General features: G+C 47.1%; 1 protein-coding gene across 1 annotated transcript; it reads left to right on the top strand.

The window, feature by feature from the left end:
• The first annotated feature begins 17,907 nt into the window (after positions 1 to 17,907).
• Positions 17,908 to 66,288, top strand: LOC149435770 (urotensin-2 receptor-like). The gene is made up of 2 exons (XM_089662446.1): positions 17,908 to 19,131; positions 65,471 to 66,288. The coding sequence occupies exon 1, from the start codon at positions 17,969 to 17,971 to the stop codon at positions 19,061 to 19,063; it is 1,095 nt and encodes a 364-aa protein (XP_089518572.1). The 5' UTR covers positions 17,908 to 17,968; the 3' UTR covers positions 19,064 to 19,131; positions 65,471 to 66,288.
• The last annotated feature ends 5,801 nt before the right edge of the window (positions 66,289 to 72,089 follow it).

Here is a 72,089-nt window from a genome sequence, read left to right as displayed (position 1 = left end):
ACCTCTACTAACTATTCTGTAGAATGAAGATGCCTATATTTACCTATTCTCAGGGAGCTCCAGTCCGGTCATGTGATCGTCTCCCAAGGGTGGCTTCAGGGAAGAGGAGAGAGAAGTCTGACAATGGATAAAATGCCTGGGCTTCACACATAGGCTAACTATGGGGGATCCGTTGTGGGATTTGCCTCTTTCCCCCTGAAGTCTGCCACTGGGAGCCAATCAAGTAACCGGACCAAAGCTCCCTGAAAATAGGTAAGTATCTTCCTTCTACAGATTAGCTAGTATAGGTGTTAGGAGGGGGTGGGAGCAGTTTTAAGTTTAGTTAGCTCTTGCCCAGAATTCCATTTTAACCTCCCACATAACCTAAATACGCATATAACGCTTTTACGCCCACACGACACATATATGTCTCTACGGACGACTGGGTATTCTGTGCTCAGATTGCTCTAACTGGGTGCTTCCAGCACAGTGACCAAGCTGCCATAGACAGCAGCCGGACTGTAGTCATGATCAGGAGCCAGCAGAACGTGTGACAGCCAATCAAAAATCAAAGGAAAGTCTCGCTTACAGTGATGCCAGGGCTGGGCAGGAAGGGGTTAAACGCACAGCACACCTTCATTTATTTCCTCCCCCCTCAATATGAGAATTTTTCTTCCAAAAAATTGGAGCAAAAAAATTAGATCATCTTGGGGGGGGGGGGGGTCTGCTTTACAAAAAGGGGGAATTTTAGAGGTGTTTGAACTGTCCTGGCATTTTTTTATTTGATGTTTTATACTAGAAAGTAAGAGAACTATTTATTGTCAATAACGTTCAGTCTTTTTTCCTTTACATAGTTATAGTTAGTCTGGCTGAAAAAAGACAAAAGTCCATCCAGTTCAACCATAAAAAGAAAAAAGTTATAATCCTACACCCACAGTTGATCCAAAGGAAGGAAAAAACCCAGCAAAGCATGATCCAAATTGCTCCTGCAGGGAAAAATTTCCTTCCTGATCCCCAGAGAGGCAATCAGATATTTCCTGGATCAACTTTCCCTATGTTAGTATCCAGTTATATTCTATGTATCCAAGAAAGAATCCAGGACTTTCTTACAGCAATCCACTGAGCTGGCCACAACCAACTCTTGAGGGAGTCTATTCCACATTCTCACAGCTCTCACTGTGAAGAAACCTTTCCGTGTTTGGAGATTACATTTCTTTTCCTCGAGACGTAAAGAGCGCCCCCTTGTCCTCTGTGATGACTTCAGGGGGAATAACTACACCGAGTTCACTATATGAACCACTGATGTATTATACATGGAGATCATATCCCCCCTTATGTATTATACATGGAGATCATATCCCCCTTATGTATTATACATGGAGATCATATCCCCCCCTTATGTATTATACATGGAGATCATATCCCCCCTTATGTATTATACATGGTGATCATATCCCCCCTTATGTATTATACATGGAGATCATATCCCCCCTTATGTATTATACATGGAGATCATATCCCCCCTTATGTATTATACATGGTGATCATATCCCCCCTTATGTATTATACATAGAGATCATATCCCCCCTTATGTATTATACATGGTGATCATATCCCCCCTTATGTATTATACATGGTGATCATATCCCCCCTTATGTATTATACATGGAGATCATATCCCCCCTTATATATTATACATGGAGATCATATCCCCCCTTATGTATTATACATGGAGATCATATCCCCCCTTATGTATTATACATGGAGATCATATCCCCCCTTATGTATTATACATGGAGATCATATCCCCCTTATGTATTATACATGGTGATCATATCCCCCCTTATGTATTATACATGGAGATCATATCCCCCCTTATGTAATATACATGGAGATCATATCCCCCCTTATGTATTATACATGGTGATCATATCCCCCCTTATGTATTATACATGGAGATCATATCCCCCTTATGTATTATACATGGAGATCATATCCCCCCTTATGTATTATACATGGTGATCATATTTCCCCTTATGTATTATACATGGAGATCATATCCCCCCTTATGTATTATACATGGAGATCATATCACCCCTTATGTATTATATATGGAGATCACATCCCCCTTATGTATTAAACATGGAGATCATATCCCTCCTTATGTATTATACATGGAGATCATATCCCCCCTTATGTATTATACATGGAGATCATATCCCCTCCCCCTTATGTATTATTCATGGAGATCATATCCCCCCTTATGTATTATACATGGAGATCATATCCCCCCTTATGTATTATACATGGAGATCATATCCCCCCTTATGTATTATACATGGAGATAATAACCCCCCCCTTATGTATTATACATGGAGATCATATCCCCCCTTATATATTATACATGGTGATCATATCCCCCTTATGTATTATACATGGTGATCATATCCCCCCTTATGTATTGTACATGGAGATCATATCCCCCCCTTATGTATTATACATGGAGATCATATCCCCCCTTATGTATTATACATGGAGATCATATCCCCCCTTATGTATTATACATGGAGATCATATCCCCCCTTATGTATTATACATGGTGATCATACCCCCCCCCCCCCTTATGTATTATACCTGGAGATCATATCCCTCCTTATATATTATACATGGAGATCATATCCCCCCTTATGTATTATACATAGTGATCATATCCCCCCATTATGTATTATACATGGAGATCATACCCCCCCCCCTTATGTATTATACATGGTGATCATACCCCCCCTTATGTATTATACATGGAGATCATATCCCACTTATGTAATATACATGGAGATCATATCCCCCCTTATGTATTATACATGGAGATCATACCCCCCCTTATGTATTATACATGGAGATCATATCCCCCTTATGTATTATACATGGAGATCATATCCCCCCTTATGTATTATACATGGAGATCATATCCCCCCTTATGTATTATACATGGAGATCATATCCCCCCTTATGTATTATACATGGTGATCATATCCCCCTTTATGTATTATACATAGAGATCATATCCCCCCTTATGTATTATACATGGTGATCATATCCCCCCTTATGTATTATACATGGAGATCATATCCCCCCTTATATATTATACATGGAGATCATATCCCCCCTTATGTATTATACATGGAGATCATATCCCCCCTTATGTATTATACATGGAGATCATATCCCCCCTTATGTATTATACATGGAGATCATATCCCCCCTTATGTATTATACATGGAGATCATATCCCCCTTATGTATTATACATGGTGATCATATCCCCCCTTATGTATTATACATGGAGATCATATCCCCCCTTATGTATTATACATGGAGATCATATCCCCCCTTATGTATTATACATGGTGATCATATCCCCCTTTATGTATTATACATGGAGATCATATCCCCCTTATGTATTATACATGGAGATCATATCCCCCTTATGTATTATACATGGAGATCATATCCCCCCTTATGTATTATACATGGTGATCATATTTCCCCTTATGTATTATACATGGTGATCATATCCCCCTTTATGTATTATACATGGAGATCATATCCCCCTTATGTATTATTTTTGGTGATCATATCCCCCCTTATGTATTATACATGGAGATCATATCCCCCCTTATGTATTATTCATGGAGATCATATCCCCCTTATGTATTATACATGGTGATCATATCCCCCCTTATGTATTATACATGGTGATCATATCCCCCCTTATGTATTATACATGGTGATCATATCACCCCTTATGTATTATATATGGAGATCATATCCCCCTTATGTATTATACATGGAGATCATATCCCCCCTTATGTATTATACATGGTGATCATATCCCCCCTTATGTATTATACATGGAGATCGTATCCCCCCCCTTATGTATTATACATGGAGATCATATCCCCCCCCCCTTATGTATTATACATGGTGATAATATCCTCTTTATGTATTATACATGGAGATCATATCCCCCCTTATGTATTATACATGGTGATCATATCCCCCCTTATGTATTATACATGGTGATCATATCCCCCCTTATGTATTATACATGGTGATCATATCACCCCTTATGTATTATATATGGAGATCATATCCCCCTTATGTATTATACATGGAGATCATATCCCCCTTATGTATTATACATGGTGATCATATCCCCCCTTATGTATTATACATGGAGATCGTATCCCCCCCCTTATGTATTATACATGGAGATCATATCCCCCCCCCTTATGTATTATACATGGTGATAATATCCTCTTTATGTATTATACATGGAGATCATATCCCCCCTTATGTATTATACATGGTGATAATATCCCCTTTATGTATTATACATGGAGATCATATCCCCCCTTATGTATTATACATGGAGATCATATCCCCCCTTATGTATTATACATGGAGATCATATCCCCCCTTATGTATTATACATGGAGATCATATCCTCCCCTTATGTATTATACATGGAGGTCATATCCCCCTTATGTATTATACATGGAGATCATATCCCCCCCTTATGTATTATACATGGTGATCATATCCCCCCCTTATGTATTATACATGGAGATCATATCCCCCCCCCCTTATGTATTATACATGGAGATCATATCCCCCCCCCCCTTATGTATTATACATGGCGATCATATCCCCCCTTATGTATTATACATGGTGATAATATCCTCTTTATGTATTATACATGGAGATCATATCCCCCCTTATGTATTATACATGGAGATCATATCCCCCCCTTATGTATTATACATGGAGGTCATATCCCCCTTATGTATTATACATGGAGGTCATATCCCCCCTTATGTATTATACATGGAGATCATATCCCCCCTTATGTATTATACATGGAGATCATATCCCCCCTTATGTATTATACATAGTGATCATATCCCCCCTTATGTATTATACATGGAGATCATACCCCCCCTTATGTATTATACATGGTGATCATATCCCCCCTTATGTATTATACATGGAGATCATATCCCCCCTTATGTATTATACATGGAGATCATATCCCCCTTATATATTATACATGGAGATCATATCCCTCCTTATGTATTATACATGGAGATCATATCCCCCCTTATGTATTATACATAGTGATCATATCCCCCCTTATGTATTATACATGGAGATCATATCCCCCCTTATGTATTATACATAGTGATCATATCCCCCCTTATGTATTATACATGGATATCATATCCCCCCTTATGTATTATACATGGAGATCATATCCCCCTTATGTATTATACATGGAGATCATATCCTCCCTTATGTATTATACATGGAGATCATATCCCCCCTTATGTATTATACATGGAGATCATATCCCCCCTTATGTATTATACATGGAGACCATATCCCCCCTTATGTATTATACATGGAGAATATACCCCCCCCTTATGTATTATACATGGAGATCATATCCCCCTTATGTATTATATATGGATATCATATCCCCCCTTATGTATTATACATGGAGATCATATCCCCCTTATGTATTATACATGGTGATCATATCCCCCTTATGTATTATACATGGTGATCATATCCCCCCCCTTATGTATTATACATGTTGATCATATCCCCCCTTATGTATTATACATGGAGATCATATCCCCCCTTATGTATTATACATGGAGGTCATATCCCCCTTATGTATTATACATGGAGGTCATATCCCCCCTTATGTATTATACATGGTGATCATATCCCCCCTTATGTATTATACATGGTGATCATATCCCCCCTTATGTATTATACATGGTGATCATATCCCCCTTATGTATTATACACGGAGATCATATCCCCCTTATGTATTATACATGGTGATAATATCCTCTTTATGTATTATACATGGAGATCATATCCCCCCTTATGTATTATACATGGAGATCATATCCCCCCCTTATGTATTATACATGGAGGTCATATCCCCCTTATGTTTTATACATGGAGGTCATATCCCCCCTTATGTATTATACATGGTGATCATATTCCCCCTTATGTATTATACATGGTGATCATATCCCCCTTATGTATTATACATGGAGATCATATCCCCCCTTATGTATTATACATGGAGATCATATCCCCCCCTTATGTATTATACATGGAGATCATATCCCCCTTATGTATTATACATGGAGATCATATCCCCCTTATGTGTTATACATGGTGATCATATCCCCCCTTATGTATTATACATGGAGATCATATCCCCCCCTTATGTATTATACATGGAGATCATATCCCCCTTATGTATTATACATGGTGATCATATCCCCCCTTAATCTCCTCTTCTCTAAAGAGAATAAATTCAGTTCCTCTAATCTTTCCTCATAGCTGAGCTCCTCCATGCCTCTTATCAGTTGGTTGCCCTTCTCTGTACTTTCTCCAGTTTCCCAATGTTCTTTTTGTAAATTGGAGCCCAAAATTGAACTGCATATTCCAGATGAGGTCTTACTAATGATTTGTACCAGGGTAAAATGTATATTTTATATTATACAAAGTAAAAACCAATGTGGTTATGAACTAACATGAAAAGAAAGCTCTGTCTGAAAAAATATATATCAAATCATTTTGGGTTCAGTGTTGCATGACAAAGTAATGGTCAGTCAACGCTGAAAACAGAGCAATGGCCTGGTAATGAATGGGGTTGAAACATGTCGGTACTGAGGTGGTTAAACTCATGCAAATCGTCCTTTTCGAGAGATGAAATAGAACCTGACGCTTGGAACAGTACTCTAAATACTCTCATGCAACCAAGTGAAACATTGTAGCCAAGGTGACAGTTATTTTCTGCTTCTCGGAAAATTGTTACAACCACAGGTTTGATCTTGGAAGCCTTTCCCTTCTTTCCGCACAGAAATGTTGGAAACAAAAATGCCGGTCAGGAATAGCCACACGGTTTTTGAAGGACGTTCATTTTAGGTGACTTCTAGTTTTAGGTGACAGAGGATCTACAGTATTATTAAAATAAATCTAATCCTAATCCCTCCTATAAGATTTAATATATTAATTCCATTAAAAATTGTTTTAATCTTTATAAATCTGCAGCTTTAATTAAAATAATCCCTGGGGATCCTGCCATGAAGGCCCTTATTCAGGCACTTCCTGTTATAGGGTGGCAATGGTCTGTCCCTGTCTCCTCGTTGACCTTCCCTGGCAGAGGCTACAAGCGGCCCTGCCAACACAAACTGTCTGGTGCCCCCTGGCAGGGGAGGCGGGTTCACCCCAAGCACGAAGTCTAAGTGACAGTTATCTTCACTAGAGCTCCTGATGGTGGAGATGGGCTGGGAACCATAATGGTCGCATTTTCTTTGCTGCAAATCTGCACCAGGTGGCAGGCCTTAAGAGTGCCCCACCAAAAGGGTGGCTGGAATGGAAAGGCTATGGTGTGGAGTCTGTTCACAAGACTGCAAACGAGAGAGTGGTCAGGTCAAGAAAAGGTTTTGACAGGCAGCAGAAAAGAAACTAATAAGGTTCAGGAAGAGGCTGGGGGAGTAATTAGTAATTAGATCCAGGTAGGGGTCAAGGCAGGCAGCAGGTGAGAGAGTAGTCAGGTCCAGGCAGGGATCAAGGCAGACAGGAAATGAGAGAATAGTTAGGTCCAGGCAGGTGCCAAGGCAGACAGCAAATGAGATAGTAGTCAGGTTCAGCAAGGTGCCAAGACAGGCAGTAGGTGACAGAGTAGTCAGGACCAGGCAGGGATCAAGGCAGGCAGCAGGTGAGAGAGTAGTCGGGTCCAGGCAGGGGTCAAAACAGGCAGCAGGTGAGAGAGTAGTCAGGACCAGGCAGGTGTCAAAACAGGCAGCAGGTGAGAGAGTAGTGAGGTCTAGCAGGTGTCAAGGCAGACAGCAAATGAGATAATAGTCAGGTCCAGCTAGGTGCCAAGGCAGGCAGCAGGTGAGAAAGTAGTCGGGTCCAGGCACTGGTCAAGGCAGGCAGCAGGTGAGAGATTATTCATGTCCAGGCAGGGGTCAAAGCAGACAGCAAATAAGAGAGTAGTCAGGTCCAGGCAGGGGCCAAGGCAGGTAGCAAGTGAGAATGTAGTCAGTTCCAAGCAGGGGTCAAGGCAGGAAGCAGGTGAGAGAGTAGTCAGGTCCAGGCAGGGGTCAAGGCAGGCAACAAGTGAGGGAGTAGTCAGGTCCAGGCAGAGGTCAAGACAAGCAGCAGGTGAGAGAGTAGTTAGGTCCAGACAGGGGTTAAGGCATGCAGCAGGTGAGAGACTAGTCAGATCCAGGCAGGGGCCAAGGTAGGCAGCAGGTGAAAGTGTAGTCAGATCTAGACAGGGGTCAAGGCAGGCAGCAGATGAGAGACTAGTAAGGTCCAGGCAGGGGTTAAGGCATGTGGCAGGTGAGAGACTAATCAGGTCCAGGCAGGAGCCAAGGTAGGCAGCAAGTGAGAGTATAGTCAGATGCAGACAGGGGTCAAGGCGAGCAGCAGATGAGAGAGTAGTATGGTCCAGGCAGGGGTTAAGGCATGCGGCAGGTTAGAGACTAATCAGGTCCAGGCAGGGGCCAAGGTAGGCAGCAGGCGAGAGACTACTCAGATCCATATAGGGGACAAGACAGGCAGCAGATGAGAGAGTAGTCAGGTCCAGGCAGGGGTCAAGGCAGGCGGCTGATGGGAGAGTAGTAAGGTCCAGGCAGGGGTTAAGGCATGTGGCGGGTGAGAGACTAGTCAGGTTCAGGCAGGGGCCAAGGTAGGCAGCAGGTGAAAGAATAGTCAGGTCAATATGGGTCAGCAACAGACAGGCAACTAACAGGTAAGTATTATAGCGCTTTAATTCTGGGGTAGCTTATGATTAAACACACCATCAGTCATGAGAAAGTGACATTTTTAAATACCCTCCAAGCCAGTGAGCATACTCAGTATCAGGGATGCACGCTAATGGATGCTAACGTGCTTACACATGTCGCCATATGCTAACTTATGTGCATACATGCCATTGCCAAGAGGCTATAAACTGGCATGCACATGACATACGACAGACGGACAGGACAGGTCAGGCCCCTGGCAGTACAGACACAGATCCTAGAGGTATCAAGACCCAACACATTACACAGTCATGGTCCACCAGTAAGGCGGTCCATGTGCAACCAACACTGGAGAGAGTGTTTGTAGATTGGAAGTGGCTGAAAAGGGATGGTGGAGATCAGCAGCATCAATGCAAATAGGATGAGAAAAAAGAGTTGAAAACATGACAATTATTTATAAGACACAATGCTATAGCAAATGAAATGTCATCAAGTTACATCTACTTTGACGGCAACCTTGGAACTCTTTGGGGTTGTTCAACTGCATGGTCATGTGAGCTCTTAAACATGGAGTACGAGTCTGAATGAAGTGCGCTCTTAGAGGCCCCATGACTGCATGACAATGAGGCCTGCCTATTTTCTGATGGGAAAGGAAGGTTCTGGATGGTAATGAAGGTGGCGATGAAAATGACTGCGTTCTATAATGAGAGGAGATGGTGAAGAGGACAGGAGCAGAGGAGAGCGTCGCGGCTTTCAGGCACTGCCCAAATCTGCAGGTTTACTTTCAGTCGCTGGTCTTATCTCGCCTTGTCTCCTTTATCCCGCAATTATTAAACCTCTTTCTCCATTATTGGCTCTAACTCCTCTTTCCTCCAACCCTAAACGGCTCTTTATTGCTTTTACAACCCCTTTTATCCTAAAAATCCGACGTATTCCATGCTCATAAAGAGACGCATGACTCCAGTCCGGTCAGATCTGCTGCACCGAGTGTTGTAACCAGCAGTGTATCTAGGTTTTGTGCTGCCCTAGGCAAAACAAAAATCGGAGAGAGCCTGACATTGAACAACAACACCCCTGACTCCCACCCAAGAGAGCCTTCCACTACCACTGCCCCCCATACACCAGCCACCATCCCCCATAGAGAGAGAGAGAAAGACACCTTCACAGCTCCAGACATTCCCGGAAATGAGAGTCGGGCTGTACATACACAGTCATGAAACCTGCAGCCTCTCTCGGAACCCACCAGGTCCCCATGCCATGTGTGTCCCTTAAGTGCTGCCCCCCCCCCCCCCGAAAAATGCCACCTTAGGCAAATGCCTTGTTTGCCTTGTGGTAAATACACCCCTGGTTGTAACGCAGAGTGAAACGGTTCTGCCATTGTCCAGTAATTAGCGGTCTTGAGAAGTAGAGATGAACGGCCTAATTTTATGAAAATTTTGTCAAAATTTGCCACAATTCTCATCATATGATCTGCTTGAGAAGTCTTGAGAGGTAGAGATGAACGGCCTGATTTTATGGAAATTTTGCCAAAATTTGCCACAATTTGCCACATATGATCTGCTTAGGGAAACTTTTTTGGTAAAATTCCCATGGTTTGGTAAAGCCATTTGATAACTATTTCAATGCTGACTGTGTGGCTTTATGTTTAAAAAAAAAAAGCGGCATTCACATCTGAGCAACATGGAAACGCAGACAGAAAGGTGTGCTTCTGACACCGTTTCTGGAAATGCACAAAAAACATTGTTAAAACGTGGGTAGCAGCTTTTCACTGAAAAATGCCCAAAAACCCGCTTCATCCTACGCGCTTTGCTCAATGCCACAAAATGGCACTTGAGCTTCTTTGGCATGTTTGTTGCCTGACAAGCAGCCCGTTTAGGTCAAAACGTGCTAAAACGTGTGATGCCAAATGTGATGCAACACGTAGGTCAGGTGGGAATGCACCCTTAGTGTTAGGGTTAACCCCGCTCCCTTGGAGAACTCTGAAGCTCTTAAAACTTTTTTCTGGGTGTCTCCAGACCAGTCCGGTGATATCGCAGGTCCTCTTGACTCCTTTTCTTCCTCCAGCAGTTGGCGAATCCTTAATATAGAGACCCTGTTCTCTGAAGCATCCTACTGTGAGTTTAGAGCGGAGGGTAGGGCAATGGCGGCCTGGGCTTGCAACACATGGCGAGCCACGTTCTCCTCTCCATAGGCACACTCCAGATTGGTGGCTGGCAACCAGTGGGTCATGGCTTCAAGCCTGCAATGATAGCTACTGCTGTTACACCATGCTCTATCATGCGCACTCTCTGCACAATAAACACACCGAGCATACGCAAATACCTCCCAGCTGTTAAAAAGCAAGTGGCAAAGCATGGGGAAGACCATCCATGGCCAGACAGAGCAAGGGGACAGAGAACAGGAACCGGGCTGTACACCCATTCTACACTATGTGTTACCAGCAAGGTAGGGGGCGCAATTCTGCCTTCTCACCCTGGATGCTGCATGAACCGTTCGCAGTATTGCACCAGATACCCAAGTGGGTGAGGGGGACAGCCCCAGAGATGGGGTGAGTACTGCACCTGGAGCCCCACTTTTAGTTTTTAATATACTGGTGAGCATATTTTTTTTGGGGGGGGGGGGGTTTGAAGGTTATGGTTGCTCTAGGACTGATCCAGGATAATTGGAAGGAGCTTCTCAGTAGCCATTTGAAGCCCATTGCTTCCTTAGAAAGCCTTCTTCACTGCCTCCAATGCAAAATTTCACAGAAATCTCGATTTCCCCTGTACCTATTAACAATCATGCAGCAAGTGATGTCAAAACAGATCCATACACTTGCTCCACATAAGTGACTCGGCAATGAAGCCAGGGAACAAGCATTTTCAGTACGAGTTCAGCGATGGCAGCCCAGGTATCCGTCTCATGAGAGGTCTCCTTTAAATATTTATGTCCGGTCACAATGCCCTGGTCATCCCCCGTCTTCATTTTATTTACAAAGTGCTGCATGGGGACTGCAGATTGCTTAATTATGTGCAAAATGTACACCAGCTCCGAGCACAACTCTAAATTATTCATGTCGGAGGAAGAGCAGAAACGCAGATGTGAGTTTTATTTTCTGCACATGCTGATTAAATGATAACGTACAAGACTAGTAAAACATAAAATGTCCCACGGTGGAGCGGATCGGCCAATCAGAACTCAGAGCTAAGACCACGTGACATGGTGCCTAGGCATTTGGTGAGGTGGCCAGATCCTATTGCAGATGTTCCTGTAGCAGGGTTCCTGTTACCTCTTACAACTTCGATCAAGCATGTACAGAGAGAGCACATACAGTAGGTTGCCATTCCTGAATTCACCTTCATAAAATGCCAGTTGCCTCGCTGTCATGGTGATCCGAAGGTTTCGTTTAAGGGCAAGAGTGCAGATCGGGAGTTATGACTTCTCTCTCAATTTGCTTGCTGCGGGCTGGTTCCAGGCCAAGTGTACAATCCAAACGCACACGTTCCTGCGTTAAAAATGGCTGCGATGGTCGGCTGGAACCGAACAGAATCGGCAATGTCACCGGCACACCGAGGATCACCATTATGGGTCCAAAAGGTTTAATCAACAATCACATAGTTACAGCAAGGCAACGTTTCGGAGTCTCGCAGGACCCCTTCATCAGGCATGAGACAATGCCTGATGAAGGGGTCCTGTGAGAATGCTGGTTACATTCTCCCTTGCTGGTTTCAGGCCAGTGACTAAGAAAGTATTGAAGCCAGAGACAGCCAGGCAGATAGCATTTTCACATGAGAATTTGCAATATAGTGTTCATAGCTTGTTATTTAAAGCATTTGTCATTTTCTTGCCACATATTATCTTCACGGTCATTACAATCATAGTAGTCCTTCTTGTCTGCAGTTTCTGCCTCACAACAGAATCTCCCATCAAGCAACTTTGAATTGCAAGCTCTTGTGGTCAGGACAGGGGCGGACTAACCATTGGGAAACTCGGGCGCTGCCCAAGGGCCCGGGGTCAGTAGGGGGCCCCATGAGATGCCCCTGGTACCTTTTTCATAGGCTTTTTTGAGTTTAGGCAAGGACACAGGGGCCCCATGATCCCCTATTGCCCGGGGGCCCCATGAGTTGTCAGTCCGCCCCTGGGTCAGGATACCCTTTATTATCCCCGCCAACTGTAAAATTGTGGAATAAATGGACTCCACATAAAAAGTAATAAAAACCGCAAAAGGTCAAATCGAAGTGAGAAGACAATCATTAATGAGTGCAGTGTGTGCCATGCACATGGGAACCAAGGGGGATGGGGCCCATTGTGTATTCACCAACTGTATGGATGGTGGCTTCGGGACAGCAGGAACTGTTTGTGGTCTCCATGTTTCCTCCAAAGCAGCGCAGTCTGCAGTCTCTCCCCCCTGTTGGTTGTTAGAATGCTGGCAGCCACCCTGGGGTGGCTGCTAGCATCCTAGCAACAACACATGGATGGCATGGCCCAGTCCAGCATAAAGGTGGCATGCCCCAGTCTGGCACATGGGCAGCCTGGCTCAATAAGCTCATGGACATCATGGCCCAATCCGAAATATGGGTGGCATGGCTCAGTCCAGAGAAAAGACAGCATGGCTCAGCCCAGAGCATTGGCAGCACAGCCCAGTCCAGCACATGGGTGGCACAGCCCAGTCCAGCACATGGGTGGCACAGCCCAGTCCAGCACATGGGTGGCATGGCCTGGTCCAGTACATAGGCGGTATGACTCAGTCCAACATACACTATATTGCCAAAAGTATTGGGCCGCCTGCCTTTACACATACATAAACTTTAATGGCCCCACAGTCTTAGTCCGTAGGGTTCAATATTGGGTTGGCCCCGCCCTTTGCAGCTATAACAGCTTCACCTCTTCTGGGAAGGCCGTCCACAAGGTTTAGGAGGGTGTCTATGGGAAGGTTGGACCGTTCTTCCAGAAGCGCATTTGTCAGGTCAGGCACTGATTTCGGGGGAGAAGGCCTGACTCACAGTCTCCGCTCTAATTCATCCCAAAGGTGTTCTATGGGGTTGAGGTCAGGACTCTGTGCAGGACAGTCAAGTTCCTCCACCCCAAACTGGCTCCTCCATGTCTTTATGGACCTTGCTTTGTGCACTGGTGCGCAGTCATGTTGGAACAGGAAGGGGCCATCCCCAAACTCTTCCCACGAAGTTGAGAACATGAAATTTTCCAAAATGTCTTGGTATGCTGATGCCTTAAGAGTTCCCTTCGCTGGAACTAGGGGGCCAAGTCCAACCCCTGAAAAACAACCCCACACCATAATCCCCCGTCCACCAAACTTTACACTTGGCACAATACAGTCAGGCAAGTACCGTTCTCCTGGCAACTGCAAAACCCAGACACATCCATCAGATTTCCAGACAGAAGCATGATTGGTCACTCCAGAGAACGCGTCTCCGCTGCTCTAGAGTCCAGTGGCGGCGTGCTTTACACCACGGCATCTGATGCTTTGCATTGCACTTGGCGATGTAAGGCTTGGATGCAGCTGCTCGGCCATGGAAACCCATTCCATGAAGCTCTCTACGCCCTGTTGTTGGGCTCATCTGAAGGCCACACCAAGTTTGGAGGTCTTTAGCTATTGACTCTGCAGACAGTTGGTGACTTCTGCGCACTGTGCGCTTCAGCATGCGCTGACCCCGCCCTGTCATGTGACGTGGCCTACCATTTGGTGGCTGAGTTGCTGTTGTTCCCAGTTGCTTCCACTTACAGGCGAAACTCAAAAAATTAGAATATCGTGCAAAAGTTCATTTATTTCAGTGCAGCAACTTAGAAGGTGAAACTAATATATGAGATAGACTCATTACATGCAAAGCAAGATAGTTCAAGCCGTGATTTGTCATCATTGTGATGATTATGGCTTACAGCTCATGAAAACCCCAAATCCACAATCTCAGAAAATGAGAATATTGTGAAAAAGTGGAATATTCTCGGCTCAAAGTGTCCCACTCTAATCAGATAATTAAGCCATAACACCTGCAGAGGGTTCCTGAGCCTTTAAATGGTCTCTCCGTCTGGTTCAGTAGGAATCACAATCATGGGAAAGACTGCTGACCTGACACCATCATTGACACCCTCCATAAGGAGGGAAAGCCTCAGAAGGTAATTGCAAAATAAGTTGGATGTTCCCAAAGTGCTGTATCAAAGCATATTAATAGAAAGTTATGTGGAAGGGAAAAGTGTGGAAGGAAAAGGTGCACAAGCAGCAGGGATGACTGCAGCCTGGAGAGGATTGTCAGGAAAAGGCCATTCAGAAGTGTTGGGGACTTTCACAAAGAGTGGACTGAGGCTGGAGTCAGTGCATCAAGAGCCACCACACACAGACGGATCCTGGACATGGGCTTCAAATGTCATATTCCTCTTGTCAAGCCGCTCCTGAACAACAAACAACGTCAGAAGCGTCTTACCTGGGCTAAAGAAAAACAGACCTGGTCTGTTGCTCAGTGGTCCAAAGTCCTCTTTTCTGATGAAAGCAACTTTTGCATCTCATTTGGAAACCAAGGACCCCGAGTATGGAGGAAGAATGGAGAGGCCCAAGGACCCCGAGTATGGAGGAAGAATGGGGAGGCCCAAGGACCCGGAGTATGGAGGAAGAATGGAGAGGCACAAGGACCCCGAGTATGGAGGAAGAATGGAGAGGCACAAGAACCCCGAAGAATGGAGAGGCACACACTGCAAGATGCTTGAAGTCCAGTGTGACGTTTCCACAGTCTGTGTTGATTTGGGGAGCCATGTCATCTGCTGATGTTGGTCCACTGGGCTTCATTAAGTCCAGGGTCAACTCAGCCGTCTACCAGGACATTTTGGAGCACTTCATGCTTCCTTCCGCAGACGAGCTTTATGGGGATGCTGACTTCATTTTCCAGCAGGACTTGGCACCGCCCACACTGCCAAAAGCACCAAAACCTGGTTCAAAGACCTTGGGGTGACTGTGCTTGATTGGCCAGCAAACTCGCCTGACCTGAACCCCATAGAGAATCTATGGGGCATTGCCAAGAGAAAGAAGAGAGACATGAGACCGAACAATGCAGAAGAGCTGAAGGCCGCTATTGAAGCATCCTGGTCTTCCATAACACCTCAGCAGTGCCACAGGCTGATAGCTTCCATGCCACGCCGCATTGAGGCAGTAATTGCTGCAAAAGGGGCCCAAACCAAGTACTGAGTACATATGCAGCTTCTACTGTTCAGAGGTCCGATATTGTTCTATGTACAATCCTTGTTTTATTGATTGCATGGAATATTCTCATTTTCTGAGATTGTGGATTTGGGGTTTTCATGAGCTGTAAGCCATAATCATCACAATGATGACAAATCACGGCTTGAACTATCTTGCTTTGCATGTAATGAGTCTATCTCATAAATTAGTTTCACCTTTCAAGCTGCATTACTGAAATAAATGAACTTTTGCACCACATTCTAATTTTTCGAGTTTCACCTGTAGGTATAATCCCACTAACGGTTGACCGTGGAGTATTTATTAGCAAATGAGGAAGGGGGCCAGACTTGCCCACCGGCCCACTACATTTAGAAAACACCCCTGGGGAAAGTGCTTAGTTCAGGTGTCTGTAGGTTGCTGAAGCTGAAGAAATTTAATGTTGATAGGTGGTTGGCTGTTGCCTGTTTTAACTCTGAAAAGCCCACACCACCGCACCACAACCACAGTTGCATTGCGACCCCAACCACTTGAATGGGGCCAATTTCAGCGGGCAGTACTGTATCATTTTAGATAGCAATTTATATATTTTTATATAATTTTATAAATTCGTAATTCTTGCCATGTGTACAGCCCCGCTGTTGAAGCTCGCAGTGGATTTAAAGGCAGAAATACGGTCCGACACCCATGAGGTTTTTTGCACGCACTGGCATCTTCTCTCCAGCTTCCTCGCGTTGCTGGTTTTCAGCTGTCTTGATTGGTGAGTGCGGGATGACGTTACTCCCATGCATGTGCAGGAGTCATTTATCCCAGCACACTGGCAGTATGCTGGAAATGTAAATGGCGCTGTGCATGCACAGCTCAGTGTACATTCCTCAAAGGATTGCAGACAGGCAGGTAGGTGTATTTTATTGCAGAAGAGACACAGCATATTTCTTCTGCAATAAAAGAGCGTGCCTGCTCGCAGTTTTGCATTTTCTACATCTAGGTCCGCTTTAAGGCGGGGAGGTCAGAGAGGACATAAAACCATGGCTTAGTCATGTATTTTTATTACCCCTTGTCCGCCCATGTAAACGAGCCAAAAAAAAAAAGACTAAAACTGACAAATAAAAGCACAAAAAAGCTTGAAAAAGAAGAAAAAAAAAAGAAAGGAAAAAGAAAAAAAAAAGACCTTGCAAGACCTCCTGCTCTCTAGCTCCCTTGTCTCCTCCTCCCATGCTCATCTCCAGGACTTTTCCAGAGCTTCCCCCATCCTCTGGAACTCTCTACCCCAATTAATCAGACTATCGCCCATTCTGCTCACTTTTAGGCGATCTCTGAAAACCTCTCTCTTCAGGGAAGCCTATCCTGCGCTCAGCTAATAATGGAATCTTCTACTCTTCCAACCAGTCCATCCCCCACAGTTATTACCTTTTGTACCACCTGCCCCTCCCTCCTAGATTGTAAGCTCCCAAGGATCAGGGCCCTCCTTTCCCTCTTGTATTGAACTGTATTGTAGCTGTATTGTCTCCTGTTTTGTATTGTAAAGCGCTGAGCAAACTGTTGGCGCCATATAAATCCTGTATAATAATAATAATAATAATAATAATAATAATAATAATAAAAAGTGGAGAATTAAGAAGGCAACACTTACAGATAAAATAGGTCAAAGTACCAGAAGAGGAAAGGATGGGAGCCGCAGCAGATTTCGACAAGTGTAACGGAAATAAGGAACGCCAAAGCCAACTGAAGGTGGAAATGATGCGAAAAACGGAACAAAGTGGTGAAGAGCCAGACACAAAGAAGGGACAAACAATGGATATATAAAGTAAGAAGACAGAAGGATAGAGAGAGAAGCCAACGTCACAGCCCCCTCTTCCCCTCCTCCCCCCTCTCTCTCTCTCTCTCCCTCTCTCGCTCTCTCCTTAGCTGTTCCTGACTGATGAGAAGCTTCAGTCTTCTCCACAAGACGATCCCTTCCCCGGGCCGGCTGCGCTAACGCTCTCATGGAGCTCAACTCCTCCGGCCCGGGGAACTTGTCCAGCCCGGACCCCAGAGCCCACAGAACAGAGGAGCTGATCATCACGTGCACCTTCGGCACAATTTTGTCTTTGATGTACGTAGCCGGGATGGCAGGCAACGTGTACACCTTGGTGGTGATGTGTCACTCCATGAGGTACGCCGCGTCCATGTACATCTCCATCATCAACCTGGCCTTGGCAGACCTCCTCTACCTGTCCAGCATCCCGTTCATCGTCTGCACCTCCTTCGTGAAGGACTGGTACTTTGGAGACATTGGCTGCAGGATACTGCTGAGCCTGGACCTCTTCACCATGCACGCCAGCATCTTCACCCTCACCGTCATGTGCACGGAGAGGTACATGGCCGTCACCAAGCCTCTGGACACCGTCCGGAGGTCCAAGAGCTACCGCAAGTCCATGGTGGTGGCCGTGTGGCTCTTGTCCCTTCTTCTGACGTTGCCCATGATGATCATGATGACGCTGAGAGAGGGCGAGGGCAAAGGTGTGAAGAGGATGTGCGCTCCCACCTGGAGCGAGGATGCCTACAGGACTTACTTGACGGTACTTTTTAGCACAAGCATCATGGCCCCGGGGCTGGTGATCGGCTACCTCTATACCCGCCTGGCCAGGACCTACCTGGAATCTCAGCGAAACCCCATCAACAAGAAGGAGAGCAAGAGGTCCCCCAAACAGAAGGTGCTAATTATGATCTTCAGCATCGTGCTGGTCTTCTGGGCTTGCTTCCTGCCTTTTTGGATCTGGCAGCTGGTCAGGCTCTACGACATGTCCCCGCCGCTCTCGTCCCAAACCCAAAAGTGCATTAACTACTTGGTCACCTGCCTGACCTACAGCAACAGCTGCATAAACCCTTTCCTGTACACCCTCCTCACCAAGAACTACAGGGAGTACCTGAAGAACCGCCACAAAAAGTTCTACAGGTTCACCTCCGCCTTCCGCAAAAGGGGGTCCAGCCTGCAGTGCTCTTCTTGGGGTCGTTCCATGTCCTCCAGCATTCACAGCAATCACTATGACTTTGTGTCAGAATCTATCGGTATGACTTGCGTCAGGGACATCAAGTGACTGAAAGAGGTCTTAGGTTCGACATTGGCTTCAAACTCATGGCGGGAGGGGGGGAACCACTGACCACGGTAAGTACTACGGAGAATGTAACTCTTTCACTGCTTTCCTGTAAGATTCAGAGACATTCAATTTAACTGACTTTTTTGGTAAAGTCCCAAATGGTTGGAAGTTAATTTAATGCATGTGGTCCACCAATTGTAAGTTACAATTAATGGGCTTCAGAAACTAGCGTTGAACTTCAGATCACTAGCATTGTGTGTAGCCTACACCCATTAAAGAGATCTTTGCAATCAGCTGACTTCTGAAAAGTTTGAATGGCGGGATGAAAAGAAACCTCCTGCCAACTGGAGAGGTTTCCTGCTGCTCCTTCCAGAAAACCCCCTTTAATGAAACAACTCTCTGTAAGCCTGAACCAGGGAATTTTAAGTCCTCGGCTCATAGTTTTCATCCACGCCCCGAAAACGTTCCAGGCCACACCCCTTTTTGATGGAGCCTTTTATACAAGCCACACCCATTTTGCATGCTATATCACCCCAGGCACAGGCAGTTCTGGTTAAACAACGCAGCTTTAACTCACATCAGTAGAATTTGCAGTGTTATAATGTATTTCTGTGGCAACGTGATAGGGTGCCCCTTTTCTTCTCCACTCCCTAGGCTGCTGCCTTTGCTGCCTTACTTTGCTTACAGATTTCCTTTGAAGTGGTCACATTTTTCTCGCTGTCAAGGAGCAGTTTTCTCTGCAGTGTGCAGCAGTGGACACGGACTGAGAAAGCAGCAGAATGTGCAGTATCAGCTATCGTGGCATTGGCACATTGGCCAGGGACATCCCAACTAGGTGACCGCTGGTACACCTGAGAATTGTCATTCAGAGGCTGTCTGTCAATGTAGATGGGTGGCTACCAATATGCAATCATTTTGGATCTTTTGCCAAAATTATTTGATTGCTATGGCTGTATTGGAAAAAATTATTGAATAAAACTGACTCTTGTGTCCTTTGCCATGGTTGGATATGTAACTATGCAGCCATATATGATAACAAGATTGCTCTTTATCAATAGCTGCTCTAAAGTAGATCCCTTAAAGGGGAGACACCATAGATTTATAATAGGGACCTTAGATCAGCAGTCTCCAAACTATGACCCATGGGCCACGTCTAGCCCACTACAAGATTTTATCTGGCCTGCAGCAACTTCTTCTGTATGTTATGGGGACATGAAAGTGAGGCTCTGTTGTTGGGGGTCTGATGTAAGGTGGCTATGATGTGAAAGAGGGACTATGTTGGGTTTGGGGGGGGCTCGGATATGCAAGGGGTATCCTGATGTGAAGGAAGGGGGGCTCTGATGTGACAGGAGGGGCAATGTGCAAGAGGCACTCTGAAATAAAAGGGGAACTCTGCTGTGAACAGGAAGTTGTAAAGTGAAAGAGGAGGCTCTGAAATGAAATGAGGGACTCTGATGTGAAGGGGGAGGGGGGCTCTTAAGTGAAGGGGGGGTCCTGATGGAAAGAAGGTACTCTGATCTGAAAAGGGGACTACTACTTTTTTTTTACATACTGTCACCAGTCAGCATCCCTGATCACCGCCACACTGGTCATATGATGACGCTGCATTGCACTGGTGCCGGTATTTGCAAAAAAAATTGTGAAAAATTAAAACAAATTTTATTTAATTCCTTCATTTTCCAAAAAATTGTGACAAAATATTACAACCTCAAAAAAATGCACCTCCCTCTTACTAAATACCTTGGACTGTCTACTTTTCAAAAAGGGGTCATTTGGGGGGTATTTGTACTGTCCTGGCATTTTAGGGCCTCAAGAAATTAGAGTGGCTGTCAGTACATCAGGACTGACCAATTTTCATATATATATATATATACACTATATTGCCAAAAGTATTGTCCCACCCTCCAAATCATGTGATTCAGGTGTTCCAATCCCCTCCAAATCATGTGATTCAGGTGTTCCAATCCCCTCCATGGACACAGGTGTATAAAATCAAGCCCCTAGGCATGCAGACTGCTTCTACAAACATTGGTGAAAGAATGGGTCGCTCTCAGGAGCTCAGTGACTCCAAGCGTGGTCCCGTGATAGGTGGTCACCTGGGCAATAAGTCCATCCGTGACATTTCCTGGCTACTAAATATTCCACGCTCAACTGTTAGTGGGATTATAACAAAGTGGAAGCAACTGGGAACAACAGCAACTCAGCCACCAAGTGGTAGGCCACGTCACATGACAGGGCGGGGTCAGCGCATGCTGAAGCGCACAGTGCGCAGAAGTCACCAACTGTCCGCAGAGTCAATAGCTAAAGACCTCCAAACTTGGTGTGGCCTTCAGATGAGCCCAACAACAGCGTGTAGAGAGCTTCATGGAATGGGTTTCCATGGCCGAGCAGCTGCATCCAAGCCTTCCATCACCAAGTGCAATACAAAGCATCGGATGCCGTGGTGTAAAGCACACCGCCACTGGACTCTAGAGCAGTGGAGACGTGTTCTCTGGAGTGACCAATCATGCTTCTCTGTCTGGCAATCCGATGGACGTGTCTGGGTTTGGCGGTGGCCAAGAGAACAGTACTTGCCTGACTGCATTGTGCCAAGTGTAAAGTTTGGTGGAGGGGGATTAAGACGTCAGCATACCAAGACATATTGGACAATTTCATGCTCCCAACTTTGTGGGAAGAGTTTGGGGATGGCCCCTTCCTGTTCCAACATGACTGCACACCAGTGCACAAAGCAAGGTCCATAAAGACATGGAGGAGCCAGTTCGGGGTGGAGGAACTTGACTGGCCTGCACAGAGTCCTGACCTCAACCCCATAGAACACCTTTGGGATGAATTAGAGCGGAGACTGCGAGCCAGGCCTCCTCCCCCGACATCAGTGCCTGACCTGACAAATGTGCTTCTGGAAGAATGGTCCAACCTTCCCATAGACACCCTCCTAAACCTTGTGGACGGCCTTCCCAGAAGAGTTGAAGCTGTTATAGCTGCAAAGGGCGGGGCCAACTCAATATTGAACCCTACGGACTAAGACTGGGGGCCATTAAAGGCCATGTGAGTGGAAAGGTAGGTGGCCCAATACTTTTGCCAATATAGTGTATATATATATCATAGTAGACTAAATAATATACACTGACTTGGGTTATTTTCACCAAAGAAATGTAGCAGAAGACATTTAGACCTAAAGTTATGAAGAAAGATTATTTATTTGCAAACTTTTATAACAAAAATTAAGAAAAACTTCCTATTTTTCAAACTTTTTGGGGTTTTTTGGTTTATATATCTATATAAAACCCAGTGCTGATTAAATAACACCAAAAGAAAGCTCTATCTGTCTTGAAAAATATGTTATAAATTTCATATGGATACAGTGTTGCATGACTGAGTAATTGTCATTCAAAATGTGATAGCGCTGAAAGCTGAAAATTGGCCTGGGCAGGAAGGGGGTGAAGGTGTCCGGTATTGAAGTCGTTAGTGTTAATAAAAATGTTTCCAATCCACTGAGCTGTAATTTTCTGTGTAATTCAATGCAATATGGCAACCTGGAGGCATCCTGTACACTCTTTGTGTACAGAAGTCCTTCAAAAATGTTACTTCCTGCTGGTGTGATTGGCTTACTGATTTTCCCAGAAGTCTTCAGTAAGATACAAGTCAGATTTTAGGCATCCCCTGTAATAGGAAGTTCTATTTTGGTGAGATACTTCCCAAGGGTTAAATACTTCCAAAGGGATGCAGACACGACAACATTTCTCATTAGAACACTGAGAGTGCACCAGGCGATTATAATGAACCAGACCCTCCCATGCAGAGTCGTTCTGCGCAGGACATGGTGATACAAACAGTTATTTCTTCACAGGAATCTGCTACGAAGTTTGTCAATGTGCATAGATCACCCAAAGGGAATTGTTTTTTGTTCTCAAAAAAAGTGGAATTACTCTTTAAGGAATTAAATATTTCACTAAGCCTGACCTGGGTCAAATGGTCTATCTTAAAGTGTTACTAAACCCCTGACCCTGCATTCACTATATCTGGTCCCCCCGGACCCTGCATTCACTTTATCTGGTCTCCCCGGACCTTGCATTCACTATATCCGCTCTCCCCGGACCCTGCATTCACTATATCCGCTCTCCCCAGACCCTGCATTCACTATATCTGGTCTCCCCAGACCCTGCAATCACTTTATCTGGTCTCCCCGGACCCTGCATTCACTATATCTGCTCTCCCCGGACCCTGCATTCACTTTATCTGGTCTCCCCGGACCCTGCATTCACTTTATCTGGTCTCCCCGGACCCTGTATTCACTATATCCTTTCCCCCCGGACCCTGCATTCACTATATCTGGTCTCCCCGGACCCTGCATTCACTTTATCTGCTCTCCCTGGACCCTACATTCACTTTATCTGGTCTCCCCGGACCCTGTATTCACTATATCCACTCTCCCCGCACCCTGCATTCACTTTATCTGGTCTCCCCGGACCCTGCATTCACTTTATCTGGTCTTCCTGGACCCTGCATTCACTATATCCTTTCCCCCCGGACCCTGCATTCACTATATCTGGTCTCCCCGGACCCTGCATTCACTTTATCTGCTCTCCCCGGACCCTACATTCACTTTATCTGGTCTCCCCGGACCCTGTATTCACTATATCCACTCTCCCCGCACCCTGCATTCACTTTATCTGGTCTCCCCGGACCCTGCATTCACTTTATCTGGTCTTCCCGGACCCTGTATTCACTATATCCTTTCCCCCCGGACCCTGCATTCACTATATCTGGTCTCCCCGGACCCTGCATTCACTTTATCTGCTCTCCCCGGACCCTACATTCACTTTATCTGGTCTCCCCGGACCCTGTATTCACTATATCCACTCTCCCCGCACCCTGCATTCACTTTATCTGGTCTCCCCGGACCCTGCATTCACTTTATCTGGTCTCCCCGGACCCTGCATTCACTTTATCTGGTCTCCCCGGACCCCGCATTCACTTGATCTGGTCTCCCTGGACCCTGCATTCACTATATCCGCTCTCCCCGGACCTTGCATTCACTATATCTGCTCTCCTCGGACCCTGCATTCACTTTATCTTGTCTCCCCGGACCCTGCATTCACTATATCCGCTCTCCCCGGACCCGGCATTCACTTTATCTGGTCTCCCCGGACCCTGCATTCACTTTATCTGGTCTCCCCGGACCCTGCATTCACTTTATCTGGTCTCCCCGGACCCCGCATTCACTTGATCTGGTCTCCCTGGACCCTGCATTCACTATATCCACTCTCCCCGGACCTTGCATTCACTGTATCTGATCTCCCCGGACCCTGTATTCACTATATCCGGTCTCCCCGGACCCGGCATTTACTTTATCTGGTCTCCCTGGACCCTGCATTCACTATATCCGCTCTCCCCGGACCCTGCATGCACTATATCCGCTCTCACAGGACCCTGCATTCACTATATCCGCTCTCCCCGGACCCTGCATTCACTATATCCGCTCTCCCCGGACCCTGCATTCACTATATCCGCTCTCCCTGGACCCTGCATTCACTATATCCACTCTCCCCGGACCCTGGCTTCACTATATTTGGTCTCCCCGGACCCTGCATTCACTATATCCGGTCTCCCCGGACACTGCATTCACTATATCCGCTCTCCCCGGACCCTGCCTTTACTATATTTGGTCTCCCCAGACCCTGCATTCACTTTATCTGCTCTCCCCGGACCCCGCATTCACTATATCCGGTCTCCCTGGACCCTGCATTCACTATATCCGCTCTCCCTGGACCCTGCATTCACTATATCCGCTCTCCCTGGACCCTGCATTCACTATATCCGGTCTCCCCGGACCCTGCATTCACTATATCTATACTATAGTAAAGGCAGGGTCCGGGGAGAGCGGATATAGTGAATGCGGGGTCCAGGGAGAGCGGATATAGTGAATGCGGGGTCCGGAGAGAGCGGATATAGTGAATGCGGGGTCCGGGGAGACCAGATAAAGTGAATGCAGGGTCTGGGGAGACCGAATATAGTGAAGGCAGGGTCCAGGGAGACCAGATATAGTGAATGCAGGGTCCGGGGAGACCAGATAAAGTGAATGCAGGGTCCAGGGAGAGCGGATATAGTGAATACAGGGTACTGACTAATGCAACTCCATGCCCCAAAAATGAGCCCCAAGTCAGATCAACTCATATTACAACACACGATCAGGAAGATTCCTCCTGCAGGAATGACGCCAGTCCCTTTTTCTTGATTGGGAAGGTCTCAAGGAGTACAAAGTCAGTGTCAGCACAACCCCTCTAACCTTTAGGCAGCATTCACAGTATAGCCTTCTCGTGCGCAAGAAAAGTGTGGTGCGTTTGCGCTGACATTGTTTGTTAATGGCACCCATGTGCAGCAAACAGGCGCATGCTTTTTTTTAAAAAGCTCAAAAAGGTTCATCAAACACTTTGAAATAAATAGTCCGGCCCATGCATGTAGAGCGAATACACACCACAAATGAGCGTATGTGCGACGCCTGCTTTGATTATTGTTACACCATGATTTAAGTCCCTGGGCACAGACGGGTTGGTATATGGGCGCTGTTCTCCCTGGGGTTCCTTGGCTCTGCCTCACCCTGATTGGAGAAGATGAGATGCAGACACTTTAATTCATGCTGGATTTTATGAATGAGCTCCGACACCTCCCGTGGCTGTGTTAACACTACGCACTTTCTTCCTCTCACCTCGCCTGAGCAATCTCTAACACCTCTGAGTCAGACAAATGTTTTTTAAATCTCTGACACCGAGAATGATAAAAGGTCCTCAGGCAGAAAGAAGAACCTCTCTCCTCTCATATATATATATATATATAGACTGTAGGTGCTAGAGGGTTAAAGTGGAACTTTGGCTTAAAGAATGACATACACTATATTGCCAACAGTATTAAAGTATTGTCCCAGCCCTCCAAATCATGTGATTCAGGTGTTCCAATCACCTCCATGGACACAGGTGTATACAATCAGCCCCTAGGCATGCAGACTACTTCTACAAACATTGGTGAAAGAATGGGTCGCTCTCAGGAGCTCAGTGACTCCAAGCGTGGTCCCGTGATAGGTGGCCACCTGTGCAATAAGTCCATCCGTGACATTTCCTGGCTACTAAATATTCCACGCTCAACTGTTAGTGGGATTATAACAAAGTGGAAGCAACTGGGAACAACAGCAACTCAGCCACCAAGTGGTAGGCCATGTCACATGACAGGGCGGGGTCAGCGCATGCTGAAGCGCACAGTGCGCAGAAGTCGCCAACTGTCCGCAGAGTCAATAGCTAAAGACCTCCAAACTTGGTGTGGCCTTCAGATGAGCCCAACAACAGTGCGTAGAGAGCTTCATGGAATGGGTTTCAATGGCTGAGCAGCTGCATCCAAGCCTTACATCACCAAGTGCAATTCAAAGCATAGGATACCGTGGTGTAAAGCACGCCCGCCACTGGACTCTAGAGCAGTGGAGACGTGTTCTCTGCAGTGATCAACCACGCTTCTCTCTCTGGCCATCCGATGGACGTGTCTGGGTTTGGTGGTTACCAGGAGAACGGTACTTGCCTGACTGCATTGTGCCAAGTGTAAAGTTTGGTGGAGCGGGGATTATGGTGTGGGTTGTTTTTCAGGGGTTGAGCTTGGCCCCCCCACTTCCAGTGAAGGGAACACTTAAGGCGTCAGCATACGAAGACTTTTTGGACAATTTCATGCTCCCAACTTCGTGGGAAGAGTTTGAGGATGGCCCCTTCCTGTTCCAACATGACTGCACACCAGTGCACAAAGCAAGGTCCATAAAGACATGGAGGAGCCAGTTTGGAGTGGAGGAACTTGACTGGCCTGCACAGAGTCCTGACCTCAACCCCATAGAACACCTTTGGGATGAATTAGAGCGGAGACTGTGAGCCAGGCCTCCTCCCCCGACATCAGTGCCTGACCTGACAAATGTGCTTCTGGAAGAATGGTCCAACCTTCCCATAGACACCCTCCTAAACCTTGTGGACGGCCTTCCCAGAAGAGTTGAAGCTGTTATAGCTGCAAAGGGCGGGGCCAACTCAATATTGAGCCCTATGGACTAAGACTGGGGGGCCATTAAAGTTCATGTGCGTGGAAAGGCAGGCGGCGAAATACTTTTGGCAATATAGTGTATGTATTCTTAACTCAAAAAAGCCTCTTCTGTTGCTCTAAGTCTCCTCTAAATTTCCAGATTTCATTTTTTGCTTCTGTGATCTGACTTTCTGTTAGAGGGTGGCTACGTTTGTTCTCCATGGTCCCCCTGTATGTAGGAACATTGCCACTCTCTCTTGCTCGCTCCCAAGGTGGACTACAGGCTATGGGCTTTGTAGTGTGCATAGAGCAGTATATAACCCGCTTCATTGTTCCTCTGGAGCAGCGGTTCTCAACCTGGGGGTCGCGACCCCTTTGGGGGTCAAACGACCATTTCCCAGGGGTCGCCTAAGACCATCGGAAAACACATATTTCCGATGGTCTTAGGAACCGAGACACCGCTGCAGTCTCCGGCGATGTGTGGGCGGGATGATACGCTGCTGTCACCTGGCCACACCTCCGGGATCGCTCAGCAGCTCCGCCTCCTCGCCGCTGATTGGCCACCGGAACTGTAGCTCAGGAGAGGCACACAGGCGGCCAATCACCGGCGAGGAGGTGGAGCTTGGAGAGGAGGAGCCGAGCGGCAGCGCGCGTACATCAAAGAAGACCGAGGGAGCTGCCGGAGCGAGTGAAGAGGAGAGCGGCCAGAGAAGGAAGACAGCTGACAGGTAAGTGAGAGAGCGAGCCCAGGCTGGAGCAGGGGTCAGCAAAGTAAGTATCATTGGTGTCAGTGGGAGGAATAGTGCCCCATCATTTGTGTCACTAATACCAACGATGGGGCACTATTCCTCCCCCCACTGACACCAACGATGGGGCACTATTCCTTCCCCCACTGACACCAACGATGGGGCACTATTCCTCCCCCCACTGACACCAACGATGGGGCACTATTCCTCCCCCCACTGACACCAACGATGGGGCACTATTCCTCCCCCCACTGACACCAACGATGTGGCACTATTCCTCCCCCCACTGACACCAACGATGTGGCACTATTCCTCCCCCCACTGACACCAACGATGGGGCACTATTCCTCCCCCCACTGACACCAACGATGGGGCACTATTCCTCCCCCCACTGACACCAACGATGGGGCACTATTCCTCCCCCCACTGACACCAACGATGGGGCACTATTCCTCCCCCCACTGACACCAACGATGGGGCACTATTCCTCCCCCCACTGACACCAACGATGGGGCACTATTTCCCCCCCCCTGACCCCAATGATGGGGCACTATTCTCCCCTCCACCACACTGACATCAATGATGGGGCACTATTCCTCCCACTGACACCAATGATGGGGCACTATTCCTCCCACTGACACCAATGATGTGGCACTATTCCTCCCACTGACACCAGTGATGGGGCACTACTCCCACTGACACCAGTGATGGGGCACTACTCCCCCCACTGACACCAGTGATGGGGCACTATTCCTCCCACTGACACCAACGATGGGGCACTATTCCTCCCCCCACTGACACCAACGATGGGGCACTATTCCTCCCCCCACTGACACCAACGATGGGGCACTATTCCTCCCCCACTGACACCAACGATGGGGCACTATTCCTCCCCCCACTGACACCAACGATGGGGCACTATTTCCCCCCCCCCCTGACCCCAATGATGGGGCACTATTCTCCCCTCCACCACACTGACATCAATGATGGGGCACTATTCCTCCCACTGACACCAATGATGGGGCACTATTCCTCCCCCCACTGACACCAACGATGGGACACTATTTCCCCCCCCCCCTGACCCCAATGATGGGGCACTATTCTCCCCTCCACCACACTGACATCAATGATGGGGCACTATTCCTCCCACTGACACCAATGATGGGGCACTATTCCTCCCACTGACACCAATGATGTGGCACTATTCCTCCCACTGACACCAGTGATGGGGCACTACTCCCACTGACACCAGTGATGGGGCACTACTCCCCCCACTGACACCAGTGATGGGGCACTATTCCTCCCACTGACACCAATGATGGGGCACTACTCCCCCCACTGACACCAATGATGGGGCACTACTCCCCCCACTGACACCAATGATGGGGCACTATTCCTCCCACTGACACCAATGATGTGGCACTATTCCTCACACTGACACCAGTGATGGAGCACTACTCCTCCCACTGACACCAGTGATGGGGCACTACTCCCCCCACTGACACCAGTGATGGAGCACTACTCCCCCCACTGACACCAATGATGGGGCACTACTCCCCCCACTGACACCAATGATGGGGCACTACTCCTCCCACTGACACCAATGATGGGGCACTACTCCTCCCACTGACACCAATGATGGGGCACTACTCCTCCCACTGACACCAATGATGGGGCACTACTCCTCCCACTGACACCAATGATGGGGCACTATTCCTCCCACTGACACCAATGATGTGGCACTACTCCTCCCACTGACACCAGTGATGGAGCACTACTCCTCCCACTGACACCAGTGATGGGGCACTACTCCCCCCACTGACACCAGTGATGGAGCACTACTCCCCCCACTGACACCAATGATGGGGCACTACTCCCCCCACTGACACCAATGATGGGGCACTATTCCTCCCACTGACACCAATGATGGGGCACTATTCCTCCCACTGACTCCAACGATGGGGCACTATTCCTCCCACTGACACCAACGATGGGGCACTATTCCTCCCACTGATACCAACGATGGGGCACTATTCCTCCCACTGATACCAACGATGGGGCACTATTCCTCCCACTGACACCAACGATGGGGCACTATTCCTCCCACTGATACCAACGATGGGGCACTATTCCTCCCACTGACACCAACGATGGGGCACTATTCCTCCCACTGACACCAATGATGGGGCACTACTCCTCCCACTGACACCAATGATGGGGCACTACTCCTCCCACTGACACCAATGATGGGGCACTACTCCTCCCACTGACACCAATGATGGGGCACTACTCCTCCCACTGACACCAATGATGGGGCACTATTCCTCCCACTGACACCAATGATGTGGCACTACTCCTCCCACTGACACCAGTGATGGAGCACTACTCCTCCCACTGACACCAGTGATGGGGCACTACTCCCCCCACTGACACCAGTGATGGAGCACTACTCCCCCCACTGACACCAATGATGGGGCACTACTCCCCCCACTGACACCAATGATGGGGCACTATTCCTCCCACTGACACCAATGATGGGGCACTATTCCTCCCACTGACTCCAACGATGGGGCACTATTCCTCCCACTGACACCAACGATGGGGCACTATTCCTCCCACTGATACCAACGATGGGGCACTATTCCTCCCACTGATACCAACGATGGGGCACTATTCCTCCCACTGACACCAACGATGGGGCACTATTCCTCCCACTGATACCAACGATGGGGCACTATTCCTCCCACTGACACCAACGATGGGGCACTATTCCTCCCACTGACACCAACGATGGGGCACTATTCCTCCCACTGACACCAACGATGGGGCACTATTCCTCCCACTGACACCAACGATGGGGCACTATTCCTCCCACTGACACCAACGATGGGGCACTATTCCTCCCACTGACACCAGTGATGGGGCACTATTCCTCCCACTGACATTAGTGATGGGGCACTATTCCTCCCACTGATACCAACGATGGGGCACTATTCCTCCCACTGACACCAGTGATGGGGCACTATTCATCCCACTGACATCAGTGATGGGGCACTATTCCTCCCACTGATACCAACGATGGGGCACTATTCCTCCCACTGATACCAACAATGGGGCACTATTCATCCCACTGACATCAGTGATGGGGCACTACTCCTTCCACTGACACCAATGACATGGCACTACTCCTCCCACTGCAAAATTACAGTTATGAAGTAGCAATGAAAATAATTTTATGGTTGGGGGTCACCACAACATGAGGAACTGTATTAAGGGGTCGCGGCATTAGAAAGGTTGAGAACCACTGCTCTGGAGAATGCTCATGTGGTGGTTCAGTGTTAGAACCCTAGCCAAAAGCCAACCGAAAGCAACCAGACTGTCATATCTCCCGGTAGCTATGCTCTTAACCTCCCTGGCGGTATTCCCGAGTGTAGCTCGGGGTAACATTTCAGTACCAAAAGCGGTAACCCCGAGCTACACTCAGGAATACCATGCGGCGCTGCTCCGGCATGTGTTCTTCACTTACCTTACCCTGCGCTCCCACGATGTGTCCCCTGCAGTGTCCCCGGCCATCTCCTCCGGCCGATGCCGGCATCCGGCTTCTGTCTCCTGCCCCTGTGACGTCATTTTACACAGTAAAACATTGCTGTTTCAACCTATTTCACATACATATTGTCCCTAGTGCTTTGTCCTGCGCCCTGCCTGCATTTTGTCTGTTCTTTCTGCCTGGAAACTGAGAAATGTCCATGGCGTCCAAAAAGTGTCCCTTTAGGTCAAAAGCGGTTTTAGACCGGCTAGAGAACAGCGATAGTAAATCAGAACCACTTACAGAATTGAGTGATAATGATTCGTGGGGGAAATTCGTCATCAGAAACTGAAAACGATTTTGCGACTGAGCTCAGCAATGTGCGAACTTGGCGCTATATTTCACATTTCAGTGTTTTTGGTTTGATTATATTATTGAATTAAATTTTTTATTATTTTTATATTATTTTTAAGATTATTTATTAAATTATAATTTATGATTTTGTGTTTCAAATTTTATCATACCCGGGATGTTTACTAGACTCTTGTTCGGACAGATTTCAGTGAGTTTTTCCTAAAAATTACAGCCTACAATAAAAAAAATACATATTTCCATGCAAAAAAATGGTACCGCTTTCAGCACCAAAAATCTGAAATAATCATACCGCCAGGGAGGTTAAGTCAAACAATTCTCCTTCCTTTTGTCAGATAAATACTAAATGAAGTTTTTATCATGGTATAATACTTAGGCAACCTATTTCTATTGTCTCACTTAGTTTATTCTTGCTGATCAAGTCAACAAGAGTTTGAGGCCACAAAAGCCACCACCGGAAGCCATCAACGTCCTCAATCTCTTGGGGGTTCTGGAAAGTTCGTATGTGTGCTCTCAGCTCCATCTACCTGTCTTAGCCACTATTAGTGGTTCCTAAAGTAGAACTCCATTCAACCTTTTTCTTTAGTTCAAGTAGAAAGGGTCAGCTCCTCGGTTACACTTTTACTGCAGTCTAACCCCTATGTGCGACTTTGGCTAACTTGCATGGGTGGTCAACAATGGGCTATTTAATGGGAAGGAAGAGAAATAGAACTCAGTTTGGGACATTGGTCTGTTTCTATTTATTCTATATAACACTTCCTCCTACCATATTCTAAAAATTCTTTTGACTTTACAGAACTTCATTTCCATCTGCTCCTCCATGCTTCTCCTAAGTGCCTCATGTAACATCTCTTCCAATGGATCTCCATAACTAGTTATTATAACTAGCTTCCGGGAGATCCTTTCCCCCCATACTATGATCTGTTCACCTTGTTTGCTCATCAAACTCATGTGCCTTGCTAGGCTGGGAGAAGGAATAGCAGGCTGTCTCAAGGTAGTGTGCACCCTCAATTACGACCTTGTGTTTCATGGGCCTTCTTAAATTTCAGAGTGTAAGCAGATTCTAGGTTTGTCCCACTGAAAACTGAAAATAGGTTTGTCCCACTGGTCTCTAGTGAATGGATAGGCACAGAGTTGCAGAACAATGAGCAAAACAAAGTACACAGATGGAAGGGAATTGCAAGATACTAAGCAGGTATTCGGGTCAGGCTGCGTTCGGGCAAAGCTATTATGCATACCAAGGGTAGTCATAATGCAGAAGATGGGTCACCAGAAAAACACTGATAGGCTTCGTCTCGGTGATGTCACTGGTCTCTAGTGATGGATAGGCTGTGTTCTCATGAATATGAAGGGTCTCGGTGATGTCACTGGTCTCTAGTGATGGATAGGCTGTGTTCTCATGAATATGAAGGGTCTCGGTGATGTCACTGGTCTCTAGTGATGGATAGGCTGTGTTCTCATGAATATGAAGGGTCTCGGTGATGTCACTGGTCTCTAGTGATGGATAGGCTGCGTTCTCATAAATATGAAGAGTCTTGATGATGTCACTGGTCTCTAGTGATGGATAGGCTGCGTTCTCATAAATATGAAGAGTCTTGGTGATGTCATTGATCTCTAGTGATGGATAGGCTGCGTTCTCATAAATATGAAGAGTCTTGGTGATGTCATTAATCTAGTAAATGGATAGGCTGTGTTCTCATGAATATGAAGGGTCTCGGTGATGTCACTGGTCTCTAGTGATGGATAGGCTGTGTTCCCATGAATATGAAGGGTCTCGGTGATGTCACTGCTCTATAGTGAAGGGATAGGCTACGTTCTCATGAATATGAAGGGTCTTGGCCACGTCACTGGTCTCTAGTGAATGGATAGGCTACGTTCTCATGAATATGAAGGGTCTTGGCCATGTCACTGGTCTCTAGTGAATGGATAGGCTGTGTTCTCATGAATATGAAGGGTCTTGGTGATGTCACTGGTCTCTTGTGATTGATAGGTTACTTTCTCATGAATATGAAGGGTCTCGGTGATGTCACTGCTCTATAGTGATGGATAGGCTGTATTCTCATGAATATGAAGGGTCTCAGTGATGTCACTGGTCTATAATGAATGGATAGGCTACTTTCTCATGAATATGAAGGGTCTCGGTCAGGGGCGGACTGACAACTCGTGGGGCCCCCAGGCAATAGGGGATCATGGGGCCCCTGTGTCCTTGCCTAAACTCAAAAAAGCCTTTGAAAAAGGTACCAGTGGCATCTCATGGGGCCCGCTACTGACCCTGGGCCCTCGGGCAATGCCAGAGTTTCCAAATGGTCAGTCCGCCCCTGGTCTCGGTCATGTCACTGCTCTATAGTGAATGGATAGGCTGTTTTCTCATGAATATGAAGGGTCTCAGTCATCTACAATGTACATTTTTATATTCAGTATCAGAAAGAGATTGTATTACCAGGCCGATGTCTCAAAGGCTGTAATTTCTCTACAGGAAGCCTCTAGACCTGCAGCGTGCAATAAAATAATAGATTGCTCGGGGCTTTGTGGTTTCCAGGGAAGTTGCAGACATGTGTTGTGTGCTTTGTAGAAGTGCCTCTTATATTGTTACACATCGTATACGGTTACTGATCCTCACCCCCCTCCACAGGCAGCTCTTTGATTGGTTTACCCTCTCACTGCCAGAGACTGACTTCGGCACAAATTGCCTGATAATGAGAGACATCACCCTATGGAAGGCATGGTATGGATTCGGGGCAGTGCTGGCACACATAGTTTGTGAGCTCTTCGGGTACTAAAGAGTCCATTTTTTTTCATGACTAGTCCCTCCCCTGCCTGCAGGGAAAATATTTAAATGATTTCAAGGAATTGTCACTTTTAAATTAAAACTCCAGTTTTATTTTTTTTTTAAATCACATACTGAGTACTCTCAATTCCATACAAACATGTATCTCCACAATGTAGCCCTTTGAAACTGCATCCCACCTTTCTGAAGAACTTTAGTCATCATCAGTCCCCTCTCCTACTGATCCTGTTGCCCACCTCTCCTGGCTATTGACTTTCTCTGCCATCAACCACTTTGTTCCCAAGCATCACATTAAAGAACACATTTTCAGCACCCCTTTAGACGTGCATGCTCCCTGGGTGATGCAGACTTTAGCTATGCAATCTGCTGATCAGTTGCTTGATTACAAAGCAAGCAGCTGATCAGCAGAAGTCTTCAGGACGCAGTGGATAACATGGAGCAGCATACATATCTAAAGGGACGTCAGGGATGTGTTCTTTCACAGAATGCTTTTGAAATAAGATGTGAAGCAGGGTGCTGTGATGCTTATAAGAGTTGGATAGCCCCTCCCACTAAATTCACCACAAAGACCAGCAGACAGACCCAGGGATGATGTTACTGAGTCTCAAAGGAGTTATTTCTTGAAAACAAAAAAGGAAAAGGAAATATTAGAAGGATGAGAGTGCCATGGATACAATGTCAGTTCAGTAAAACTCTACTGTGTCTAGTGGAAGGTCACAAGAAAAACAACGCATTTCAGGGTCTCATTGGTCCCTTTTATCAGGGTGTATGTTGTGAGCTGAGCTGGAAAAATGTGAAATCTGGGATAGTATATCCGCAGATATACTTTAGGACCATTTCACCAGTGCGCCAAGCAAATCTGCTGATTCTAGATATCACATCATTTTTCCAGCTCATCTTACAAATTAAGCCCCGATGAAGGGGGGTCTGTTGTGTGCAATAAAGTTTTACTGAACTCATTGAATCCTTAGTACTCTCATCCTTCTCACATTCTTCAGACTACTTCGGAGACCTCTGGGGGTACTCTCGTTGACAGAGAGCTTCAAAAGAGGGATTTGTTTCACCAAGTGGATCTACTGATACACTATTCCACATGTCTCTCAATTTTCTTTAGCTCCGCTTACTACACAAGTCCTGATGAAGGGGGGCCAGTAAGCCCCTGAAACGCGTTGACTTCTCTTGGGACCCATTGGTTTATGCAATAAAGATTACCTAGACTCACACTATAACCTTGGCACTCTCATCCTTCTCACATTCTTTGGATTACTCCAGGGACACCGGAGGAGACCCTAGTTGGAAGAGAGATGATGGGAAACCATTTCACTTGCTCTGCGGCTATACCATTCTACATATCCCGTATTTTTTCTGTTTCACCTTACCACAAAAGGCTTTATGAAGGGGGACCAGTGCGCTTGTGAAATGTATTGGATTTTCTTGTTGTGTGCAAAGGGTTTTATTGGACTCACATTGTATCCTTGGTGCTCCCATTGTTCTCACTTTCTTTAGATTACCCTGGAGATCCCTAGGGATACTTTGGTTGTCAGAGGAGTTGCTTCACCGGCATGCTGAGAGTGGATCTGCTGATACACTATTCCACATATGGTGTCATTTATAGGGCTCAGCCTACCACATCTGTCCTGATGAAGGGGGACCAATGAGCCATTGAAACACGTTGGATTTTCCTGTGTGTGCAATAGGGTTTTACTGGACTTACACTGTATCCTTGGTGCTCTCATCCTACTCCCATTCTTTGGATTGCTCCAGGGACACCTGAGGAGACCCTGGTTGGAAGAGAGCCTCATCACAGGAACTCTTTCAGCCCCTCAGTTTACCAAATAAGCCCTAAAAAAGGGTACCAATGAGACCCTGAAATTGGATATTCTTGTGACCTTCTGCTATGCAGTAGGGTTTTACTGGACTTACAGTGTATCCTTGGCACTTTCATCCTTCAAATATTCTTTAGGTTACTTCGGGAACCATGAGGATATCCTGGTTGTCAGAGAGCTTCGTCATCAGGACTATTTCACCGGCTTGCCAAGTGGATTGCATTCTCTGGATTACTTCAGGGACATCAGAGGAAACCCTAGTAGGAAGAGAGACATATCATGGGGACCTTTTCACTGGGCATGCAAACCACATGCCAAATGGATCTGCAGATATGCTATTCCAAATAGTATATCTGAAGATCCAAATAATTTCTGGCCCAGCTTATCACATAAGCCCTGACAAAGGCAGATCAATCAATGAGCCAGCGAAATGCATTGAATTTCCTTGTGACCGTCTGTTGTGTGCAAAAAGGTTTTTCTAGACTTACATTGTATCATTGGTGCTGTCATCATTCTGACTGCCTTTAGATTACCCCAGAGAGCCCTGGGAATACTCTGGTTGTCAGAAAGCTTCATTAGGGGGACTGCTTCACTGGCATGCCAAGTGGATCTGCTAACACACTATTCCACATATCATGGCATTTTTCTGGCTCACCCTACCACATAAGCAGGGACCAATAAGCCACTGAAACTTGTTGGCTTTTCTTGTGACCTTCTGTTGTGTGCAATAGGGTTTTACTGGACTAACATTGAATCTTTGGTGCTCTCATCCTACTCACATTTTTTTTTATTACTCCAGGGACACCTGTGTAGACCCTGGTTGGAGGAGATCTTCATCACGGGGACCGTTTCACCGGCATGCAGATATACTATCCCAGATATCATGTAATTTTTCCAGTAATTGACTTACATTGTATCCCTGGCACTCTCATCCTTCTAATACTCTTTAGGTTACTTCGGAAACCCTGAGGGTACCCTGGTTGTTGGAGAGCTTCATCAACAGGACCATTTCAACAGCATGCCAAGTGGACCTGCAGATATACTACTCCAAGTATCATTTTTCTTTCTCCGCTTACCACATAAGCCCTGACAAAGGCAGACCAATGAGCCAGCGAAATGCATTGGATTTTCTTGTGAGCTTATGTTGTGTTCAAAAGGGTTTTACTAGATTCACATTGTATCCTTTGTGCTCTCATCCTTCTCACATTCTTTGAATTACGCCAGGGACCCCTGGGGATACTCTGGTTGTCAGAGAACCTCATCAGGGGAACTGCTTCACCAGCATGCCAAGTGGATCTGCTGGTACACTATTCCACATATCGTGTCATTTTTCTGGATCTGCCTACCACATAAGCCCTGATGAAGGGGGACCAATGACTTATGGAAACACGTTGGCTTTTCCTGTGACCTTCTATTGTGTGCAATAGGGTTTTAGTGGACTTACTTTATATCCTTGGTGCTCTCATCTTTCTCACATTCTTTGGATTACTCCAGGAACACTTGAGAAGGCCCTGGTTGGAAGAGAGCCTCATCATGGTGACCATTTCACCAGCGTGCCAAGTGGATCTACAGATATACTATTGCAGATATCATGTAATTCTTCCAGCTATGTCTCACTTCCAACCAGGGTCTTCTCTGGTGTCCCTGAAGTAATCCAAAGAATGCAATCTTGGCAACCCGGTGAAATGGTCCTGCTGATGAGGCTCTCTGACAACCAGAGTCTCCTCGGGGTTCCCAAAGTAATCTGAGAATATCAGAAGGATGAGAGTCCCAAGGATACAATGTAAGTCCTGTAAAACCCTACTGCACACAGAAGAAGATCACAAGAAAAGCCAGCACGTTTCAGGATCCCATTTGTCCCTTTTATCAGGGAGTATGATAAAGGAGACAAATGAGATGCTGAAATGCGTTGGATTTCAAGTGGATTGTAGTCTTTGGATTACTTCAGGGACACCAGAGGAGACCTTGGTTGGAAGAGACATTTCATGGGAAACTTTTCTCTGGGTGTGAGTTGATTTGCAGATATACTACTCCAGATATTGCAGCATTTTTCTGGTTCAGCTTACCACATAAGCACGGACAAAGCCAGATAAATGAGCCAGTGAAACGCATTGGATCTTTCCTTTGAGATTCTGCTGTGTGCAATAGTCACTGTCATACGTCTCACATCCTTTAGATATTGGGTTGTGTAACAGATGCTTCCCCGATGTAAGGAAAACAGGTGACAGTGCGATTTACGCAGTTCCACATTTTATAATCGTATTTGGGGAATTGGTGACACTAAAGCATGCAGAAGCTCTGACATGAAAGATTCCCAGCACAGAGTCATATACCTGGAGCATCTCCCATGATGGTGATCAGCGTTCAGCGTTGGATGTCAGTGTGTGCTACAAAGCTGCATCAATTAAACAAGCACTAGGTGGATATTTATATATACACTATAAATATTCCTCAATCACACTGCTTGTCTGAACAGCAAAATACTAGAACCCACGGGGATTTGCTGCAGTGTAAAGCGAAAGTACGGCGTGTTCTCAGCAAGCACACATTCTGAATTATTACTGCAGTGTTTACCTAGAAGTCATTTTTAATGTGACTCTCACATTTTACATGCTTGGTCTTCCATATTTTTAATACCATATATTAAAATTAGAGAATTCAATAATAGCCACTAGATGGGGCACTCTATTTTACTCACCCTCTCCCACTGCTTAAAGCAGGCCTTCACTCACTTTTGTTTGTTCCTCCCCCACCACCACCAAATCGCTAAATTTTTGGGGGCTGGGATACACATTTTCGGCAAAGTGCAGCCACCTAAACCTCCTGGGATTGCCACATCACGTATCTTAGGAGACTTTGAGGCTATGGTGGATAAATTGCACATGCACAGTGCAGCATCATCTGGTGGCCAGCTAATAGGATTCAGAAGAGACCTCTTGATGATGTCACGAGGAAGATGGCAATGCAGGACCCGGCGTGCTGCAGCTTTTAGCAGGTCACAGCTGGACAGGGTTAACTGGGTGGCTTAATATGCTATTATATATCTACACAGTGGACAAGGTGAGATAGAATTAAACTCAAAATGTACTTCAGAAAAGGGGGCGTAACGTTCCCCTTTAACAGATATCAGCCACACAGGGAGGGTATTGTTTTCAGTGAGTCGGCAGACTCAAAGACATAAACTGGGAGATGGAGCAGTAAAGTACAACCACCATGTACCACTTCAAAGCAGGAGGCTGAACCTGGGTGGATATGGGGGGGGGGAGGGAGAAGAGGGAGAGGTAAAGAGGAGAGGACAGAAGATGAAAAGAGAGGAGAGGAGGGAGAAGAATTGAAAAGGCAAAATGGAGGGCAGAGGGAAGAAAAAAGGGAAAGTAGAGAAGTAGGGCAGAGGAGAAGAGTATGGGAGATGAGAGAGGAGGGGAGATGAGGAAGGCGGGAAAGAGGAGAGGTGAAAATTAGGAGGTGAAGAAGGGAAGGCGAGAATGGATGAAGAGGAGGGAAAGTAGACAGAGGAGAACTAAGAGACACAACAGACAGAGATAAAAAGAGAAGATAAGAGATGAGGAGGGAGAGGTAAGGAGAGAGAAGAGGGAGGGGAGAGGAAAATGAGTTGATAGAGGAAATGAAAAGAAGTGGGGCAGTAGAGAGAGAAGAAAGAAGAGGAGGAAAGGAGGGAAAAGGTCAACCAGAAGAGAGAAGAGAATGGGAGTGCAGTGGAGAAAAGAAGAGAAGGGAGAAGGCGGAGGTGTGGAGAGACAGAAGAGGGGAAGGGAGAGGTAAAATAGAAGAAGGGAGAGAAGAGTAGAGGAGAATAAGAAAGAAGAGGAGAGAGGAAAGCAGGAGTGAGGAGAAGAGGAAGAGGTTAGAGATAAAATAGAAGAGGAGAGTAAAAGAGAGAAGATGAGAGGACAGTAAAGGAGAGAACCTTAGAGGAGGGCAGAGGAAGAAAAGAGGTGTATAGGTGAGGAGAGGAAGAAGTGGGGATGGAAGAGGTGAAATAGAAGAGGGGAGAGAAGAGAAGAGTAGAAGAGGAAAGATGAGGTGAAGGTAAAGGAGAGAACCTTAGAGGAAAAAGGGGGGGGGAGGGGAGGAAGAAGAGGGGAGGAAAGAGGTAAAATAGGAGAGGGGAGAGAAGAAAAGAGTAGAAGAAAGAAGATTAGAGGAAAATAAAGGAGATGACTTTAGAAGAAGAGAAGAGGAAGAGGAGAAAAGGTGAGGAAGAGAAAGTGAGGAGATGAAGAGGAGGGAAGAGAAGAGAAGGTGAGGAGAAGAGGAGGAGGTAAGGGAAGAGAAGAGAAGGTGAGAAGGGAAGAGAAGGTGAGGAGGGAAGAGAAGAGAAGGTGAGAAGAAGAGGAAAAGAACAGAAGAGAAGGCGAGAAAGAGGAAGAGAAGGTGAGGAGAGGAAGAGATAGGATGGATAAGGTCTGACCACTTTTACTCTTTGGTCAATGGATTTTATGAAGTCCCTAAACTCCTATCCATGGCCACCCTGTGACATAGCAGACAACTTAGAGCTTCTAAATTCCTCATATAATGACCGCATGGCTCAGTGAAGACAGCCCATCCATGCTTTTTTTAAAAGGACAATTCCTTTAGGCACCAGACATACGTATCAGGAACCCTTGTATCCTCCAGCAAAGGTCAATGTCTCCTGTCGGAAGATACATACAGGCCAGGCAATTAATGTTACATGGCAGCCCGCAGTATTGAAGGATTGCCAATTCTTCACCTGTTTATGCTACTATAAATATTTATGAGATTACACATTTCCCAGGCAGTAATCTGATTCTGCAACTCGATGAAAGATCTTATAGTTAATGACAATGACTTTACCCTGTGACAGGAGAGAGATTGAACAGTCAGGGGGCGGGGCAGTGGCATAGATTGCAGAACTGCAGCCACATAGCACAGAAGAGGTGGGAGGAACCCGAAATTACACACGTTACTATTATTAGACTCAGGAAATAGGGTCTCCTTCTTCATAGCATAACCGGACGCGAAGGTTATGATCCGATTGTACAAATATCATTAATCTGACCATATATCATGCTTATCAAACTGTATGCGGATACAATAAGGATTCGATTAGATACTATTCCATTGTACAGTTTGTGGTGTTATCTGAAGATCACTTACAATTGGACATGCTTGTGGTGCATTCATTCATATATAATAAAGAAAAAAAATGCAATCTTTAAAGACAAGAGAGAAAGAACATATCATGCCATCATGTCAAAGACTTGATCTACATTTTGTGAACACCTAACCATAACCTCAATGAGCTTGTTACACAACCAATTCCAAAATCAAATTATGGAGTTCAAGTGTTTTCGGTGAATGGCTTTGCACAAAGCCAGCTCCATGGTTTGACCAGTTTGGTGTGGTCATCCGTCCAAACGATGGACAGTTGGCAGAAGGTTCATTTTTTGTTCCACCATGACTGTGCCACTGTGCACAAAACTAGCTCCATAAAGACATGGTTTAACCAGTTTTGTGTGAAGGAACTCCAGTGGCTTGCACAGAGCCCTGGCCTCAACCCTACTGAACACCTAGTAGATGAATTGGAAGGCCAATGGTTGTCCAGGCTTCTTATTCAATATCAGTACCTGACTTCAACTCCACCGAACACCTTTGGGATGAATTGGAACACCAGTGAGGAGTCAGGTCTTCTCATCCAACATTAGTGCCTGGCTTCAACGCCACCGAACACCTTTGGGATAAATTGGAACAGCAGTGATAAGTCAGGTCTTCTCATCCAACATTAGTGCCTGACTTCAACTCCACCGGACACCTTTGGGATGAATTGGAACACCAGTGATGAGTCAGGTCTTCTCATCCAACATTAGTGCCTGACTTCAACTCCACCGAACACCTTTGGGATGAATTGGAACACCAGTGATGAGTCAGGTCTTCTCATCCAACATTAGTGCTTGACTTCAACCTTACTGAAACCTTTGGGATGAATTGGAACACGGATGGTGAGCCAGGTCCTTTCCTCCAACATCACTACCTGACCTCGCAAATGGGCACAAATTTCCTCAAGCACACTTCAAAATCTTGTCAGAACACTTCCCAGAAAAGCAGAGGCCACTAAGGGAACTAACACCTTTGGGATGAATTGGAACACCAGTGATGAGTCAGGTCTTCTCATCCAACATTATTGCCTGACTTCAACTCCACCGAACACCTTTGGGATGAATTGGAACACCAGTGATGAGTCAGGTCTTCTCATCCAACATTAGTGCCTGACTTCAACTCCTTCCAACACTTTTGGGATGAACTGGACACCGATGGTGAGCCAGGTCTTTTCCTCCAACATCACTACCTGACCTCGCAAATGGGCACAAATTCCCTCAAGCACACTTCAAAATCTTGTCAGAACACTTTCTTGAAAAGAAGAGGCCACTAAGGGGAGCTAACTCTATACGGCCATGGTGTGGACACCCCTCCAAAAGACCAACAGTTTGAGGAAGGTCCCTTTTCAGGTCCAGCATGGCTGTGTACAAAGCCAGCTTCATAAAGACATAGTTTGACCTGTTTGGTGTGGAAGCGCTCAAGTGACCTGCACAGAACTATGACCTCATCTACTGAACACCGTTGGGATAAATTAGAAGGCTGATGGTGATCCAGGTCTTCACATCCAACCTTAGTACTTGACTTCAACCCTAATGAACACCTGTGGTGAGAATTGAAACTGGTGAGCTAGGTCTTCTCATCCAACATCAGTACCTGATCTCACAAATGGCCATAAATTCCCCCACACTCCACAGTTCCTTGTGGGAATCTTTCCCAGAAGAGTGGAAGCTGTAAAGCCTTAGTCCCAAAAGGGAGGCAACTCCATATGGCCATATGGCCATGGTATTGGCATGGGATGGCAAACAAACTCATACATGTCCGATGGTCAGGTGTACACCAAATATGTGTGGGAGCAACAATCTGGGTATGGGCAGCACAATGTGGTTAGCACTCCTGCCTTGCAGCACTGGGATCCTCTGGGGTCCAATCTGGGGTCCAAATATTTTCCAGCACAGTCAGGCAACACGCATTATCCAACTTTCATGAGCCAATAGCCAGTGCATGGGCTTGTTTTTGTTGGGGTTTTGGATAGAGTCTAGGGGTATATGGGATGCCCAGCTTGAATAGGACAAACTTCACAAAATGTAGGATCCTGGACTTTTGTACTCCAACAGTCTAATGGATCAATAACAGAGTCTCTATTAGGAGCTCTTGGTCTCCTCTAAATGAACCTCTTCAGACCCCAGCTAGATCTACCCATCCACCTGGCTGTCTTTTGAAGAGTATCCCAAAGCATGAGATTCCGAAACAGGCTTGCGGCACTGTCCAAGAAGAACTGGTTGGGTATAGCACCTAGCAGCCCTGTAGGCCCCGGGGGTGTGGAGGTACTCACACTGTCCTTGTGTCCTGCAGCTTTGGATGAAGACCAGCCTGACCGTGACACAGCGCCAACGGCATAGACATAGATAACGCCGGCCATGATGCAGTGCCAACGGCATAGACATAGAAAACGCCGGCCATCACGCAGCGCCAACGGCATAGACATAGATAACCCCGGCCATCACACAACGCCAACGGCATAGACATAGATAACCCCGGCCATCACACAACGCCAACGGCATAGACATAGATAACCCCGGCCATCACACAACGCCAACGGCATAGACATAGATAACCCTGGCCATCACGCAGCGCCAACGGCATAGACATAGATAACCCCGGCCATCGCACAACGCCAACGGCATAGACATAGATAACCCCGCCCATCACGCAGCGCCAACGCCATAGACATAGATAACCCCGGCCATCACGCAGCACCAACGGCATAGACATAGATAACCCCGCCCATCACTCAGCGCCAATGGAATAGACATAGATAACCCCGCCCATCACGAAGCACCAACGCCATAGACATAGATAACCCCGGCCATCACGTAGCGCCAACGCCATAGACATAGATAACCCCGGCCATCACGCAGCGCCAACGGCATAGACGGAGATAACGCCGGCCGACACACAGCGCCAACTGCATAGACGGAGATAACCCCGCCCATCACGCAGCCCCAACAGCATAGACATAGATAACCCCGCCCATCACGCAGCCCCAACGGCATAGACATAGATAACCCCGCCCATCACGCAGCCCCAACGGCATAGACATAGATAACCCCGCCCATCACGCAGCGCCAACGCCATAGACATAGATAACCCCGCCCATCACGCAGCGCCATAGACACAGATAATAAATAATAATAAGAGAAGAGATAACAGCAGCTGGCAGAGGCCATTGTTAGTCCATAAAAAGTGACTTTTCTTTGCCGGCCGTCATTTATGCTTTTAGAGGAAACATCTTTTACGAGTTCAGTAACATCACAACTTGTTTCCAATCTTTGTATTTGTTACGCTTTATAAATCTTACTGCGCTGTGAAGATGCCTTTTATGGCCTCGTTTTACGGCATTTTCACGCGGAGAATTGTTACAAAACACGCACTGATTGCTGACGTGTGCAGCTCCAGGTAACAATAAAATATCATTTACCGGAACGCTCGGCTACTCGGGAAATCTGGATGGCCACTTAGTTCATCTTCTACTTGCATGATAAAATTATTAGGACCCGTTGCAAGAAGGGCTTTCAGAGTGCCTTTGGGCAGGACTGAAGCCGCTTAACTCTCCAGTGTTCTTCAAACTGCGGCCCGGGGGGAGGATGTGGCCCTTGGCTTGCTCTGGCCCTTGGGGCACTATTCCATCCACTGACACCAACAATTGGACGCATGTTCTCCCATTTACACCAACAATTGGGCACTATTCCTTCCAGTGACACCAACAATTGAGCATATGTTCACCCACTGATACCAATGATGGGGCACTATTCCTCCCACTGACACCAATGATGGGGCACTATTCCTCCCATTGACACCAATGATGGGGCACTATTCCTTCCACTGATACCAATGATGGGGCACTATTCCTCCACTGACACCAATGATGGGGCACTATTCCTCCCACTGACACCAATGATGGGGCACTATTCCTCCCACTGACACCAATGATGGGGCATTATTCCTCCCACTGACAACAATGATGGGGCATTATTCCTCCCACTGACACCAATGATGGGGCAGTATTCCTCCCACTGATACCAATGATGGGGCACTATTCCTCCACTGACACCAATGATGGGGCACTATTCCTCCCACTGGTACCAATGATGGGGCATTATTCCTTCCACTGACACCAATGATGGGGCACTATTCCTCCCACTGACACCAATGATGGGGCACTATTCCTCCCACTGACACCAATGTTGGGGCACTATTCCTCTCACTGATACCAATGATGGGGCATTATTCCTTCCACTGACACCAATGATGGGGCACTATTCCTCCCACTGACACCAATGATGGGGCATTATTCCTTCCACTGACAGCAATGATGGGGCACTATTCCTCCCACTGATACCATTGATGGGGCACTATTCCTCCCACTGATACCAACGATGGGGCACTATTCCTTCCACTGACACCAACAATTGCGCATATGTTCACCCACTGATACCAATGATGGGGCACAATTCTTCCCAATGACACCAACAATGGTGCACAATTCCTCCCATTGACACCAATGATGGGGCACAATTATTTTCACTGACACTAACAATAGGGCACTATTTCTTCCAATGACACCAATGATGGGGCAAAATCACTCCCAATTACACCAACAGTGGGGCACTATTGCACCCACTGATACCAACAATTGGACATACTGTATGTTCTCCCTCTGACACCAATGAAGGGGCAAAATAGCTCCTAATGACACCAACGATGGGGCACTATTTCACCCACTGATAACAATGTTGAGGCAAAATTCTTTCCATCCGCTGATACCAACAATTGGACGCATGTTCTCCCATTTACACCAACAATTGGGCACTATTCCTTCCAGTGACACCAACAATTGAGCATATGTTCACCCACTGATACCAATGATGGGGCACTATTCCTCCCACTGACACCAATGATGGGGCACTATTCCTCCCATTGACACCAATGATGGGGCACTATTCCTTCCACTGATACCAATGATGGGGCACTATTCCTCCACTGACACCAATGATGGGGCACTATTCCTCCCACTGACACCAATGATGGGGCACTATTCCTCCCACTGACACCAATGATGGGGCATTATTCCTCCCACTGACACCAATGATGGGGCATTATTCCTCCCACTGACACCAATGATGGGGCATTATTCCTCCCACTGACACCAATGATGGGGCAGTATTCCTCCCACTGATACCAATGATGGGGCACTATTCCTCCACTGACACCAATGATGGGGCACTATTCCTCCCACTGGTACCAATGATGGGGCATTATTCCTTCCACTGACACCAATGATGGGGCACTATTCCTCCCACTGACACCAATGATGGGGCACTATTCCTCCCACTGACACCAATGTTGGGGCACTATTCCTCTCACTGATACCAATGATGGGGCATTATTCCTTCCACTGACACCAATGATGGGGCACTATTCCTCCCACTGACACCAATGATGGGGCATTATTCCTTCCACTGACAGCAATGATGGGGCACTATTCCTCCCACTGATACCATTGATGGGGCACTATTCCTCCCACTGATACCAACGATGGGGCACTATTCCTCCCACTGATACCAACGATGGGGCACTATTCCTTCCACTGACACCAACAATTGCGCATATGTTCACCCACTGATACCAATGATGGGGCACAATTCTTCCCAATGACACCAACAATGGTGCACAATTCCTCCCATTGACACCAATGATGGGGCACAATTATTTTCACTGACACTAACAATAGGGCACTATTTCTTCCAATGACACCAATGATGGGGCAAAATCACTCCCAATTACACCAACAGTGGGGCACTATTGCACCCACTGATACCAACAATTGGACATACTGTATGTTCTCCCTCTGACACCAATGAAGGGGCAAAATAGCTCCTAATGACACCAACGATGGGGCACTATTTCACCCACTGATAACAATGTTGAGGCAAAATTCTTTCCACTGACACCAACAATTGATCATATGTCCTCCCAATGACACCAATGATGCGGCACAATTCTTCCCACTGACACCAAGAATTGAGCATTCCCCAGCCATCTGCTTACATACTGTGAAAACCCCTCATACATGTCTAGTGTGAGCAGAGGTCTGCCTTGCAAAGCACAGATGGGCAATAACAGGAGCACATTATACATTGCTGTTCAGCAGATCTGACATAGAAATAGGCACTAACAGGGGAAACGACTTGCAATGTAAAATTCAAATGTGTCCTAAATGAAAAATAGAAAAGATGTGTTGCCCTAGCAGCCAATCAGATGCATTCCAGCCCTCCAAGAAAAATAGCAGCTGCAATCCCATTGGCTGCCATCGACAACGCCAATATTTTGCTCTGCATACGTTTTCATGTCAATGAGCCGAGTCACTGGGTGTCAGCCTTAAAGTGGACCTGTCACAATATACAGCAACATCTTTTTTTTTTTAGTTCAACAGCCATCCTTGGGCTCCCATCGGTGAGTTTCCCAAGGCTGAAATGATGTCATCAGTCTGCTGCAGGCAGGAGGGAGCATTTCCTCAGTCTCTTTAGACTGCTAAATTGTAGCTTTGTAGCGAGGTGAGAGGCTGCAGCACGGGGCTAATCTGTGTCAGACATTTGTGAACACCAGGATTGAGGCGGCATCTCAGTCCAGGAAGTAGAGGGTGACTCTGGGTGATGCCTGAACAAAGATGGCTCCAACCTTCTAGAGAGGAAAGCGGATGAAGGTGATGTCAGGGGGAGTCCGGTGATCTCTGGGAGCGGTAATAAATACCAGGGAGAGTTATAATGCCGCAATCAACATGAAATATAAGCCAGCTCCGCTGTAAATGTAAGAACACCATTTTTTTTGTCCTGGCATTATAAATCGCATTCCGTTTCCAGCGCGAACGCAGACGCTATTCCTTCCTCGCGCTTCAATATTTCTTCTTGTCCAGCAGCCAGGAACGTGAGAATCGTCCCTCAAATCAGCTGAAAAGGACTTTTATGGAGGCAGTAAATCCCGTCTGCTCAGCTCGTTCTCCGTCCGCTGCGCTCACTTTTCCCCAACGATTATAAATCTAATAGGATTTTATGCCTCTTCAACTTTTCTCTTGTCGCTCAGTGCGGGGAAATGTCTGCCTGACACCGCCGATGACTGACAGCTCCTGACACCGCCGATGACTGACAGCTCCTGACACCGCCGATGACTGACAGCTCCTGACACCGCCGATGACTGACAGCTTCTGACACCGCCGATGACTGACAGCTCCTGACACCGCCGATGACTGACAGCTTCTGACACCGCCGATGACTGACAGCTCCTGACACCGCCGATGACTCACAGCTCCTGACACCGCCGATGACTGACAGCTCCTGACACCGCCGATGACTGACAGCTTCTGACACCGCCGATGACTGACAGCTCCTGACACCGCCGATGACTGACAGCTCCTGACACGATGGCTGACAGCTCCTGACACCGCCGATGGCTGACAGCTCCTGACACCACCGATGGCTGACAGCTCCTGACACCGCCAATGACTGACAGCTCCTGACACCGCTGATGACTGACAGCTCCTGACACGATGGCTGACAGCTCCTGACACCACCGATGACTGACAGCTCCTGACACGATGGCTGACAGCTCCTGACACCACTGATGGCTGACAGCTCCTGACACCGCCGATGACTGACAGCTCCTGACACCACCGATGGCTGACAGCTCCTGACACCGCCAATGACTGACAGCTCCTGACACCGCCGATGACTGACAGCTCCTGACACCACCGATGGCTGACAGCTCCTGACACCGCCAATGACTGACAGCTCCTGACACCGCCGATGACTGACAGCTCCTGACACGATGGCTGACAGCTCCTGACACCACCGATGACTGACAGCTCCTGACACGATGGCTGACAGCTCCTGACACCACTGATGGCTGACAGCTCCTGACACCGCCGATGACTGACAGCTCCTGACACCACCGATGGCTGACAGCTCCTGACACCGCCAATGACTGACAGCTCCTGACACCGCCGATGACTCACAGCTCCTGACACCACGCTACCGGGACTCCCTGGGTTGTCTTCTGGTTCCTAAGCAGTCCAGACTCCTGGATGATCCAACCGATCAGAGTTCCAACCCCTTTTCTTTCCGCCGCCTCCCGGGCCTTTAAGAGGATCTAAGTGCCAGAAGGAGGAAGCAGGCGTTCCGATCATGTGACCGCTGTGATTGGCTGTCACATGATCAGAAAGCTCATATGAAGCCATTTAGGATCACATCGTTGTTTGGCTCCTTTTCAAATCCCTGTGAGAACAGAAATCACCACCAATGGCCCGGATCGAAGGTTTCCCTCCCATGGAATGTTTGGCCTTGGTACAGGCACACAAGGTGTCACACAAATGCCAATTAGAGGTTAATGTCCCACATCTGCGGCTTTTTAAATTGCAATTAGTGTCAGTGTATAAATAGTCAATGAGTTTGTTAGCTCTCATGTGGATGCACTGAGCAGGCTAGACACTGAGCCATGGGGATCAGAAAAGAACTGGCAAAAGACCTGCGTAACAAGGTAATGGGACTTTATAAAGATGCAAAAGGATATAAAAAGATATACAAAGCCTTAAATATGCCAATCAGTACTGTGCAATCCCCTATTAAGAAGCAAAAATTCGGGGATCTCTGGATACCAAGCCAAGGTCAGGTAGATCAAGAACGATTGCAGCCACAACTGCCAGAAGAATTTTTTTAAAAAAATGGATGTTAACTAATGTGGATCTTACCAGGTGATTATCCGTTTACACCCGCTAGTCCATAGAAATACATGGGGGTCCGTGGATCTCCCTGCAGCAGCTGAAAGCCAGCAGGAGGGAGAGGAAGAGAAGCCAGCTTTCAGCTGCTGCAGGGAGAGCCATACAGGGGATCGGTTCCAGGAATTGCCCTCTTGCCCAGTGCACCCATCACCCTCACCCTCTTTCCCAGTGCACCCATCACCCTCTTGCCCAGTGCACCCATCACCCTTGCCCTCTTGCCCAGTGCACCCATCACCCTTGCCCTCTTGCCCAGTGCACCCATCACGTTCACCCTCTTGCCCAGTGCACCCATCACCCTGTTGCCCACTGCACCCATCACCCTCGCCCTCTTGCCCAGTGCACCCATCACCCTCACCCTCTTGCCCACCGCACCCATCACCCTCTTGCCCACCTCACCCATCACCTCGTCCTCTTGCCTACAGCACCCATCACCCTCTTGCCCAGTACACCCATCACCCTCGCCCTCTTGCCCAGTGCACCCATCACCCCCGCCCTCTTGCCCAGTGCACCCATCACCCTCGCCCTCTTGCCCAGTGCACCCATCACCCTCGCCCTCTTGCCCACCGCACCCATCACCCTTGCCCTCTTGCCCACCGCACCCATCACCCTCTTGTCCACCGCACTTATCACCCTCCCTGTGCACATCCAATTCACCTGGCTGTCTGGGACCCCCTGCTGGCCTGGGCCCCATACAGGAGGACTGGCGGTACCCCCTTATCCACGGCTCTGCCCCCCCCATATATAAATAGGTCAGCAGGATCTTCGTGGGATACAAGAAAGTGTCTCATGAATAGAAGCAGCAGATTGTACAGATGATAAATATACATAAGAATGCCGAGCAAAGATCTCCAACTGTGTGAAATCGGTAAAATATCGATCTCAGGGACTCCTGGCTCCACATTAGTGTGTAAATCACAGCGATGATTGTGTAGGTTGTCATCACACAGTAGAGTTGTCGCAGAGCTCTAATTGGCTGATTATTGATCTTACCCACTTGCCCTCCAAAGGGTTTTCCCCCTCTTCATGATCAGGCCATTTTCTGCTGTTCAGCACTGCGCTACTTTAACTGGACAGTCATGCAACGCTGTACCCAACTGACATTGACCCCAGGGTCACACCTCAACGTTTTCCGCAGAATTTTGCAGAAGCGCAGTACAGTCCATTGAACATGATTCCCTATGGGACACGTTCACACCTGTGCGTATTCACCCGCTGCGTTTTCTGGAAAGGGTCAGGGACTTTTTTTAATGCAAAAAGTTGCGTTTTTGGTTCTATAGACTTCAATGGAAACGCTGAAGAAAAGCATGTAGTGCATTTTTGCTGCGTTTTTGATACGTTTTGGGTTTTAAATCTGCCTAGCAACAAGAAAAAGAAAAAAAAAACCCTTGCAAAACGCATCAAAAACACAAAACACAATGCAGAAATGGCTCAAATACAACCTGCACAGGTGTGGACCTGGACTTCTAGGTATCCTGTATCCTCTGAAGGAAGGCGGAGTGCTCCTTGAAGCGCACAATCCATTTTCGGTGCATTCTCCTGTACAGATGTCACACACAGCGAACGATCGACTAACATGTCATCGACACCCAAAGAGAGGTGGAAATGTGAGAAGTGAAGTCCATTATCACCTTCCACCGGGACCGCCGCCGATCAGACGTCTCGCGGCTTTGGGGGGGGGGGGGGATCGCGGTGGGTGACGCGTCTCAGCCGATATTACCGGGATTTTCCTGGCTTACAAAAAAAAACCACTTTGCCGCAAATACACCTTTTAGTTCCTTGAATAAATTTCTTCCGATCGTCATGAAAGCAAATTTCAGTTCAGCCTGTGCTGAAATCTGATGGCTCGCCAGCTGAAATCTGAAATCAGGCTTGCAGTGGATTGCCGGCACTATACGCCAGTGGGCTGCAGGTGGAGGCAGTGAGAGGAACTTACCCTAGGTTCACATCTAAGCAGGTTGCGTTTGATGCGTTTCTGCATTGCATTTTGCATTGTGTTTTTTGCTGCGTTTTTGCTGCGTTTTTGCTGCGTTTTGCATTTTGTCAAATCGGCATGTCCCCCAACTTTGAAATCGTGCTACTTCACTGTTACCCCCCCCTCGGGTCACATCAAGCCCAACCAGGGGCGGACTGACCATTTGGAAACTCGGGCACTGTCCGAGGGATCAGGGTCAGTAGGGGGCCCCATGAGATGCCCCTGGTACCTTTATCATAGGCTTTTTTGAGTTTGGGCAAGGACACAGGGGCCCCATGATCCCCTATTGCCCGGGGGCCCCATGAGTTGTCAGTCCGCCCCTGAGCCCAACTTTGAAATCGTTCGAATTCACTGTTACCCATCACCCCCCTGGGTCACATCAAGCCCAACTGAAATCGTGTGACTTACAGTGAAGTTGAGCGATTTCAAAGTCGGATGACATGCCGATTCCAGATGCGATTTGCAAGACACCTGACACAGATGTCTATGCAAATCGCACCAAAAGTAGTGCATGTACTACTTTAGAAATCGGTGCAGCTCCAACCAAGTCAAAACCGCAGCAATATGATCAATGTAATTGCGGACAATAGGGTGCGACTTACCGTGCGATTTGCAAGTCGCATGCCAAGTCGCACCCGATGTGACCGGGGTCTAAGTGTTAGAATAGAGGAGTCTTCTGGAATTTGAAAAGAATAGAATAGAATAAAATAGAAAGAATATAACCATCTTCCAAAATTCGAATTTCGAATAGAAGAGAACCAGCTATTCTACACAATGAATTCGAATCGATTCAATCTTTTTGATTCGAATCGCACCAAAAGTAGCCCATGTACTACTTTAGAAATTGGTGCGGCTCCAACCAAGTCAGAACCGCACTGATATGACTGCTGTAATTGCAGACAATAGGGTGCGACTTGGCATACGATTTGCAAGTCACACAGCATGCAAATTGCACCCAATGTGACTGGGGGTGCAAAGTTGGGATCGGTGTGACCGGGGTGTAATACACACAGTCCTTTAGTCACACCACTGCGATTTAAAATCGCGCTATTTGTGTGCCATTTTAGTGCGATTTCTGAAGACTTTATCGCTACTTGTGAAGATTTTCAATGACGTCTTGCCATTTGCAGTGCGATTTCCATTCTATTCTATGGATGTGAAATTGCAACAAAATTGCAGAAATATTTCAGAAATTGCGCCGCAGCAAACCGCACTGATATTCACATTCATTAGATGCGGTTTCAGGTGAGATTTCAATTCACAAATCGCACCTGAAATCGCACAAGTATAACCATCAATGAAGGAAATCAGCAATATGCTTATATTTCAAATTTTTTTTCTAATTCAATTTTGTTCTCAGCCCGGGTTCACACGTGTGCGGTGCGGTATATCGCATGTGATTGGCACAGGAACCTTACTGCATTCCTCTGCACATCACATGCGATGTGTGCGGTGCGATCGGAGTCATACATTTTGTATGGTTCTAATCGCACCGCGCCCGCACCAAAAACATGCAGCACCCTTTTTTTGGTCCGCACTAGGATCAGATCACACGGGTATTCACACCTCTGCAATCTGATTCTGCACATCGCACCGCGTTATACGGACCATTTTCAGGGTGTTAACTTTACACACCCGCAGCAGTTCGCGTGAATGGGGTGCGATTCTTATGCAGTGTGGAATTCACACAGAAAACGCTGCAAATTCCGCACCGCGTCAGTGTGAACCCGGGCTAACACCCTGGTCATAACAGGTGCGACTTGGCATGGGATTTGCATGCCTTTCGGTGTGATTTGCATAGACCTCTGTGTCAGATGCAGGGCCATGGATAAGGGGTTACTACCAGTCCTCCTGTACGGGACCCAGGCCTGCAGGGGGGCCCAGGCAGCTGGGTGAATCAGATGTGGGCAGGGAGGGGCAGTTACTGGAACCGATCCCCTGTATGGCTCTCCCTGCAGCAGCTGAAAGCGGCTTCTTCTCTTCTCCCTCTGGCTGGTTTTCAGCTGCTGCAGAGAGAAATATACATGGGATCGGTTCCAGGAATTTACCAGCCCCTTTCATTCCTGAATGAACACAATGAGTGATTAATACCGATCACTAGAATCGTATTGTACGGGTATTCACACCTATGCGATCCTATTCTGCACATCGCACCGTGTTTTGCGGACCACTTTCGGTGTGTTAACGTACGCACCCGCAGAGGTTCGCATGAACGGGGTGCGATTCTGATTCGATGCGGAATTCCGCACTGCATCAGTGTGAACCAGGTCTCAAATTCGATTTATTTTTCAAATTCGATTCGAATTTAAAGCCGCAAATTTGTTTCGTTATTTCGGAATCGTTTCAATTTGTTACCGTTGTCATTAAGAGATTCCGATACGTCCCAATCTCCTAATAATGAAAATTTCTTCTGAATTTGGATTCGGAGCGGATCGCATCGCACGTGTCTAATATATTGTACCCGGAGGAGAATTCTTCTGTTCTGCCTGCGGAATGAGAACGATCAGTGGGACCCCGGGCAGGAATGCCCCGCCTCGTTCTCTGTTTTTTAATTCGAAGTTCCCCAATGAAGGAATAAATTGGCAATACCAGAATCCTATTAATAGCGCACTTCTTTCCTGAGGGCCGCCGGTCTGCGGCGGCGTGCAATTTAATGACCCGGAGAGAGGCGCCTTCCAGCTGCAATTAGAGCGCAGGTAATGGAGACCACCGAATGGCTTCATCAAGATAACAAATTAATCGCGATCGTTAGGATTCCGCCGTATTGGTCGGCTCGTTAAAGGGGTAATCAAGCAGAGCGGCGCAAACGCCACAAAGAAAAAAACGAACGTCCAGACCGCGGTCAGCTGACCTGTGATCCTTCTACGTAGCACAGCAGACCCGGACTCGGAAAAGAGTGCAGAATCTTCGCTTCAAAACCAGAGTTATCAATAGTTACTTCACTTATCCAATCACGGGAAAGACAATTCCATTCCTGCTGAGTGCCCAACCAATCACTGCACAGGATTGTCCCATGGTTGGATACATTGGATAAATATTGACACAATTGTTGTGAATGAAGATTCCCGACTTCCTTAGCCTTGGTTCCCACCGATGTCTGCGCGGGTTCCGTAGAGCGGCTCATTCACTGCAATAGGCTGCCCTGCCCACCGGAAATGCAGGGAAAGGAGTTCTCCGCCCATTTTTTAATATCGCGCCACACCAAACTGCCTGCTTATCGCGTCACGTGGCAGTTTGGCGAAGGCGAGTGCGGCTGCCGATGTGTGACGGCAATAAAAATGAATGGCGCCTCCACACCTCTTCTACAGAACAATGGTCTCACTTTTATCCGAGTCTTGGGGGACACTATTCTCCCCCCCACTGACACCAATGATGGGTCACTACTCCTCCCACTGACATCAATGATGGGACACTATTCCTCCTACTGACATCAATGATGGGACACTATTCCTCCCACTGACACCAATGATGGGACGCTATTCCTCCCACTGACACCAATGATGGGGCGCTATTCCTCCCACTGACACCAATGATGGGGCACCATTCCTCCCACTGACACCAATGATGGGGCACCATTCTTCCCACTGACACCAATGATGGGGCACCATTCCTCCCACTGACACCAATGATGGGGCACCATTCCTCCCACTGACACCAATGAAGGGGCACCATTCCTCCCACTGACACCAATGATGGGGCACCATTCCTCCCACTGACACCAATGATGGGGCACCATTCCTCCCACTGATACCAATGATGGGGCACTATTCCTCCTACTGACACCAATGATGGGGCACTATTCCTCCCACTGACACCAATGATGGGGCACTATTCCTCCCACTGACACCAATGATGGGGCACTATTCCTCCCACTGACACCAATGATGGGGCACTATTCCTTCCACTGACACCAATGATGGGGCACTATTCCTCCCACTGACACCAATGATGGGGCACTATTCCTCCCACTGACATCAATGATGGGACACTATTCCTCCCACTGACACCAATGATGGGGCACTATTCCTCCCACTGACACCAATGATGGGGCACTATTCCTCCCACTGACACCAGTGATGAGGCACTATTCCCCCCACTGACACCAATGATGGGGTACTATTCCTCCAACTGACACCAATGATGAGGCACTATTCCTCCCACTGACACCAATGATGGGGTACTATTCCTCCCACTGACACCAATGATGGGGCACCATTCCTCCCACTGACACCAATGATGAGGCACCATTCCTCCCACTGACACCAATGATGAGGCACCATTCCTCCCACTGATACCAATGATGGGGCACCATTCTTCCCACTGACACCAATGATGGGGCACCATTCCTTCCACTGACACCAATGATGGGGCACCATTCCTCCCATTGACACCAATGATGGGGCACCATTCTTCCCACTGACACCAATGATGGGGCACTATTCCTTCCACTGACACCAATGATGGGGCACCATTCCTCCCATTGACACCAATGATGGGGCACCATTCTTCCCACTGACACCAATGATGGGGCACCATTCCTCCCACTGACACCAATGATGGGGCACCATTCCTCCCACTGACACCAATGATGGGGCACTATTCCTCCCACTGACACCAATGATGGGGCACCATTCTTCCCACTGACACCAATGATGGGGCACCATTCTTCCCACTGACACCAATGATGGGGCACCATTCCTCCCACTGACACCAATGATGGGGCACCATTCTTCCCACTGACACCAATGATGGGGCACCATTCCTCCCACTGACACCAATGAAGGGGCACAATTCCTCCCACTGACACCAATGATGGGGCACTATTCCTCCCACTGACACCAATGATGGGGCACTATTCCTCCCACTGACACCAATGATGGGGCACTATTCCTCCCACTGACACCAAGGATGGGGCAATTTCCTCCCACTGACACCAATGATGGGGCACTATTCCTCCCACTGACACCAAGGATGGGGCACTATTCCTCCCACTGACACCAAGGATGGGGCACTATTCCTCCCACTGACACCAAGGATGGGGCACTATTCCTCCCACTGACACCAAGGATGGGGCACTATTCCTCACACTGATACCAAGGATGGGGCACTATTCCTCCCACTGACACCAAGGATGGGGCACTATTCCTCACACTGATACCAAGGATGGGGCACTATTCCTCCCACTGACACCGATGGTGGGGCACTATTCCTCCCACTGACACCAATGATGGGGCACTATTCCTCCCACTGATACCAAGGATGGGGCACTATTCCTCCCACTGACACCAATGATGGGGCACTATTCCTCCCACTGACACCAATGATGGAGCACTATTCCTCCCACTGACACCAAGGATGGGGCAATTTCCTCCCACTGACACCAAGGATGGGGCACTATTCCTCCCACTGACACCAAGGATGGGGCACTATTCCTCCCACTGACACCAAGGATGGGGCACTATTCCTCCCACTGATACCAATGATGGGGCACTATTCCTCCCACTGACACCAAGGATGGGGCACTATTCCTCCCACTGACACCAAGGATGGGGCACTATTCTTCCCACTGACACCAATGATGGGGCACTATTCCTCCTACTGACACCAATGATGGAGCACTATTCCTCCCACTGACACCAAGGATGGGACACTATTCCTCCCACTGATGGGGCACTATTCCTCTCACTGACACCAATGATGGGGCACTATTCCTCCCACTGACACCAATGATGGGGCGCTATTCCTCCCACTGACACCAAGGATGGGACACTATTCCTCCCACTGACACCAATGATGGGGCACTATTCCTCCCACTGACACCAATGATGGGGCACTATTCCTCCCACTGACACCAATGATGGGGCACTATTCCTCCCACTGATACCAAGGATGGGACACTATTCCTCCCACTGATACCAAGGATGGGGTACTATTCCTCCCACTGACACCAATGATGGAGCACTATTCCTCCCACTGATACCAAGGATGGGGGACTATTCCTCCCACTGACACCAATGATGGAGCACTATTCCTCCCACTGATACCAAGGATGGGACACTATTCCTCCCACTGACACCAATGATGGGGCACTATTCCTCCCACTGACACCAATGATGGAGCACTATTCCTCCCACTGACACCAAGGATGGGACACTATTCCTCCCACTGACACCAATGATGGAGCACTATTCCTCCCACTGACACCAATGATGGAGCACTATTCCTCCCACTGACACCAAGGATGGGACACTATTCCTCCCACTGACACCAATGATGGAGCACTATTCCTCCCACTGACACCAAGGATGGGACACTATTCCTCCCACTGACACCAATGATGGGGCACTATTCCTCCCACTGACACCAAGGATGGGACACTATTCCTCCCACTGACACCAATGATGGAGCACTATTCCTCCCACTGACACCAAGGATGGGACACTATTCCTCCCACTGACACCAATGATGGGGCACTATTCCTCCCACTGACACCAATGATTGGGCACTATTCCTCCCACTGACACCAAGGATGGGACACTATTCCTCCCACTGACACCAAGGATGGGACACTATTCCTCCCACTGACACCAAGGATGGGACACTATTCCTCCCACTGACACCAAGGATGGGACACTATTCCTCCCAATAACACCAAGGATGGGGCACCATTCCTCCCACCAGACATTTTCTTTTCCCACTGGTGACTGTCCAGCCCCCCTAAAGTGTGAAGGTCAGTAGAGTGTATTTTTGTTTAGAATGTTTGGAGACCCCCGCTAGAGAACCCACACTTTAGGGGGGCTGGACAAGGTGTTTCTTCTCCCGTCAGAAATCACGCAATGTTGCGCACACTGCTGACACCCGTGGATCTGAACTTCCGTAGTTAATCAGCCAAATCACATAGAAAGTTAAGACATTATCTCGGGATTATCAACGTTTTGTTTACCGCGGGAGGAATAGTGCCCCATCAATGGTGTCAGTGACTTTTTGTCTTCAGTCCCCTTTTTGGTGGCTTCGCCCCCACGCCCCCCTCCCCCCCCCCCACGCCCCCACAGAGTCTTCTGGCCCATCAGCACACAGGCAGGAGATTTCCAGATGTGCAAAGGCGGCAAATGTGTTAGACCTTTCATGGTAGCAGTTTTTGCGCGTGCAGCGCGAGATCCCAGGCACTGCTGAGATTCCCTGATGTCACTGTTATGTCACACTGTTCTCCTGGCTGGAGACACGAGGAAGCAAAGCCCTGCCTCTACCAAGATGGCCGCCTCCATACAGAGACACAATGCAAAACAAACAGACCACAGCCCATACTGGTGTCCAGTCCTTTGCCCATTGCCTGCAATTTTGGGCGCAGCGTGCAGAGTTCAGTTCCCTTTTAGAGGAGTCACACAAGGCCCCATGAAGCAGTGCACCGCCTGACAATGCTATCTTCTGCTTTTCTCTCCAGCAAAAAGGCGCCCTCTTTGTTCAGGCCTCATCCAAGGTCACCATCTACTTCCTAGACTGAGAAGCCGGCTCAGAAATGACTCAATCATGTAGCTCCTGGTGTCTGTGCAGTTCTTGGCTGTGTTCACAAATGTCTGACACAGATCAGCCCCTGCTGCAGGCACTCACTTTTAGTTACAACATTGCACTGGGGGGAGAAGAGACTGAGGAAATGCTTCTCCTGCCTGCAGCAGACTGATGACATCATCTCAGCCTAGGCAAGGTCACTTGGATGACTTTTTTTCGTTTAGAATTTTCACGTTCAAGTCTCCCTTCGATCACGGGGGGGTTAGACCAAGGAAATGCTTCCATCTGCTTGCAGCAGACTGGTGACATCATCACAGCCTAGGCAAAGTCACTTGGATTGCTTTTTTTTATTTAGAATTTTCAATTTCAAGTCGTCCTTTCATCACTGGGGGGGAGAGGAGACTGAGGGAATTATTCCTAATGCTTGCAGCAGCCTGATTGACATCATCTCAGCCTAGGCAAAGTCACTTGGATTTCTTTTTTTTATTAAGCTTTTTCAAGTTCAAGCCACCCTTTGATCACTGGGGGGAGAGGATACTGAGGAAATGCTGTGATCACTGGGGGGGGGGGGACTGAGGAAATGCTTCCTCCTGCCTGCAGCACACCGATGACATTGTCTCACCTTGGCAAAGTCACTTGGATTTGTTTTTTTCTTTATTAAGTTTTTTCAAGCTTAAGTCGCCCTTTGATCACTAGGGGAAGAGGAGACTGAGGGAAATGCTGTGATCACTGGGGGGAGAGGAGACTGAGGAAATTATTCCTAATGCCTGCAGCAGACTGATCACATCATCTCAGCCTAGGCAAAGTCACTTGGATTTCTTTTTTTTATTAAGCTTTTCCAAGTTCAAGCCACCCTTTGATCACTAAGGGAAAGAGGAGACTGAGGAAATGCTGTGATCACTGGGGGGGGGGGGAGACTGAGGAAATGCTTCTTCCTGCCTGCAGCAGACTGATGAAATCATCTCAGCCTGGGCAAAGTCACTTGGATAACTTTTCTCATTTAGAATTTCTAAGTAACATACATTTCCATGAATAGCATATATATATAGAGTATACAAGGCGCCATATATAGCGTTGTGGGCGGGGTCCAGCCCCTGTCGGCACCGATCATGGATTGGTGGGGATTTATTCACAGAGACTTTCAAAGCCAATGACAGGTCCACTTTAAACCTGCACAGCGAGCACGCTCTGTAATTGCTTTCCTCTGTGGGGCGGGGGGAGGGCGATGGCGCCGGACTCGCGGGGCTGCTCATCTCGCAGCAGTAAATAAAAAAAAAAGTCATGAAATATTCACGGCGCTCCATGTCATCAGGAAATCAGGCACATTAAACAGCATTTCATATCAGCCCGGCAGATCAGACCCGGGGAATACATGAAAAACTGACCTGTGACACCCCCGTGGTAAAAAAACAGCAACCTGAAACTTAAAGGGGAACTCCATGCTGCCCGTAGAGAGCAGACAAGGAGCAGGACCACTGCCAAACCCTAGGGGGCGACTTCCTGCTGCTTTTCCCTATTTGAACCCTGCAAGGGGGGGGAGGAAACTGACACCATTTGTATCTACAGCACTGAGCGATTTATTTATATAAAAAATATATATATTTGCCTAGTGAAAGTGCATGTGCACTCGATCTGCGCTGACGGGTGCAACAAACGCATGTTATCCGGCTGTTTCCTGTGTGGGTTGAATGTTTTCTATTCATTTAAAACAGAAGATACCACATTTGGCCATTAGATGGCACTATCATAAGCATGGATTTTTAGCACCATCTAGTGGCCAAAGGTGGTATTTTCTGTTTTAAATGAATGGAAAACATTCAACCCGCACAGGAAACAGCCAGAGAAAGTTCGATTTTTTTGGTGAAGCGGCACAGTGATGAGCTCATGTCTCGGCTCTCTCCTCCATCACATCCAAGAAGATGGAAGCTGCAGTATGTTAAATTTTTTGCTCTTGAGTTACACAGTTACATAGTTAGTCTGGCTGAAAAAACACAAAAGTCCATCCAGTTTGGTTATCCAGATCTTCCACATCCACATTTGGCCATTAGATGGCGCTATCATAAGAAATTATTTTTTTAGCACCATCTGGTGACCAAAGATGGTATCTTCTGTTTTAAATGAATGGAAGACATTCAAAGAGCACAGGAAATATCCTGATAACATTTGATTTTTTTTTTTTTTTTTGGGAAGCAGCACAGTGCTCTGTCACTCTGCTCTCTCCTCCCATCAGCGCGCTTCTTGTCAGCAAAACTGATTGTCTCTTTGTGCTGCTTCCTTCTTCCCACACGCCAGCCCTGCACAGAGACCACAATACCAGGTCTCATTCAGGTCCTTGCATTTAACAAATACATTTTCCTCCCTTCCCGGAGTTCCTCCTTAAGCTGCAATTATCGCAGAGCTGAGCTCATTAAGGTGACACCCCGCTGAGACATGATGTCGCATTACAGGTTGGAGTACCAATCACGTTAAAGACTCCATTGTGGTGCTGGGAATAAATTGCGGAGTGAATTGTCTGTCCTGATGGTGGAGGAGAAATCAGGACATGAAATGACAGCAGCAGAACGGCGGACGCAACACGCGGGGGGGGGGGGGGCATGGCTATCGCAGCGATCAAAGGATTGTTCTTTATTTTTCTTAATGTTTAACCCGTATCCTGAAGCGACTGCAAAAGAAAAGACGTCATATTTATCCGTCCTGGTGCCCGTTCGCTCACTGGAAGGGCTCTTTTTACACAGGCGGCTGAGACGTGGGGGCGGTAAAAACAGGCAGCTGAGACGTGGTTTTACCGGCCTCCAACTACTCATCCAAACCTTTACCCCAGGTTCACACCTAAGCACTTTTTGCAGAAACGCAGTACAGTCCGTTTACACCCCCCGGTCATGGCAAGCCCGACTTTTTCATGGGGATGAAAGTCACGGCACCAATTAGTTCTCGTTTCATGTTTCCGATCCTCTTGCTCATTCGTTGTTGGCGTCTCTAAGTTTTACCCCCCCTCACCCGGACACATCAAGCCTGACTCTGAAATCGTGCGACATACAGTGAAGCCGCACGATTTCAAAGTCGGGTGACATGCGTTTTGGATCTTCGCGCTCGGGTCTAAAGCACGCGGGTCGAATTCCGAAATCATTTTCTTTCGAAGAATTTTCGTTTGAATTTCGCACCATTAGCAGAGCCACGGACATGGGCGATTTTCCTGCAGCCATCGAATTTGAGTGATCGGAGATGTCTCTATTGAGAACAATCGATTTTTTTTTGCTCCTCGAACGTTTTGGAGCTTCGCGCTCGGGTCTAAAGCCGGCCGTAGGCGGGTCGAATTCTGAAATCATTTTCTTTCAAAGAATTTTCGTTTGAATTTCGCACCATTAGTGGGGCCACAGAAATGGACGATTTTCATGCAGCCATCGAATTTGAGTGATTGGGCGTGTTGCAAATTTTTTGAAAAATGAACGAATTTCTAATCAATGATGGGAGAATCGTGCGGGAAATGAAAAAGAAACAAGCCGTGACCAGGAAAGAAAAGTCTTGGCCACGAAAGGTCTTTTTTGTAGCAACATGTGAAATTGAAGGTTCATTTGGTCGAATTTAGAAATCAATGGTGGCGCCATTAACCACCTCCTGTCCGGCCCATGTATATAAACGGCCAGACGGGGGCAGTGCAGGGGATGTTTATAAACGGCCTCCCCGCCCCCTGCTTGTGTGTGCTCCCTGGGAGCGCGCAGCACCGTAATCCGGTGCCCGCTGTGTCCTCCGGACACAGTGTAACACCGATCGTCGTGCGGGACCTCTGTGCGAGGTCCTGATCATGTGATCACTGATTGGCCAATCAGTGCTCACATGCAGAGTAGTAAGCAAGATGTCACTTCTGACATCATTGCTTACTACGCGTGAAATCTGTGAATGATCACAGAGGTCACATGGTACAGGGCCATTCACAACAGCCTTGTACCATGTGACAAGCTGTAACCAATCACAGCTCACACAGTATTTCTCAATGGCTGCAAGAATGCAGCGAGAGAGGAGGAGAAATGATTGCTTTTAAAGTCTTTATGGATGTAAAAGCAATCAGTGTAAAAAAAAAATCTTCATCACCACCCACAAGTAGTACAGTGTCACTATGGTGATACTGTACTGCTAGGGTGACAGTATGTAAAAAAAAAAAAAAATCATACATAATAAAATAAAAAAATAAAATAAAAATGTAAAAAAAAATGTTTAAAAATTATAATTTTTGGTTATAAACAAATTTGGGTTATTTTTTTTTTTTTTTTGCTAAAAAGATAACGGAATACATTTTGGCTGAGATTTATGATGACATTATATTTATATGCAAAACTTAATAAGAAAAACTTTTATTCAAAATTTTTGGACTTTTTCATTTATATAGCATAAAAATCCCAGTGGTGAATAAATACCACCAAAATAAAGTTTTATCTGTCTCAAAAAAATGCTAAAAAAGGTCATATGGGTGCAGTGTTACATGACCGCGCAATTATCATTCAAAGTGTGATAGCGCTGAAAGCTGAAAATTGGCCTGGAGAGGAAGGGGGTGAAAGTGTCCGGACTGGAAGGGCGTGAAAGCTTCTGGACTGGAAGGGGGTGAAACCGTCCGGACAGGAAGGGGGTGAAAGTGTCTGGACTGGAAGAGGGTGAAACCGTCCGGACAGGAAGGGGTGAAAGTGTCCGAACCGGAAAGGGGGTGAAAGCGTCTGGACTGGAAGGAGGTGAAAGTGTCCGGACTGGAAGGGGGTGAAAGTGTCCAGATTGGAAGGGGGTGATAGTGTCCGGACTGGAAGGGGTGAAAGCGTCCGGACTGGAAGGAGGTGAAAGTGTCCAGATTGGAAGGGGGTGAAAGCGTCCGGACTGGAAGGGGGTGAAAGTGTCCGAACTGGAAGGGGGTGAAAGTGTCCGAACTGGAAGGGGGGTGAAAGTGTCCGAACTGGAAGGGCGTGAAAGCGTCCGGACTGGAAGGGCGTGAAAGCGTCTGGACTGGAAGGGGGGGGGGGAAAGTGTCCGGACTGGAAGGGGGGGAAAGTGTCCGGACTGGAAGGGGGGTGAACGTGTCCAGATTGGAAGGGGGTGATAGTGTCCGGACTGGAAGGAGGTGAAAGTGTCCAGATTGGAAGGGGGTGAAAGTGTCCAGATTGGAAGGGGGTGAAAGCGTCCGGACTGGAAGGGGGTGAAAGTGTCCGAACTGGAAGGGGGTGAAAGTGTCCGAACTGGAAGGGGGTGAAAGTGTCCGAACTGGAAGGGCGTGAAAGCGTCCGGACTGGAAGGGCGTGAAAGCGTTTGGACTGGAAGGGGAAGGGGAAAGTGTCCGGACTGGAAGGGGGGGAAAGTGTCCGGACTGGAAGGGGGGTGAACGTGTCCGGACTGGAAGGGGGTGAAAGTGTCCGGACTGGAAGGGGGTGAAAGTGTCCGGACTGGAAGGGGGGGAAGTGTCCGGACTGGAACGGGGGGAAAGCGTCTGGACTGGAAGGGGGGGGGGAAGTGTCCGGACTGGAAGGGGGGGGGGGAAGTGTCCGGACTGGAAGGGGGGAAGTGTCTGGACTGGAACGGGGGGAAAGCGTCTGGACTGGAAAGGGTTAATTTACAAAATGAACAAAATTCCAGATTTTCTAAAGAAAATTTGTTTGACATTCAGCCCGTGTGTGGCCTGCATAGGTATTGCAATGTTTTCCCTTTATAATAAATTCTTTTTTTTCTCTCTCTCTCTTAACAGGAAATCTCATTACTACAATGCAATCCTTCGTCTGGACAATACCGCCCCCCGCTGGCGAGAGGACTCCGCACTCTACCTCATGTCAAAGACGAAACGCGTTGGGCGTGCCGCTGATGGAGGCGGGGCACAGACGGCTCCTCAACATTCTGTAATGGACTTTATTTGACGCTTTGGAATGTAACAAAAGAGCCAAGAAAGGTTTAAGGCGGAGCGACGATCCAATCAGGGACGGCGCTGCCTCGGGGGCGGGCATTAGGGGTGCCGCGGCGCTAAAGGCGGGGTCTGCAATTTCTTTCCTTCTCTCCTGGGCATGGTTGTCACCATGTGTGTCTGTATGACCAATCCAGAATGCAGAGTTTTCAGGTTTGGGTGGGCACAGCCCCTGGATGGGAATATTTACAGGGGACCATACACCTGCAGATCAATTTCGTCATTTCGTGCTCATTCACACAGAGCGAACGCTCATGCAATTCCACAGGACAAATAGCTCCTAAATCGAGAGTGCGGATCTCCCAAGCAAGGACACCGACAGCAATGAAAACCCGACAGCAGGCCCCGGCCTTCTCTGTGGAAAACCCCCCGGGGCCGTCCTGAATGACATTTAAAAAAACAGAACTCTAAGATTCAAAGTCAGAATTTTTCTGAGAATAAAAATCACAAATTGTTCTGACATTCAAAGTCAGAATTTTGGGATCCAAATGACAAAATTATTCTGAGATTGAAATTCAAAATTCTAAGATTCAAAATCAGAATTCTAAGATTGAAAGTCTGAATTTTGAGATAAATAATTAAAATTTTTCTGGGATAAAAAGTCAAAATGTTTCTGAGATTAAAAATCATTTTTTTTCTAAAATCAAAAATCTGAATTCTCCTGAGAAGAACAGTCGGAATTTTTCTGAGATCAAAAGCCAGAATTCTGTGTTTAAAAGTCAGATTTCTAAGATTCAATGTCACAATTTTGGGATTCAAACATCAAAATTATTCTGAGATTCAAAATCAGAATTCTAAGATTGAAAGTATGAATTTTGAGATTAAAAGTGAAATTTATTCTGAGATAAAAAGTCAGAATTCTGAGATTTTTTCTGAGATTAAAAAATTTTATTTTTCTGGGATAAAAAGTCAAAATGTTTCTGGGATCAGAATTTTTCTGAGATTAAAAATCAGACTTTTTCCGAGAATAACATTCATTATTTTTCTGAGATTAAAAGTCACATATTTTTCTGAGATTAAAAATCAGAATTATTCTGAGATTAAAAGTCAGAATTCTAAAATTCAAATTCGAACTATTCTAAGATTCAAAGTCATAATTCTGAGATTAAAAGTGAAAATTATTCTGAGATAAAAAGTCAGATTTTTTCTGAGATAAAAAATTTAAATTTTTCTGGGATAAAAAGTCAGAATTCTGAGATTAAAAGTCAGATTTTTTCTGAGATAAAAAATTTAAATTTTTCTGGGATAAAAAGTCAAAATGTTTCTGAGATTAAAAATCTAATTTTTTCTAAGATTAAAAATCAGAATTTTCCTGAGAATAACAATCGGATTTTTTCTGAGATCAAAAGTCAGAATTCTAAGTTTAATAGTCAGATTTCTAAGATTCAATGTCACAATTTTGGGATTCAAAGTCAAAATTATTCTGAGATTAAAAATCAAAATTTTTCTGAGATTAAAAGTCAGCATTTTACATTTCAAAGTCGGTAATTATGACTTTAAATCTCAGAATTCTCTGTGGAGAAACCTCTCCTGGCCGGAACCTCCTGTAATACCCTCATTATATCTTGGAATCTCAGAAAAATTCTGACTTAGAATCTCAGGACCGCCTCTCTCCTCTCCACTCAAAGCTGAAAGCGGAATGCTGTAAATCCACGTTTAGATGTCTGCTCCGCACTGCCAGGGTAAAGGCTCCTCCGGGGGAACATTAAAAAGCACTTTTCCGTACCGAACCTCAGGTGCTCCCCCGCCGCTCTCCTCCTCTCTCTGATGCTGCGGTTTGTGGGCGGGTCCTCAGTGTCCTCACTTACAATGTAGGACTACTGGTCCTGTGATGACATCACAGGCGCTAAATTTCCCCCCGCAGTAGCCGGAGTCCTTGTTGCCGATGCGGGCTCTCCAGAGGGGGAGGGGAGAGGGTTGATGCAGTGAAGAGAAGCTGAGCATGTGCAGCTGCAGCTTCACCGTATGGTGTCATTCATCGGGAGGGGGGAGTGGTCTCATCACTAAGAGGTGGAGGCTAAAAAGCTGCACAGCACAATGAACAAAGAGCCGTGTACATGCAATGTGACATAGACAACAACAGAGGAGCTTCCATTACTGGGCGTGCAGAGGAGACGAGGCGGCCCTACACGTGCAGCAACAGGAACTCTTCTTCAGTCAGCAGTATCTGCCCCCTATGGAGAGACGAGATCATGGATCGGTTACAAGAAAGAACGTCTGGAGGAGCAGCACAGACGCCCAGCATCATCTAGCGCTTTCCTCCCCAGCCTGACTGTCCCTGGCTCCGCCCCTTTTTCTTCATTGGATTTTCAGTTCTTTCAGTCATCACTATGTGGGTGGGATTAGAGTCTGCATGCAAATGCAGGAACGCCCACTTCTCCAGATTCCCTATAATAAGCCATGCAATGAAAACAGAAAGGATTTATTTAGAAATATCATTTGGTATCTTTTTACAGCCCCTCCCACCAGCCATGATCTCCCTGCATTACATAGAGAAGCACAGAGACCCAATGATGACATCAGTAGGCCTATAATAAGACATGCAATGAAATCAGAAAGGATTTATTTTGGTATGTTGAGGAGGGGAATCTTTATACAGCCCCTCCCACCAGCCGTGATCTCCTTGCATTACATAGAGAAGCACAGATTTTTGTATAACGGTCCACTGCTGGCATTGGGGGGTTGAGGGCTCCTGAGAGGACTACTGTGCTGGGATGTTTTCAGGAATCTACACACAGCACCCTGCCGGCCCCTCCCACCAACCATGATCTCCCTGCATTACATAGAGAAGCAGAAAGGCCCAGTGATGACATTACTATGTCCATAATAAGACATGCAATGAAATTAGAGTGGATTCATTTAGAAATATTTGCATGTTGATGAGGGGAGTCTTTGTACAGCCCCCTGCCAGCCCATCCCACCAGCCAAGATCTCCCTGCGTTACATAGAGGAGCACAGAGACCCAGTGATGACATCACTAGGTCAAAAATAAGGCATGCAATGAAAACAGAAAGGATTTATTTAGAAATACCATTAGGTATGTTGATAAGCGGAATCTTTGTACAGCACCCTACCAGCCCTTCCCAACAGCTTTGTACAGCCCCTCCCACCAGCCAAAATATCCCAGCATTACATAGAAAAGCACAGAGACCCAGTGATGACATCACTAGGTCCATAATAAGGCATGCAGTAAAAACAAAGGATTTATTTAGAAATATCATTAGCATGTTGATGAAGAAATCTTTGTACAGCATCCTGCCAGCCCCTCCCACCAGCCATGATCTCCCTGCATTACATAGAGAAGCACAGAGGCCCAGTGATGAAATCACTAGGTCCATAATAAGACATGCAATGAAATCAGAAAGGATTCATTTAGCAATATTTGCATGTTGATGAGGGGAATCTTTGTCCAGTCCCTCCCACCAGCCATGATCTCCCTGCATTACATAGAGAAGCACAGAGACCCAGTGATGAACATGTTTTTTTAAGTATATCATTAGCATGTGTTTCCATGTATCCTCCTGGGGGGGGGGGGGGGGTACGTGGCTCAGCGGCCTTTTCCAGGATTTCTCATGAGAATGTAGTGACCCGGTGGGTGGTGTCAGCCCAGGGTGAGTGTCCATGCATTTTAGTTGCTTTTTTTCTGCATCCAAAATGCACAGAAAGTCAGTGATATGGTTGTCAATGTCATCGTTCACATCAGCGCTTGCAGTTCCAGTGCGTTCCGGTTGCAGAAAAAAGCAAGTAGAACCGGCTGCACAGAACTGTACTGGAACACGGAAAAACACATCGAAAAGGCACCAGAACGCACATGTCCCTGTTTCAAATGAAGAAAAAGAGAGGGGGGGGGATTAACCAGAACATATCAAAAACACGTAAAAAATGCATCAAAAACGCACAGGAGGAAACACATCTGGACCACGGACGGACTGACCATTTGAAAACTCGGGCACTGCCTGAGGGCCCGGGGTCAATAAGGGGCCCCATGAGATGCACCTGGTACCTTTCATAGGCTTTTTTTGGGTGTGGTTTAAGTGTGGGTGAAGACACAGGGGCCCCATGATCCCCTATTGCCCAGGGCCCCATGAGTTGTCAGTCCGCCCCTGATCCGGACTGCGCTTCTATGTTGTGGCCCTAATACCGCTTTAATGTGGACCAGTCATTGAGCAATAGACATGGGACTGCGGGGATGGCGGGGGCGGGGGGGTCGATACTCATCCTTTCAGAGGGTCTAATAGTAGTTCTTACATGTAATCTCTGCTACCATCCTCTAATCCTAGGCTGAGATGATATCATCCGTCTGCTGCAGGCAGGAGAAAGAATTTCCTCAGTCTCCCCCCCCCAGTTATTGAAGGGAGAAGTTCTAAATGAAAAAAAAAACATCCAAGTGACTTTGCCTAGGCTGAGATGATGTCATCAGTGTGCTGCAGGCAGATGGAAGCATTTCCTCAGTCTCCCCCCCCCCCCCCAGTGATCAAAGGGAGGCTTGAACATGACAATTCTAAATGAAAAAAGTAATCCAAGTGACTTTGCCTAGGCTGAGATGATGTCATCTGTCTGCTGCAGGCAGAAGGAAGCATTTCCTCAGTCTCCCCCCCCCCCAGTAATTGAAGGGAGAATTTCTAAATGAAAAAAAAGCATCCAAGTGACTTCGCCTAGGCTGAGATGTCATCAGTGTGCTGCAGGCAGATGGAAGCATTTCCTCAGTCTCCTACCGCTTTTCCAGTGTTAAAAGGGAGACATGAACGCAAAAGTTTGAAATAAAAAAAAGGCATCCAAGTGACTTTGCTTAGGCTGAGATGATGTCATCTGTCTTATGCAGGAAGGACGAAGTATTTCCTCAGTCCCCCCCCCCCCCACATTGATCAAAAGGAGGCTTGAACGTGAAAATTCTAAATAAAAAAAGGAATCCAAGTAACATTTACTCAGTCTCCTCTCCCCTCCCCCCCAGTGATTGAACAGAGACTTGAACATGAAAATTATAAATGAAAAAAAGGCATCCAAGTGACTTGCCTAGGCTGAGATGATGTCATCTGTCTTCTGCAGGCAGGATGAAGTATTTCCTTAGTCTCCTTCCCCCCTTCCAGTGTTAACAGGGAGACTTGAAAGTGAAAGTTCTAAATTAAAAAAAGGCATCCAAGTGACTGCCTAGGCTGAGATGATGGCATCAGTCTGCTGCAGGCAGAAGGAAGCATATCCTCAGTCCCCCCCCCAATGATTGAACAGAGACTTGAACATGAAAATTCTAAATTAAAAAAAGGCATCCAAGTGACTGCCTAGGCTGAGATGATGGCATCAGTCTGCTGCAGGCAGGAGGAAGCATTTCCTCAGTCTCCTCTCCCCCCAGTGATCGAACTGCAACATTGTAACTTTGTGGCTAGTCGCAAGGTGAGAGGGGCTGATCTGTGACAGACATTTGTGAACAGCCAAGAATTGCATAGGCACCAGTTGCGCTCTTGGAATTCCCTGACAGGCAGCTTACCATCACAAGATCGAATCTTATGGGGCTGTTCTCCCTCCAGAGCGAATGTTATCCATTCATTAGAGTGGCTCGGGAAAATATCCCATTGCAACCACTAGAGGGAGCTGAGTAAACAAGCACCCTATTATCATCAGCTCCATCTAGTGGCTGTAATGCGGTATTTTCCCAAACGGCTCTCTTCTCTATGAATGAATAACATTCGACCTGGAGAGGAAATAGCCGAGTAACATTCTCATTCACACAGAACGAATGTAACCGCACCCCCAGATATTTTTTAAAGTGGGAAAAAAAAGAATGTGATCAGTGGCCCTCCTCTGCAGTAAGCCCCCGGTACCCTATAAGAACGGGGCGCTTACATCCATCTGCGGCTCCGCCCAGAATCTCGGCAGCCAATCCACTATGCAGAATCATATTTTAAGGGGATCTCCGTTTTCTTATTTTGAAATATTGTGGATAAAGATTTGCTGATTTAAAAAAAAAAAAAAAAAAAGATTTTTAAAAATGTTTCTGTATGATGTCATCTAACCAGGGCGGAGCCCCTGGACATGCGTGCCATGGAACCTGCCTGCTCATTAGGGGGCAGAACCACTGAAAAGATTTCATTGTTTAAAAAAAGTTATTAAAAAAAAAAAGATCGAGAGCCATTGTCTTTATTTGTGTTTAAAGAAGCACTCCGCAATCCTCCACCACCCGGCACCAACCCACTCCTCTGAGCCCAGGTCGTACAAGACCAGCCTTCCCCCCAGCCTGTAACTGGACAGTGAAAGGAGAAGCAGCGCCGTGATGAGCTCATCTCTCTTTTGAACTTTTGTCTTTTTTCAGCCAGACTAACTATGTAACTACGTAAGAAATGCAGGGAGGCAGGGGCGGACTGACTATTTGGAAACTCGGGCACTGCCCGAGGACCCGGGGTCAGTAGGGGGCCCC

This window comes from Staurois parvus, unplaced genomic scaffold (genome assembly GCF_062004578.1).
Source record: "Staurois parvus isolate SC_StPar_1 unplaced genomic scaffold, SC_StPar_1.0 ptg001477l, whole genome shotgun sequence".
Taxonomy (NCBI): domain Eukaryota; kingdom Metazoa; phylum Chordata; class Amphibia; order Anura; family Ranidae; genus Staurois; species Staurois parvus.
The sequence above is the reverse complement of the archived record's forward strand: the minus strand, read 5'-3'. Positions and strand labels throughout refer to the sequence as shown.

Coding starts and splice junctions, on each gene's coding strand:
- LOC149435770 (XM_089662446.1), top strand. CDS start 17,969: ATGGAGCTCAACTCCTCCGGCCCGGGGAACTTGTCCAGCCCGGACCCC.